General features: G+C 40.4%; 1 protein-coding gene across 1 annotated transcript; it reads right to left on the bottom strand.

Moving 5' to 3' along the window:
- Nucleotides 1-30,211: 30,211 nt before the first annotated feature.
- TES (testin LIM domain protein) lies at nucleotides 30,212-59,123 on the bottom strand. Its single transcript, XM_052790527.1, has 7 exons — nucleotides 58,969-59,123; nucleotides 47,165-47,250; nucleotides 38,626-38,878; nucleotides 37,176-37,511; nucleotides 33,582-33,797; nucleotides 32,853-33,011; nucleotides 30,212-31,650 (listed from the first exon to the last, which is right to left on the bottom strand). The coding sequence occupies exons 1-7, from the start codon at nucleotides 58,993-58,995 to the stop codon at nucleotides 31,459-31,461; spliced, it is 1,269 nt and encodes a 422-aa protein (XP_052646487.1). The 5' UTR covers nucleotides 58,996-59,123; the 3' UTR covers nucleotides 30,212-31,458.
- Between the last annotated feature and the right edge of the window lie 12,966 nt (nucleotides 59,124-72,089).

Below are 72,089 nucleotides of genomic sequence, written 5' to 3'. Positions count from 1 at the left end.
TATTCAGGGAAAGAGGAACACCTGCAAAGCAAACCAGAACAAAAAGTCTAATGCATTGAGGGATATGTTACTTTCTGTTACTTTGTTTTTCTTTTCTGGAAGTAAAACAGTGAGATAAAGCTCAAGGACTACACTCCTTTGATAATACCCACATTTCTTCAGTGCAAAATATTTCATTGAAAGAATCCTAATCAGCCCTAGTGAAAATTCACAAAAGATCAGGATAAATAAACCGTGGAACAAATTTCTGGGGCAGGCTTCTCATCATCTGTTGCCTTTAAATCAAGAAAACATTTCTTGCTAAAAGATATATGATGTTTCATCTGCAATTAATGGGATTCGGCGCAAGAATTACTGGGTAAAATCTGATGGCCTACACTATGCAGGTCAGATTAAATGATCACAATGGCCCTTGACCTTTGCAGCTATCAATCTTTCATGAAAGCAAAGCCATAAAGGACAGATGAACTCTAATAAAAGGGAACTGGAGTCTCTGGAGGACTATTTAAAGGATCTCTTGAATTAGCTAATGCAAGAAAATGACGTTTTCTGATAGAAAGGCCTTAAAACCCCTGAAGTTATGCAGATTATTTTTCATTTTGACATGAGGAGAAATTGCATTTTGCTTAAAAAAAATTGTTTGTGAATAGCCTTCTTGTTTCTCTCCATTTGCGGTGTTGTCAGAAAGGGGAGGAGATTTAATGAAAGATGGGAACATGAAAATGTTGCAGGGTTGCCCTTTCACAGGTTTAGAAAGTGTTTATCACTCAAAAAGCCAATTCCCTTTGGGAGAAAAGTAGAAACGTAGTGTCTCCTGTGGTGCGACCAGGATTTATAGCCGGGCTGAGGCCAGAGGCAGTCCCTTTGGCCTCCCCGTCTCCATCAGCGTGGTCGAGGTGGGGCACGGGCGGGAGGTGTTCAGGTCTTCTGTCCCGATCTCAGTGAGCTGGAGGGGCTGATGGAAACCTGAGGTGATGCCCAGAGCCCTGTAAGCCATGTCCCGAGGAAGAAAGGGGCCTGACCTCAGGGACTGGGCCCAGGAAGTGGAAGGACTTTCCAGAGATGCCTGTGGCTTACTATGGGAGGAATCTGGATGTGGGAGGCCTAAGGAAGCTTCCTTCTATTTAAGCCAAGTCTCAGCCAGCAGGGCCGTGTACCCTTATCCAGGATGGTACCTGAGGAAGGCGATGATGGCATTGAGGCAAACGGGAGAAGCGTGAGATGTCTTTCTAACAGGCCAGAACTTTCCTGCTTAGAAAGTGCTGGGAGTCAACACTGCCAAGGACAGAAGCATCAGAAAATGAGAGATGTTCACGGCCCATGGGCCCTATGGGGGAGGAACGCTACTTGTAAATAGTCTGCTGTGTATGATCTCCAGGGAAACCCACCCGGGAAACTGATGCAGGGCTTGCAGTGCAACTGCAATGTGGTTGGGGTAAGTCAGGGAAGAGAGAGGATGTGCAGGATGCAAAAATGAGACCCTGAAGTCATTCACTCTTATGTGATGGGGAGCGTCATTGGAATGGAAAATGAGGAGAGAGCACAGGGAAAATCAACACCTGCAATTTCATGTATTTTAAGAGTGCAAGGAAATAATGTGAAAAAGTAACTCTGTTTCTCTGCCAAATAAAAGCAACTCAAAAGGATTGAAAAGTAATGTGATAGTCTTCTTGTGATAGTCTTTTCACAGAAGAGATATAGCATTATGTGCATTTAACAACACACATTAGTGCTGACAGATTGAATTACTGTGTAGGGCTGAGAAAGGTTGGGAAGATGAAAAGGAATTAATCAGGAAGAGCTAGACCAGTGGAGAAAAGAAAAACAGAAATAAATCAAAATGAGTAGTTTCCAAAGTACACAGGATGCCTATCACTAACTGCTAGGATGTTTCAGCCATTAAAAATTTTCCTGATACCTGCAATTAGGGACTTATTAATTCAATTGCTGCCATTACTCCTTGTCCCTTTTAATTGTTTTTCTCTGCCATGAACTGCACTACAATTTGAATACAATCTAGTAGAGGGCATAGTATGCCATGGCACCTGGAGAAAAACAATGCAACTCTCCCTAAAAATTATCTGTTAACACCTGGGTCTTGAAATTAATTTCAATCATCTCATGGAACTTTTATAACTCTATTGAAATTCCTTCCAGGGTGATAATTAAAAATCCTGGAGGTACTGGTACCTTGCAAATGAGTGCTATATCCTGAGCTGGCGCAAGTGGCAGCAGTGAAACTGCAGCAGCTGGTTCTTACTGAGGATCTGATCTGACTAATACATAATTTGCCAAAGAACCATGGTCAGAGATAAGTGCAGGGAATGCAGGTCACCAGCTCTGAGCTCACTTTCTGACAGCTGAGATAGTGCTGGAAGGAATTTTCTTTATGCTCATCCCACCACTGGCCAGGGAGCAGAAGGGGACAGCTCGTGAAGCAGTCCCACTGCCCGCGGCTCAGGTCCTTGCAAATCCCAAGGCTGGCTCTGCCAGCTGCTGGCTGATAACCCACACATTGGTTAGGAGAACAGAACTCCTCTTCCTTTTCCAGTTCTCCTTGGGGTCCCCAACCACATCATTCCCACCATCATTCTTATTATATGCATGAAGGAATCTGGTGGTTTTTCTAATATCTGGGTGTATTTTTCAGTTGTTACATAAATAGGGCTTCTCCAGTGAACTGTGGTTAAGGCGTTCTGCTGGCTCACAGGTTGAGCTTTTCCCACAGGGATGTTTAAATTAAATGAAATAAGAAGACGATGTTAAGTGAACAGCTTTGCTTTTCTGCCCGATTTCTGTTCAGTCCCGGCTACAAGTGCACTCCAGTAAGTGCTCAGCTCCTCACTGCGGCTGGCATTCCTGCTCTTTGGGTCACTGACTCACGCTTGCCAGCTGAGTCAAGGTGTAGGAATGGTTAGTGAAGGCTGGCAGCTGGACTAGTAGGAAAAACACTTGGGCTTGGGTTTTACAGCAAATGGCAAAGCAGTTGAGCTCAGATGGCCTGGTTTATTTCTTGTCCTCGAATAAAAGTTTTCATTGTAGTCTCAGCTGTTGCACTTTCCTTTTGTATGCTTATTTGTCAAGGTTTGAGTCTCTGTTGTTCTGAAACAGAATTGACTTGGGCAAGCACATGGTGAGATTGGGGCAAAGTGTCCCTCCACCAAAAATCAAATAATAACTTGAGGGTGAAGGGAAAGAAGAAAAACTACTGCTGGGATTCCCACGCTGCAGTGTCCTTTCCTGGCAGAATATTTACTTCCACTGCCTCAGACTGTCTGTTCATGGTTTTATTCACATTTAGAGGTTATTGAAATGAAGCACATAATGAACAAAGTTTTTCAGAGAGTGACAAAAGACTGTCAGTGTCATTCTTCAGCTGGGCGGGATTTCTGTGAAGCACTTGTGACAAGTCTCATTCCTCAGAATATTCTTCATAACAGGGTGAAGGGTCTGGCTTTTCATATATAATCCATCTCCAGTGATTAGTCTTTCTCCTCTGCAAAGAGAACGCTTACTTTCAGACAGGCCTGTATGAATGTTATCTTGGTTAGCATCAGCAAATAAACCCATGGCTTTTTCAGCTAGGACACAGAAGTCTTTATCCCTTATGCTGAAGAGATGGTAAATTCATAATTTTTCCAGGCTCATATCCCCTGTTATTTGGAAGCAGTTACACACACGTGTACTAGTGGCTTACACAACTGAAACAAAATTATTGAAACATGATTCCCATTCATCAGGAATTCTAGATTATTTCCCTGATTTTGGTCTAGGAACATGGTTTATAGTGGGCAGAGGCTGAGTACTCATAACAGCATTTATAATCTATACATTAGTCTTCAAGACTGGCATGATGCTGTTAAAACTGAACATGCTACGCAGCCAAAAGATGTTCCTTTAACCTGCAGAGCAAAAATTGCATGTAGATGGTCTTCTCATGTGTTTATAAGATGTTTTGCACATGCAGCATCAGGGCATTAAATTATATTGCTCCAAAGTTGACAGAAGTATTCAGAGATCTTGCTGGGTTATTGCCTTTGGAAAGTCAGGTATTTCCTAATGGCAATCTAGTTTGATTGCAAAGAATGTATGAAAAATTCTGTTGTTCTGAAGTCAGTGAGGAACAGGAAGGGCCATTTTTCTCTCTTTACAATGAGCAGTTGCTCTAAAAGAAGCCTCTTCTGGCCTTTTCCTTCATGCACCATTCTCAACACTTGTCCACCTCTCTGATCCTGGTTATTTCTACTGTATAGACACAGTTTTTGAACATACATGGCTCCAGCAGTTGGTGCCAATGCTTGCCCTGCGGAAGCCTATAACCAAGCTTCTTCCCCCAGCAGTACTTTGCACTTGTTGAGAGCTTGTTTTCATTCTGACAGGTGCTTCTCAGAGTGGAAAGCAGAAATATGCTCAGGATCTGATCGATGTCATCAGGCAGTAAAAAAAAATATTGTTGGATAAGTAAAGCAGCTCTTTTTTCTGTGCTGCTATAATCTGTAGGTGTCCAACATATGCTTGAAAATTATATTAGGGATCAAATCCGCAGAAAACCAATATCAAGTAGAAAAATCACTTGGCAGGAGTCAGCCCAACAATAAATAACAATAACAATAGTAACAGATAACATTACCTTACGCTATTAGTAATTGACATTGTCATCATATTATTCAAAGTTAGTTTTAATTACCTGCCCTTTCTCTTCTTCTCTTGCATATTGCTCAAGGCAAATTGGTAGTACTTCATACCTGCTGTTGCTACTCCTTGTGTTTGCTTTATGATTTCCTTTTTATTTCTGTGCCACTGCCTTCTCCCTGTGCCAGGCCCTAATCTGAACCTTATTAATCATTCTTTTTCCCTGCCATACAATACAACAGTATTGGAGTTAGAAATTTCCACACATAAACCTCTGCTGCTTTTTTTTGGTGTGGTCAGTTTTCTCCTTTGCTTTATCAGCGTTAGGTCTTTGGTAGTGTCCTTTCAAATGAACCCCTGAGATACATTTCCTGTTTTCTCACATGTAGACTTCCCTTTGAATTTTTTGTATTCTTTTCCACTGGCTTTGCCTACATCCACAGCTCTACTCTTATGCCAAATATACTTCAACTCTCATCCCACTACTGTTATGGTACAAAAAAATTAATCACATATAATGGTTGCATAAATCAGTAATTTGATTCAGTTTGGCATCAAGCTGATCTCTAGGTTCTTCACTACATTTGTAAAAACCTGCTTTTCCGAGAAAACATTCTTTGCAGTTAATTTTGTTAAGAACACCTTAAGGACATACGACTTCCCCCTCCTGCTAGACCCTGCAGCTAAGATGTGACAACTCTTTATTTTGTTACCTTTTTTTCAATTCCATTGCAATTTCACCATTTTGTGATCTCAAGTATATTCAGAAAGTTAACGTTATCGTGTTTCCATTTCCTTTGCTCAAGCCAGGAATCTAATATGCCACACTGCATTTTTCCCTTTCTGTCCTATTTTCCTTTGCCAAGCATCCCAAAAGAACCAGCTTGTCTTGACATACTGCTCAAAAGCAAGTGAGAAATGAAAACACCAAGAGTAAGAAACTTCAAGGCTTTACGCTGGCTTTATCCTTCTCCTAAGGGAGGCCAGACTGTAGGGAGAGCTGGTAACTTTGTGGGAGATAATCACACAATGCTAAGACATCACTTTGCTCATCGACTTAGGCTGTTATAGCCACAATAGCAGTACTGTTGCTGCCTCTGTGCACCCTGCCCCCTCTCAAAGAGCACGTCTTGAAGGTAGTTCTCAAAGTCTCTACACCAGCACTGCGTAAAGCTTGAAGAATATAAAAGCTTGTCACCTTTACAACCTCTCCTGGCTTGGAGAAAACCATGCACCGTCAAGCAATCATTTCACTGCTAGCAGTAGATTTTATACTGTTACCACTTCTATTGTGAATGTTACTCCAAATTCACCTCCGATCAATCTGTTTTATTAAGGTTTCTGGGGCCTTGCTACGTCTCATACACAGAGATGCAATTTACAGTTCTGCAGAAAGAAGACTGTATCCCAGCTAAATTTTTGTTTGGCAGAATTACAGGGTGGGTCTTTTTTTTTTTTTTTAATATATATATATGTCTGTTGCAGTAACCTTTTTAAGCCTGATGGAAAGAAACCATTAGGCTGCTTGTATTAACCTTTAGGCTCCTTGTCTTTGGGCCTCGTAAACTGAACTCACTCTTCAGCTTCCCTTGATCCACAGCGCTCTCCTGCTTTTTTCATTTAGACACTGGTTGCGTGCACTGCTTTCTGTTTGCTTCTTCTTGGTGGAAGCTTGGGGCCTCTCAGCCACAGAAACCCAGCAGTAATCAGGTGCCAAATTCGTGCCTATGGCTTGAAGCCTTCCAGCCTTGTGCGTTATCTGGGTTTACAGGGCAGCTCTTTAGAGGCTTACGATAGCTAAAACAAATAGTAGCCTAAAAATTTCTAAAGCCTATACTTTATTCCTCCCTCTAGATAACATAAAAGTATGTCACCATTCACACCAAGTTGTAAGGCTGGACACAACCTTCTCTGTTACTGGCATTTTCGGTTCTGTCTCTTCACACTCTTAGGTCTTTTCCAAGTTCAGGTCAGATTCCTCTACATGTCTGTCATCTTGCCTCTGCACACATATCCCTCTGCCAGGCCCTGGGTCTCTCTATCTCTCCCAGAGCCATTTCCACTGATGGCATTTGGGGCACAGCCCCACTCCTTCAAAGGCTCACAGCCTTGTCATGCGCCAGCCTGCTCTGCCAACGAGCTCTCCTGAGCAGCCCAAGGCCACACGTGTGTCCAGACATTTAGTTTTTGGGGCGGGGGGACGGGACAGGGTGAAAACAATTTTCAAATTTCCAAAGAGACTTGGAAAAATTGAGTCCAAGAGGTTGAGATCTAGAAAGAAAGAAGAACAAAATAATGGAAACCAGAAGAAGATTTCAGTTATGTCTCTTCTGGTCAGCTCCTCAGCAGTAAACCCATGGTTTATTTCCCATGCCATAGGTCTCTATATACAGCCAAGAAGATGAAATTTGAAATGAATATAACTAGTATCATTTTATATCAGCCAGTGAATCACTTTTATCTGCCTACTTATTTTTGTGTCTCCCTTCACCCTTGTATATGTAAACCTCTCAAATAATTATAGGTTTGTCATCACAACACTTCTCCAAGGTAGAGAATTATTATGAGCTTATTGTAACTGGAAAATTGAGGTGCAGAAAAATTAGGTCCTTGCTCAAGGTGAGGTAAGGAGTTTCAAACAGAGACTCAGGCCCTGTTCACTGACTTCCCTCCCCTATTTGTACAGGTTTATATATATGCTTTTGTGCTTTTGAGAATTTTATAACTGTTAAATGACTGATTAATAGCATTTCATTCATTTATTAAAAAAAAAATTAGAACATTTAGCGCTGCTGACAGACACGCTGAATTGGGATTCTTGGCATATGAGTCACAAATTACATGTATTATTCAGAGGTTTCATAGGCAGTGATATGACTGCAGTTTATAACCCTGCTCTCCCAAGGGACATACACTAATTTGTTCTGATGGAATCACGAGGAAAAAAACTAGGTATTTATATCCAAACTAATGCTGGGAGGACAGGTGGTTTTGGTATCTGAACTTCCTCTATCTGTTTGTGGCTGTACAGGCCAAATATCTTACTGTGCTTCTCTGCATATTTCTTTAAATTTCATTACATATCCAATTGTCATTGTTGCAACAATAATTGAATGTGAAAGTTGTAATTCTAATAAAAAAGTGGAATGACCTACTTTGTAACCCCATGGTTTTCCATTCCACTACAGACCAAAACAGTAAAAAAATATAAAGTAGTTTTAATATGGCGTTTCTGGGTTCTTTAGAAAGGTGACTCAAGCCAAACTTAGCAAAGGTATGGAGCTTTGCAAATAATTTTTTTTTGTTCAAAGGCTGCATTACAAAATTTAATGAAAAAAGCCCTGCTATCCTTAACATATTCATTTTTAAAATGGTAATAAAAATAAAATTAATTTAAAATATTTGCATCAAAGTAAACACTTTGCTTGATCATAAAAATGAATAATTTATAGCATTTGAAATAAAACCAAATAAAATTCAGTAAAAAATAGGATATTATTCTCCAGTTCAGCACTGGTAGACTTACTGTCCAAAGGCTACAGCATTCAGCTACAGTGCAGAAGAGAACATAGAAGTACCTTATCTAACCAGTTTTAAGTAGCAATTGCAACTGTTTCAGTCTGAAACAGGTCAAAGCTGTTCTGCTTTTTAGATCCCTGTAGGGTCTAAAAAGCTCTGCAGGTATTCACATTCTTCCCCGTTCTTGATTAAGCGTTTGAGTACAGTGTCATTCTCTTTGTTTCTTTTTCTGACTGGGACATCCTCATGAAAATGATTTCTTATCAGGTGGCTGGAGAATTAATCTAATCTATGGTGATGTTCTAGTTTTTATTTTTAATAAGTAAACCCCCAATTTAGGGACTCAGCTACATGCTAGGTTTTGCTGCAGAGGGTCCCAAATGCAGCGAGGTACCTGCCAGGCTGACCGCATAGATGTTTATCTGTGGATCAATAACTACTTTCATCCATAGACAGCTGTTATTTTTTCCTCATTTCATTTTAGTTCACTTAAGATGACTCTTCTTCCATGTAATTTTTGAGTATTATCCAGGGAACCTGAGCATGCATGGTTGAGGATACAGGAGAGTTAATTCTAGGAATTAAGCATAGCATTGCTGAATTAAGGAATGACAAAGATCTTCCTTAACTCTCTGATGACAATTTCTGTTGGGTTGTGATGTGTCTTGGTGGTGAGAGCCATACTTAAAAACAAATGTCTTAGAGCATGAGGTAGTTTTGATGAGTTACTAAAATATGCAACTAGGGGATGAGTACTTTTGGTGAAATTCTGGCCCAGTTACCATCACCAGGAATTTTGTCAGTGACAGTAATGGACTAGCCAATTCACCCATTTAAAGAAAGGAGATGAATGAACAAACCCTTTTTTGCTGTTGTCTTCATAACACATTTTTCTTACATAATTTTCAAAATACTAAGTGACCGTTTCATTTCATCCAGCTTGCATGAGCCTCTTGGAGTGTCTGTTTACCAAGAAGACCCCAATTCAAACCCTTATGTTTATCCCCAAACCCCTGGCTTTCTCTGAACCGACCTCCTCAGGTTTTCCTGTAGAAAAGCCTCCTGTCATCGTCCAAGTGCATGTCACCGGGGCTCTGGGAGGAACCTCTCGTTACGGCATGTTCTGGAGGCAGCTCACCCAGAGCAGGGGGGAGGGAGGAGAGGGAGGCGTTGATTTCCATAGTGGCTAATTTCCCAAATGAAGAACTTAATTATTCAACTCCCACACTGAGTTTATGCCTGCAAATACAGTAAACATATGTCAGTAGCTGCAATCGAGAGGGCTGGTGGTTCTGGAGAGCGGGTGCCAGGGTGGTCCCTGCTCCCCAACAGCACCTGCTGGAGCGGGGTCTGCTGTTGAGTGACCCTTCTGTAGTACAAAGGGAGGTTACATTATTGGGTACATTTTCATTCTTGCTGGTGTTAGTCATAGCCTTGGTGACTCATCAATCTGGCTCACAAAGTAAAAGCAGATTTACCCTTTATAGGGTTTGGCAGTTGGCAGATGATTGTTTCCCCTCTGTGAATCAGACTTTTATTTATTTAGTGTAATCAAGAAGGAACTGTCTGTTTTGTGACCTTCTAAGTTAGTGAAAGGGAACAAAGGATTTCTCTTTATTATTATTATTTTTTGGCATCATGCAGTTAGCAGAACAATGCAAAACTATGATAAAGGATCATGCTCTGGTTGGCTGGCTGCTTGGACTGTAGCTGCATGTCACATTATTATTCCAGTTGGTCTGAACAATTCTTTTACATGAGCAGAAATAACCATTTTATTACAAATAAAGTAGAATCCATACTCTTCAGAATCAGTCAGGAAAAATTACTCCCTTCCGGCAAATACCTAGATAACTATTTAACATGCAAGGCACTGAAAGTTCCTCGAATGATTTTGCTAAGCTGGACAAAAATAATAAGAGAATTTTGCAACATGCCTGGCTATTGGACAGAATACATCCTGCCAGATTACAGACATATCTCATGCAAATTACAGAAAAAAAAAAATTTAAATTTCAGATGACAGGCAGGGACTGTGGTAAGCAACTCAAGGACAACAATTGGGGTAACAGACCTAAAATACATGTAGAGATTGCTCAATGCCAGTGGAGCTGAAAGAAATTATAAAAAGCTAAGAATAACTAACCAGAAATAATTAATTGGTTACTGCTTCCTATCCAGATAAGGAAAAAATGCCATTTGGAAAGTTCATGCAGGTCCTAAACTTTGTATTTTGTTTAAAGAAAATGGCTTCACCAGTGTGAAGCACACTAATTCACTCCCTGGTCCTCGCACTCCATAGGCATTTTGCTGAGACCTGTAAATGATCTGCAGTATGTTCAGGAAATGCCAACAAACATTATTGATTGCTACAGCTGCATTTATTGCATAGTTTTTGAAGTTGGTTTTATTTCTAAATGTTTTCCCCTTCTGCGTTTAGCCAGCGACAAGTTTCAAATGCAGTGATAAACCTTGGTGCTTAGTGAAGCTAAGCTAGATTGAACTATGTGGAATGAAACATCACCAATAGTAAAGTAAAAAAGAGGGCTTTTTTTTCAAGTTTATTTCAAGAAATTTTCATTAGCGTCCCCTGTGGTAAGCTGCAGTGGGGCTCCGTGTCCCGACGGAGTGCGCTGGCTGCATGGGGGGGGCACCTGCCATGGGGGGACCACTGGTCTCCCTGATGGTGGAGTGGGGGCTCTGAACATTGCACCCAGGAGGGGAGGGCTTCTCATCCTCCTCACTCTGTTACTGTGCTGCCACACTATGAAGGTCATAAATGTGCTGTTTTACTGAAAGCCTTGGTTGAGGAAGTGTATGGTTGGAAGAAAAAATTGTAAAACTCTAGTTCATCAAGCTACATACTTGAAAAGGTACATTGCAGAGAAATCCATGCTTCTTTTAAATCAACACTTTCTAGGATATGAAAAGGCTTCAACTTCGTGATGGGGAAAAATCTGTGTTAGGTATAAATAAAGCATGACTGCTTAATCAGTTTAGCGGAGATGGAGGCATTACAATGAAAGCTCCCATGAACGATTTCTTTATTAAGCAGATCTTACTAAGATTAAATTACCAAATCAAGAGTGTTTTCCAGCAAATAGCATGCTTTGCTTAGCAGTCTACAGCCAATGAGTTACACTAAATGATCAAGGGATACTGCAGGTTATTCTTCATTAGAATCTGTAAGGACAGGATAAACAATCATCTGTGGGGAATGGTTTCAGTGGAAGACAAGTTAGTGACATCCTGAGATCTCTTTCAGCCCTCTATTTTTATCTGTGAAGGGAAAGATAAAACGATGGAAACTATGTCTGTTGATCTGAATTCAGAGATGCATAATTTGACCTGACATTTCTGTTGAAGCCAGTGGGTCTCTGAATAGACCCCAATTCATGCTCAAAGCTGTAGTGTTTTTGACTTAAAAGAAGACTTAAAGAAGTGCTCATCTTGAAGAACGTACTTAGAACACATTCCCAAATTCTTTACTCTGACTCTGATAATACCGTGACACACCACTGTGATCACAATTTTAGTGTGGCTTCACTTGAAATACTCCCAAAGCAAACGTTCTTGAATTTCATAGTGTGAGCTATGAGATAACGTCTTGCAAGTAAAATGATCGTGAATACAACTAGACCAAGGAGAAAATTACTTGCAAGACACTCAAGTGCACTTTGTTCTTCTGCTTTCTTTTCCTCGGAAGCATAATACTCCTGAGACCAGCAGCTGTCAACAATATGAGAGTAAAAATAATACATGGTATTAGTTGCCTGTTGTGCTAGGCACTGTGTAAACATTCAGTAATTGAAGTTAGTAATATTAATTATTTTATTATAGCTTTCAAGATTTTTAGTGTTCTTTGTCAAGGCTTTTTTCCCATTTTCCTGTGCTATGTGAGAATCTCAAATATGGCTTAACAAAAAAAAATTTTAATTCACATAACTGTGCATGAAAACCTATAGAGTTCAAAACAGAATAGAAAGAAGACAGATTTTTTTTTCTTCTTCATTTCTTAAATGTCACAATTTTAAAGTCAACCTTAAAGTTTATTTGCGCTTGCTCTGGATTTGGGGGACTACCAATACTAAGAAAAAAAGCAGACCCTCTGCCAGACAAACCATTCTGCCTACATACACAAGATAAGCAAAGGGTGGGGGGAGTAAACTGCTGTTAAGGATGTGGAAATGAAGCATAAGGAGATTAAACTGCCAGCACTTTCAGCACTTGGTTATGCAGATAAGGTCAGTGCCGAAGCGAGCGTAGAGGCAGGCTGCGGGAGAGCTGGGAACTGACCCTGGCTGCTCCTCGGAAGGGAGACAGGCGGCATCAGGTGCGAATGAAGCAGCACTCACCAGTGCAAAAGCTGCATCAGCTGCAAAGCTTAGTACTTTCTTAATGAGCATCACTGTGAAAAATCTCAATGAACTGCCACCGCTGTCCGTATTCGTGTCTCTAGGTTAAGGGAGGTAGGTGTGAAACAAAGAAGAGCACAATTGCTGTTCACAAAACAGTTCAGCTTGGGAACTGCTTGCCACAGGATGCTGTGAAAGCTAAAAGTTCACGCAGCATTATGAGGGAACTGAACAAGTCCATTGCTAAGAAATGAGTAAATATTACCAAACAAAAACCAAACCAAACCTAACCTAACAACCCACCTGTATTGAGCTCAGGAAAATTAGTTTAATTTTATCTGAAAATGACTCAAGGGTGAGAATGCATGTCAGTGAAATATCTCCTGTTTTCTTTGTTCTCACACTTCCTTAGATATTGACTTGTGGTCGCTGCTGGAGACAAGATGTTGGTCTAAATGGGTTTTTGATGTGACCTACTACAACTGTCCCAAGGCTATAATGTTATGAGGGACACTTACTGACAGCAGCTGAAGATCTAACCATCAGCTGTTGGAAGTTCTCTTAGATGCTACGTGGTTTTTGTGGCTACAAAGTACTTCCCAGAGATGCCTTTTCCCAGCATCTCTTGGCCCTACAAATAAAGCAGTTCTGCATGGTTCTAGCCACTTTAGACTGTCTGTGAGTCACTTGTTGGGATTGCAGCTTATGGAAGGGGTCAAATGCTTTGTTAACAAGGGTAGGCTGCACCACACTGGAAAATATTTTTTCCTCAGTATCCCCTTGATAGTTCTAAAATCTAAGAAATGGTTTCTACAAATAAACAACATCTGTGCGTTACCAGTATTATCCATCTTCAGGACAGAACATATTTATCTGGGCAGAGCCTGAAAGCCCTCCCAGGACTATTTCAAATCCATTTCCTAGGTAAAGCAAACAGATACTTATGCCCCAGCCCCACATCCCACACCGACTCCTGCATTCACAAGGAACCCCAATGACCTCTCTGGGTCCATATGGCTAACCATACTGCAGGACAGTGCATTACCTTTTATAATTAGTACAGCATGTTTTTTTGATGGGTATACTTCAATTTTGTCACTTCTTCCTAATGACAACATTTAATTTAATTTGACGTTCGGGAATGAATTAAAATGTACAAAGGGTCTTAAATGAAAAAGTGTTAAGTATCCATGTAAGCTCAAATCAGATATCTAAATTATCAGATGAGGAATGCAGCTCTTGAAAACAAAGGTGCACCCGTAGATTTGTTTCAAACAAATACATTTCTGTGTGGTTAAGAGAAAGACCTGATATAAGTAGTTTGGAAGCAAAATAAACCACACTGTTATCATATATTAAGAAGAAACGTGTGAATCTGAATGATTTGTAGAAATATAGTCCAAATTTGTGAAAAAAAAAATCACAAATTTACTACAAATGAAAACTTTATTTTAAATATCGCCATGTTTAGGGAAAACATAAGAAAGAAAAGGTAGGTGGCACTTTAATTTTCAGTCTTGATTCAACAGAGGGAAGTCTATGGTTAGAAAAAAGCTGGAGGATGCAAATCAATCGCTTTCTTAAAGCCTTTTTACTTAGGTAGGAGTTACTCTTCCTAGTAATTAACCATGTGTGAATTACTCCTTCAGCAGACTGACTTGTGGATTCACACAATTTAATCAAACTGTGGCTCAAACTTACTTGTAATATAATTATTTGCCAACTAAAAAAGAGTAATGTAGTAAATGGGAAAATCTTACCTTTTTCCCCCCTCAAATCCAGTGGTGAAAGAGTCAGTAGTTCTTCAGGTCCCCATTTCTAATTCCCTTTGCCTTCTTGACTGCAAGATATTACTGGCTTTCAATTCACTGGTAGTGACCGACTGCTCCAAGCGCGCTCCCAGCCTGTTGCAAATGCAAAGTAAAATGGGTTTATAAAAAGTCACCCATGAATATTGGTTAAGCTGCCTGTTTGACTGCATGTTTGCAATGGGCTAGGACCATGTGTACAACCAGTCACTGAGATTTAACTGACAGGCAATTAAGATATACTAACTTGTGCTTGTGGGAACATATCATTAAAGTGCCTTATCCGGTACTTCACCACATTAAAAAATATATTGTGTCAAGGTTGTGATAAAAGTTTTATGTTATTGATACTACATGTAAATTAAAAATGTAGCCATGTACCAAGTGAAATTTTACATCTTCTACCCACATTTTTCTCATCCTAGTTTCTTATGATTAAGCTTTCTCTGTCTGTCTTCAAGTACCAAGTGTACTTCCAGAGAAAAAGACATTAGATATTATCACTTTTTGTAGGATTTTTATTAGCATTCAGAGGATCTCAGGACCACACAAGGAGGCCTTTGGCAAACATCAAATACAGAGTTTTCCACAATGCTGGGTGGCTGCCTTTTTGAAAATCTTTAGCTTCAGTTGCAATCAACTGGTTGCGAAAACCCTTTAATATGTAAGAACAGAAGTGCTGTGCTTTTCTGTCTCAACAAGTTATTAATTCATTTCTAGCTGAGACTCCACATCTAGATAAGAGCTCCACTCCTAAGAGGTACCTACCTCTCCTTGCCTGAATTCTTTCCATGAGAGACCTAGGTATAAATTTACCTTCTTTTTTATCACTGTGGGTGTGACAGCAATCTGCAGATTCAGTAATAGATAGGAAGAAAATAAATTATTTCTCTCTGATAATTTGGTGGCCAAGTGATTTCACCTCTTGTGTAATATTAAAAAAAAAAAAAGTTTAAGCAGCTGATAGCGTTTATTTTCTCTATCTGCTTACATGTGATAACAGAGAGATGCAGGCCTTAACTTTGTATTTAAATTATATCAGCATTTTGAGCTGATAAGGTTTAATGTTTTAAATGTAATCTGTAAAATATGTGGATTAAATGTGAAATTAGTACAAACTCTGCAGAAAGGAATAGATAATTAACCTGAATTACTTTGACTCTCTGAAAGTCAGGTGTCTAGTCTAAGCTAAAGAGCTACCATCAAGAGAGAGTGAGAAGGAGAGGAATGTGTGGGTACAATTCAGTCCATTCAGAAATAAATGTCTAAAATAGAATCACCCTCTGGAAATGCTTACCTCCTCTCATTAGTAACAGGCTGAGCTTTGATGATTAGCTTCAGTTTGACACCTTACTTTTAAATGGCGAAAATTAGGTGATGTGAAGCTAATCTTGCCATTATCTATTTCCACCCAATACAGCAAAGCATTTAATAGCAAGCTTATGCTTAAATGTAAGACAAGTGCCATAAATCTTTCTAAGTGTTTTGCTGGAGCAGGTCCAGAGTGCTCATCAGTTTGCAGGATCAAACACTGTATCTTTAATGGTGTTTAGCACTTGAAATTTCTATCATTGCTCTGATGTGCAGTTACAGCTTCAAAACGTGAAGGCCAAACTTGAAAGAATTTGTTCATCACTAATCCATGCTGCTGTCTTTACCAGAGGGAAGTGAAGGTGTGGAAAAATAGCTTGCGCATCTCACGTCTGGCTGAATACTGAGCATCTGAAAGTTATTTTCATTGGGGATCTTCTTAAAAAGGCAGGAATGTTTAGAGCACAGACACTGAAGTGGGAATAGATTCCACATACAATTATTATATTTACTTAATGATCAGCTAAGCTTACTTTAGGCACCTACCATAGGTGCAATTCAGGACATAAAAGTTTAGGAATCCAGATTTCCTTTACAGTCCATGGAAAGAGACACTCAGAGGGCCAGTGGGAACATCAGAGTTAGCTGCCTGTAATCTCCAGTGTTACCCATTTTGCGATTCAATTGCAACATTAATGCCTGGTTGTTTCCTGGCAAGGTATGGAGTACACATGGAAAAATAAGATACTGCGAGAACACAGAGCACCTTTTTGAGCCCATTTAACTCCCCTGTAAATTGGCAAGCAAACCCTGCTTTCACTGAAGTCCTGTGTCTAAGCAGCACAACAGTGTTTTTCACATGGTATTTACCATATTTTACAGTACTATTTCACAGCAATCTAGATAAGTGGCCTGCATAAACTGTGTTGCAGTTTGAGTATGAGAGGCTAAACTCTATTTGTGTACATATCACAAAGATAAAATAGAAGCGACTTAACAATGTTATGCCTTGGCTTTGAATGTGGTGAGTATAGCATGTTATCATTCTGCCAAAACAAACATGTTGAATTTGTGACAAATTTCCAGAAAAATAGATTTTTGACTCACTTAGCCACCCAGTTTAGTTTCCAAAATGACCTGAAAGAGTAAATTACTTCTCTTGCCTACATTACTGTTGTTTTAGGCCAAGGAGAAGATTGGCTTAAGCAGCTCTGCTCTGACTTTCATTACACTGTTTGGCCTATTACAAATCTAGTCAAAACAAAGGAAAGAAAACATTTCAGATTTTGAAGACTATTGAAGACTATTACATACTGGCTTATTTACAGCTTATATAAAACAGGACTTTGCATTTGCTTCTCTGACTCCAGTTGCCACAATAGGTGTTTGGCAGTGCTGCTCATCCAAGATGACTCACTTTTTTTGTGAGGCTCCACTGCAAATAGCTTCATTCTGAGAAAAGTCTTGTCTAAGGCAGTGGCCTAAATCTTTACTCCTACCCATGGCAGGAAGTAAAATATCTGCTTAAGATGGCAGATGTTGACTGGTCAGTGTGCTAGAGAACTGCACCAGCAAAAAAGAAATTTCATGTGGGATGGACCAATTCCTACACTTATATCACTTCCTTACAAAAAGGGGAAGGGAAATTACTGCATTGATCTGTTTGTTGATGTGAAGCATTGTTTATTAGTTTAAAGAAGAGACCATATCCTGACATGCTTATTAAGGTAAAATGTGGATGTTGGTATTTCTGATAACTCTCAGACTTGCAAGTTTTACAGACCACTCCAGTATTGAGAGCTGAGCTCTGAAATCAGATGTCTAACGAACAGCCGCCTCCACCGTTCTGAGTGAAAGACTGGGAGCAAAGAAGACTTGCTGCAGTTATCTGCAGGACCCTTCCACCATCTCAGGTACGGCATTAGTAGCAAAAATGTAATAAAGGACATGTCAAAGAGGACCTGTTTGTGATATACTGTTAATGAGCCCTGCATACAGCTCTGGCCTTGCAGAGGTGCACAAGATGGTGAACAAGAAAGAAAAAATTTCTTGCTGTGGTAGGAGGGTTACAGTCCAGTCTCAAAATTGGAATTCAGTGGTTTGGATTTTCACATCCCTTCTGATGCCAGACCCATCAGACTCCAGCATCCCATAAATCTGAGCCTTGAATCAGAGTGAACACAGATCTTTAGATGTTTGCTTCCATGCCTACATATCAGAACAGATGATATGAATTATGACCTCAGAAACTTGCAGAAAAGTTCAGAGATTTCCTCTTCACTAGCCCATCATCTGAATGTGATTGTGCTGACATTGCTGAGGGGCTATAAAGTCAATCTAATGTCAAGTCACATCTAGGCTGCTAAATAAAAAAAGACCAGAGGCAGAAGTAAAGCACTTGTCTCCTCATCATCCACATTGTTCAACAGTTTTTTTCCTTGCTCTGTTTTGGCCATCTTCTAATAGCTCCTTCTAAGTCAACACCTAGCGCAGTCTGGCAGACTAAGAGACAGTTCATTCTGGGGACCCAAAAGCCACATTTTCCAAAGGAAACCACATTTGGCTTCTTCCCAACACAGTTTTCTACTGTTATTTGCCAGACTTTGCATCATCACTTATCTCCAAATGGTCTCATGCTACTTTTCTAGGCATAGAGTGCATACAGCCTCAATGCCATGCCCTAAGTAAGCTGCTGCACAGTCCTGATAGTAAGAGCATCTAGCAAGCTTTGTTTTAAAACAAGAGAAACTGTCAGCTGTGCGCAGATGTTCTGGACAATGGGCTTTTTGGCCTTTTGTCCTTAGTAAAGCAAATTCTTCCCCCACCACATTTTCTGATTTAAGCCTGAAAGAAAGGAGTCCCTCCTAAACCTGAGAATTGTCAGGCAGTTACATTGGCTGCAGACTGGTACTTGTGTGCAGCTGGCCAGGTCTCATTTGTGAATCTCCCCTTCTGACAGCTGCTCTTACAGGTGTCAGTATTAGCAATAGCAGAGGTGATGGCATTGGCCTGGTGTAAAAGAACTGTGCTTAAACAAGAGTTATACCTTCATATTTCTTGTCCACTTTATGTGGAGAATCCTGTGAAAATAATATCCTAGATTAGATTACTCAGATCTACTCTTGCTTCCTTTATGGATGACAGCCCTATCCCTATGAACAGGCAGTGAAGGACATGGGGTAGCTCATGGGGTGGGGCTCTGACATTCCTCAGAGGCTTCTAATTCCTGTCCTGTTACAGGAGTCTCTAGGGGACCCTTCCTGCAGAGCTCCCTCTTCCTATTACCTCCGCTAATGGGACCGAGACCTGGGTACCACCATGTATGATGAACGCTGGCAGACTCCTTCGGGATGGGAATCTTAAATTCCACATCCTATTCCCTTCCCACAGACTTCTGTCAGTGGAAACCTGTTCTTACCAATTTGAAAGACAAAGGACATGCAAATACAACCTTTTCCTGCACTAACAAGATCTCCCACCCCATAGATGTTCTCTGAATGATTAGCAGTGATAGCGCTGCCATAGCAAACAATAGTTAGAATGCGGCAATCTTAATGAGACCATTTTGGATTAAAGGATGTTTTCTTAAAATTTAATTTAATTTTATTTTATTTTTTATTTATTTAAAATGTTGTCTTATGGTAATGTTGTTGTTTAACCCCAGCTAGCAACTAAGCACCACTCAGCTGCTCACTCGTCCCCACCCCCTGCAGTGGGATGCTGGAAAGAGTTGGGAAAGAAAAAGTAAAACTCATGGATTGAGATAAAGACAGTTTAATAGGACAGAAAGGAAGAAAATAATAATGACTCGCCGACCGATGCCCAGTTAGTTCCCGAGCAGCGATCTGCTCCTCCCCCCCCCCAGTTTATATACTGGGCATGACGTCACATGGTATGGAATATCCCTTTGGCCAGTTTGGGTCAGCTGCCCTGGCTGTGTCCCCTCCCAGCTTCTTGTGCCCCTCCAGCCTTCTTGCTGGCTGGGCATGAGAAGCTGAAAAATCCTTGACTTCATATAAACACTACTTAGCAACAACTGAAAACATCAGTGTGTTATCAACATTCTTCTCATACTGAATCCAAAACATAACACTATACCAGCTACTAGAAAGGAAATTAACTCTATCCCAGCCAAAACCAGGACAGGTAAGTAAATAAATAGCTGGAGTTAACTGAGTGTACAAGTTCAATTGGCTGAACTAAGTAGTGAATGTTACCTGCAGTAACAGCATCAGGGTATTTCTGAAATACAAGAAACTGCACCTTGAGCCAAGATTCAGAGCATGGGAGCCAACAGGCAGGATACAACAAGAGCCTTGAGGCCCATGTGTAATGGCCGGGTAACGCTAGCCAAGAAAACCTCCATACTGAGTTTGGTGAAACTGGAATGCTGAGAAAGCAGGCAATCACCTGGCGTAGAACATTTACCACCTTCCACCTTCAAATTATTTTAAAGTTATTAACTGTCTCCAGAAGATTCCAGAAACATTAGTGCTGTCATCCTCATTTCAAAAATGAGACCACAGAATTAGAGAAGGTAATGACTCTCTATAAGTGGTTAGCAGTGAAACGAAAAAAAGCCAGCCCCAGAATGATACCTCAGGAGTTCTGGTCCTGCATGAACACCATTAATTTTGTAACTACCACTGAAAGTAAGCATGGTATTATTATCTTTCCCCAGAAGTGCATTACTGTAATTCTAATGAAACTAATTAATTGATGAACTGATTAACTCACATAAGCATGCTTGAAATTCAGAATTTCCTATCCTCTGTGGACTTCACACTTTACACTACAAAATTGCTTTTCTGACATAATCAAAGCTGTCAAAAACGTTACCGAATTTGATCCTACAATTTTGTTTTTCCTCTCTACATCTTCTACCATAAGTAGTTTCCAGTAAAAACATAGTATTTCCTCCAAACCACTCACAATACAGCCAATACTGCACCTTTTCTTGCTAAGTAGAAACAAATCCTCAGTTTAGGGTATCAAATTTGGGTCAGGTTTGGATGCAGCACAGCCCTGTCCTGCTCTGGAACAGCGTGTGCCTTCCAAGTCTGGTCAGATGCACGTTGTACAACTGCGCCTGAAGGCAAGTGGCAGCGGTTTACATTAAGAGCAGAACTGGGCTTGGGACAGTGAGTTCAACAAGCATGAGAATAATGCTTCTTTCTTTAGCCGTCTCCAGGCTCCACCCTGTTTCTCAAAATTGCTGAACTGTTTACAAATGTTTAAGAGAATGTCTGTGTTATTAGAAGAATGTTTACGTTGCCACGCATTTCAGATGCAGGCAGAGCTATACCATCAAGGCCCACCCCAAAGACAAGAGCTGCACTGTATTATCAAAATATGTACTGGTTCTACTCTCCACTACCATACAAGGCAGCCCTGCATTCCTGCTGGTAACCTTTTATTACCTCCTAAGTTTTCCAGATCACTGCCAGATTTCTTGAACTTCATGGAATGATTACAGGCTTCATAAATATAAACCTCAGATTCTTTTGGGCAGTTTTGTATGGGAATGCCAAAATGAAGAAAATAAAAAGCATTTCGGAAAAGACTGTTAAGACCATTTGTGCGTTGTAATGGCTGCAGTTATCTAGTTTACAGTTTCAATAAACTTCACAAGTTAGAGTGAACCAAGCCTCAAAATATCACCGTGATGTTACTATTACACCCATCTTACATAGGATGTTAGCTGAGGAACAGAATGCCCAAGGAATTTAGACAATGTCCCATTGCATTCAGCAGAGGACTGGAATTAGATGTCAGATGTTTCTGTTTTTCAGTCATAGTCTGAAGTCTACTAAACCATGCTGACTTCTTATGCCTTTAGACAGAAAGAAAGTATTACATAAAAAGGATTCCAAACAGCTTATATTGATACTCTCAGTGCATTATGATTAAATTAAAAGGGGCCAAGAGTCCATCTGTTTGCAGTAAATAAGAAATTTGTAGAGGAATACTCAAGTTTTAGAGATAATTTCCCCAACATATTAAAGAAAAAAAAAAGAAAAAAGAAAGAAGTGATGGAATAGATGCAAGTCCACAAAAGCAGCCTGAAAAACTTCTGAATGCATATCATATAGAGAGTTTTTGAGTTTAAAAATGTGCATTGAATTCCCGGAATGAGAGAGATGCTGTTTGTATTCTGCCCACAGTGTTCTGGATTCCTATTCTGGAAGGTCATTAAAATGTTTTCTAAGAACTGATGAACTGTTTACTGATTTTATTCTTACTGATTATTCCTGATTTCTGTCCTGAATACCCTTTCAAAGTTATTCATTAAAAATGCCTCCCGGCTTCTTTCAACCGGAACTTTAATCTATGTTGTTGTTTTTTTCCTTATTTTCTTTGATGAAGATGTGTCCAACTGAAACAAGTTAAGCCCCAATAGCTTCCATTGAGTCAAATTCCTACACAATCTAACTCTTTTCTTTGCACCTGTAGACCACATAAAGGTGTCAGTACCAAAAACTTAGCTGTCAGAACATGTCATTTTTAGGTCCAGAATTTGAAATGCGGAAAAGGTTAGTGCCAAAATAACCAACATGCTGAACAGAGTCACCCCACTAAAACACACAAGTAGAAAATGCTGAAAATGCTGAACATGGATTTTTCAGCCTGTTCTGACGCTTACTAGTGTCAGATGGAAATGGGTGCAGACCACACTAAAGTGCTAATTAAGATACTTTTGGAAAGACTTCAGTCAGTCATGTGTGGATGCATTTTCCACGTAGGGGAGTGTATGTGAGAGAGAGAGGCAGGAGTCTCTTCTCATGTAATCTCAGCCAAACTTGGCAGAGGGATGGAGATCTAACACTTATTAAGTTCCTACAAGTTTGGGGAAACTTGTTTTGCAAGTTTTGTCTGTTAATGCTGAAGCTCTCCTGAGCCTCAGCCTCTAAAAGACAAGGGAAATTTCACATGGGCAAATGAGATCTAACAAATTCCCTAACCCTGGGAAAGGCTTTAGTCAGAGTTTGTGTATTAAACAGCAGAAAAACCTCAGACTGGAGTTCTCGCCTGTATGGAGTCTCTGCTGCCTAGTAAAATGCAGATGAGGATAGAAGTCATAAATACATTTGTAAGTATGGTTTCCCAATTAGATTCTCTGAAGTCTGTAAGGGATAAACTCCTGCTGCAGCTTAATATAATACAATTGGATTGTCAATTAATCACAAAACCACTGGGAGCCAAGCTGCTTTGGTTAAAGTACTCGGGAATGCTTGTTCCCAGTCCCAGGATCCAGCTGCATCTCTTTACTAGGGAAGACACAACAGAGCAATGATCTCAGCTAGAGGGAGAAATAGCAGCTGGTGGGTACCTTTTTGTGATGTGCAATAGTGAAAAGCAGAGCAGGCCACGAGATACAAAGAACTAAATTGCACCCGTTGTCGGAATAAGCAGGTTGGTGACTACAACTTCGCTGGGCAAGGCCCTGAGTAACTTGATATACCTATGAAGTTTGCCCTGTTTTCAGAGGGGATTGGACTAGATGACCTCCAGAAGTCTCTTCAGATTAAATCTTTTTGTGATGTTATGAGCCCTCAAACTCTGAATTCACAGTTAAAAGAAAGGTAATTGTTTTGCTGTTATTTTGCTGAACTGTTACCAGTGCATGAACATTTGGCCTGGATGTCCTTAGCCTTTGGCAAATTTAAATGGACTTTAGCATCCTGCTTGTTCGGGAACATAGGGATTGACTCAGACTTTTCCAAATGCCTTCTCTCGCTATCCTTGTGTTTCACTCCTGATCTGATTCCTCAGAATCAGATCTGCTTCCTAGGAAGTGACATAAAGTTAAGCTCAGACAGCAGACATCAGCATAGAACATCAGCCCAGTATCACAGAAAAAACTTTTTTCTTATTTAAATGCAGCACTTCTATTAATCAATGTACAAGTGTAATTGATTAGATTTTAGATACATCACGAGCATACAGCATTAGGAGCGTGGATTACTGCTGAAGAACAACCTTTCCTCACCACCTGTCCTCTTGATGTCCTCTTCTCCTTACCTCACAACCTGAATTATTGCAGGCTAAGCTCATGGTCTGTTTTCTACCCATAGCAATCATAGAATCATTTAGGTTGGAAAAGACCTTCAAGATCATCGAGTCCAACCATCATCCATGCCCACTAAACCATGTTCTGGAGTGCCTTGTCTACACGCTTTTTGAATACCTCCAGGGACGGTGACTCCACCACTTCCCTGGGCAGCCTATTCCAATGTCTGACAACCCTCTCAGTAAAGAAGTTTTTCCTAATATCCAACCTAAACCTGCCTTGCTGCAACTTAAGGCCATTTCTTCTCGTCCTATCTCCAGCCACCTGACAGAGGAGACCAGCACCCACCTCACTACAACCCCCCTTCAGGTAGTTGTAGAGAGCGATAAGGTCTCCCCTCAGCCTCCTCTTCTCTAGACTAAACAGCCCCAGCTCCCTCAGCCGCTCCTGTGCTCCAGGCCCCTCACCAACTTGGTTGCCCTTCTCTGGACACATTCCAGCACCTCAATGTCTTTCCTGTAGTGAGGGGCCCAAAACTGAACACAGTACTCGAGGTGCGGCCTCACCAGTGCCGAGTACAGGGGAACAATCACCTCCCTGCTCCTACTGGCCACACTGTTCCTGATACAGGCTAGGATGCGATTGGCCTTCTTGGCCACCAGGGCACACTGCTGGCTCATATTCAGCCGGCTGTCGACCAGCACCCCCAGGTCTTTCTCTGCCGGGCAACTCTCCAGCCACTCTTCCCCAAGCCTACAGCGCTGCATGGAGTAATCAAAGAGCATCATCAGCTTTCCTTGTTTGGAGTAATCGCCCTTCACCACCTGAAGTTTTCTACCTTGTCAAAGTAGGTAAAAAATTATTCCAGAGTGCTTCCATGATTCAGCATTATCTTCCCTGGCTTATTTCACCTTTTTTCCCCCCTTCTCCCACTTTACTGATGTTCATCCTAAAATACCTCCCCTGTGCCTCCTCCTCCCATTCAAATTCATGATCATGCTGTTTTCCACTCCCACACAGCCTCCTGGACTTACAGCCCCCTCCTCGGCTTATTCCTTTCTTAAAACCTCTCTTCTCTTTCAGTTCAAATCTTTTTTATTCTGCTGAGTATTTCCCAGGGTCTTACCTTGTGGGTGCAGCACATGTGCTCAGTGCAGCACAGACGGCATCTGCTGGGTAACTGAAGAACATCATGTGGCTGCTCTGAATATTTCAGTTATTGCGAACACAAAAATCAAGTCTTGACTCATGTAAACAACTCATCCAGGGTAACCAATAAATACTCTTGATGTTTTATTGTGATGCTACTTTTCGTTTAACAAATGAAAAGTTAACAAAACACATGAAGCTTGACTAGTTTGTCATAAACCGGGTGTAAAAGTTTTCTACAACAATGCTAGGCTTGAAGCCAAACCTGAACAATGCTGGGCTTAATCTGTAGCAGAAACATCCTCTTATTTGGGTCATTTTTCACTTGTTTAGGGGGAGGCAATGGGGGAAACTCTGATCTGTTACGTTTTGTTGTGGTTGCTCATAGCAACCACAAAACTCAGCATTGCTGCTCTGGTGGTGGCACAGCGAAGCAGGTACTGCCTCAGTGCTCTCCAGAGTGCAAGGTAAAAAATATCTGGCTCACTTTTTGCGATTTAAGCAGTGAACATAGGGTGGCAAACTACAATCTGAGCCTAGTCCTGGCTCAGATGGTTTGGGAGTTTTGTTCCCTAAAGCTCCTTTATCCATTGTTTTGTTAATAAAGACATTGAAAAAGTGAACATGTTATTTTCAGTACTTTGACTGAATTTTTTTTCTCTCTACTTCTCCTGGATTGTTGATGAACTTTAGATGATTTATTTTCCATTTAACACCTACTTCTGGGATCTCTTTGGCAGCGCACTTAATTTTATTTAAGTACCATTCTTAAGTCTTATACTTAATTAATAAACTCCATTTACTTATTTACTGAAGGACTGAATAAAGGGAGACTCAGAAGGTCCTGGGCTATAGACTTTTTTGGCCTTAGCACTTTGAAGCAGTAAGGTAGTAGATGCAGTACATGAATGTGGATGATCAGTTACAGCCTTTTAAAGTGTTGAGAGTCTCCAGCTTTATACCATTAGCAAGCAGCTATTTGCAAGATGAAAATCACCAAATCTAGTTTCTGTGTGATCCTACTCACTGCTGACTGCTAATGACACAGCAATACAATTTTAATAGCATATTTGAGCTAACATTCAAAATCAAGTATTGGCTGCCTCATGTATAGTTTAGATTGACTATTGCATTCTTAATTGCCATGGCTTACCTCCAACAGCTGGCATGAAGAGTGCCTGCCCGGAGGTGACACTACAGCTTGATGGTTGGGACATCCTCCCAGAAGGCGTGAGGCAGAATTTGGAGCTAAAATGCTTGAGGACAACCTTGAATCTAGACTTCCCACTTCTGGAAGCAAACGCTTCACTCATCCAGAGGTACAAAAGAAGGTGAACACACCCTCCCTGCGCTTCACACAGAAAACTATAATGAAAATAATGTTTGTGCTCAATGGAGTACAGCAGGCAGCAGGCCTTATACCAGCAGCTGGACTGGGTTCCTGTCAGTTCCAGGATAAAACAGGGCACTCTACAGTCCTAACACATGAAGAGGTATGGAGGCCTAGCAAAAGATTTTGTATTGGCCTGCCACATCATTTTCCACCACACGCAAAAGCTTTATATATATATTGATGTGAATCAGACTGAAATCGTGTCTTTACAGTGTTTTGCTTGGGCTGGCAAAGACGACCACATTGGCCCCAGTGACCCAGTGGAGTGCTCTTGCGGAGGTGATTTTTATGATGGCTTTCTACTGAGATGCCACAAAGCATGGGGCTCTGCTGTGGTGGGAGAGCACACGCAGGACCCGAGAACACCATACAGGAATTCTCAAATTTTTGGAGCAAGTCCCTGCCCTTGAACTGCTGCATGCTCATACTAGCTCCCTTGCTACTGTTCTTACAGGACAGCCATTGTGCCCCTATTCCCTTGGAGAGCCTGCTGCCAGTCAAATTGTTGACCCTTTCCTGGACTGCCAACCTCCTCTTTGCCACCCTTTGGTAGCTGTAGCATCCCAAACCCGTGCTCAACATTGCAGAGCTTGTTGAACCAAGCATTACCATCTTGCCACCCCTACCTCACCAGTTCTTCTGAGAACAGATGATCTACAGCTTCCAAGCACCTCAAGTTAGTCTTGAACGTAAATAGTTTTATGCTAATGGTCATTACTTCAACAAAGCCAGATCATTTTTCTTCACACCATCAACTGTGTACCATAACGCTCCAAACCTAGGATTCTGCAGGAAAAGGGGAAGGTTGTGTGTTGATTGCTCATTAGCATGTATTTTAAGACACAGATGTTAGCTTTCCAGAGGTAAAACATACATATAAAAAGCTGCTTAAAGTATGTTTTTGTTTGTTTTTTTTTTTCTTCTTTCTAGCATATGTATAACCATTGTAAGTTTGAGATGCAATCCTAATCTCAACAGAAGTTAAAGGTTATTCCTACCATGTATAAATATCTGTTACTAATTCAAAGATGCATTTATTTAGCTTTGTTCTTTCAAATTCTTTGCAAAGCCTTTGCCAGCCTGGACTTTACAGACCCACAGGATAACTCTTCCTTAAATAAAAGGCAATATTGGATTCTGACTGTATAATGGTAGTAGCAATCTCATGAAACCCAAAGCTAACTATGGCTGTACGCTAAGGTGTCCTCCAAAATACCATCCTATATAGAATTAACTCAGCCTTGACTTTACCTGTTCCCAAAGTAAATCTTTTACCTGGAGTTCATATAAAATGTGTTTTCATAGCAGTAAGTCATTAAAAAAAAAAATTTTCTTTGTACCACAAGAGCTACAATGGCATTACCACTTTTTCTTCATCCAGACTGTAAAGACTGATTAATACACTAATATTTGGAATGACATACACAAGTAAGTTTTGCTATATGAAGTAGTTAAAAAAAAAGATAAAAACATTAAGTGTGCTAAAAGCCCGTCATGTGCAAGAACATCCACATCTCGTGAAATTCTGCATGCTTGGAGTGCCACAGACCTTTGCTCTCGAGGCATGGAAGAGACTGCGTTGCAGTGCTTGTACAGTGGGCCTCCTGGGCACCTGAGCCCTGTGGGCAACTAATAGATGCTCCAGCCAAGGTTATCAACACATTAAGTGAAGCAGGATTTACCAATAATCTCAACAGCATTGCACCTTACCTGTAATTTTTGGGCACTAGGTAAATTTCAAAATTTCAAGGAGTGTTAGAAGCATAAGTAGAAATCTGGTAATTTTAGAGGTTCCCTGAAGAGGCTGACTGCTACTACCCTATGCAAAAGAAAAAAATCAAGTTCCCAGATGTCCCAATTAGGTCAGTGACAGGATGGTCTCTCTGGTGCCCTCAGCTGCACCCCACTTTTGTTTAATCCCTATTGTTAAGTTGTTCTACTGTATAACCCTACCTGTTCTTCACACCCCATTGCTAAAAACACTACTCTCAAAACCTCAAACTTTGAGTCATAACAACCTACACTGGCACAGTAGCCACATAAAATGCAACACAGAACATAAACCTAAGACAGGCAGAAAGTTACATCCCAAAGGCAAATTTTTTTTTCTCACACATGCTGATAGTGACAAGGCCAAACTTGTCTTCTGCTGTGAATCTTTGTCTTCATTTGGTGCTTAACATGTGAAGAGTTTAAATCAAATGTGTCACTCTGGCAGTAGCATGATCAACAGAGCTGGCTAAGTGCCTCCTCAAGCTGTTTCTTGCAGCCAATTAACTATTTCTGAAAATAAGAATATGTTATAACGAGTGCTTATAAGGCTTTCTTACCAACAAAAGTTATACTCTTAAGTGTAAAACCTCAACTTTCATACTTTGAGTTCAAAACTTCACCTACAAAGTATGTACTTTTATTACTGAAGTATGCAAAATCTTCCAGCTTCTATTCTTAGTTTACCAAGATAAATAGATCCAAAGGCACCTCCATGATAAAATATCCAAAAAATACAAGACGAAAAAAACCCCAACACTTAACTGCCAATATTTTTATTGTGGCAGTGACAGAATGAAATCTCCTTAATGCTTGTTTTCAAGCTCCAGTATGTTTCAGCTATCTTTCATTTCAGCTAACACGAAAAGCATTATCTTCAGGAACATAAATTCCTTCCTAGCTCATTACAAGAGATGTTTAGTACTCCTAATCATCTCCTCATCTATTGTGTAGTCACACAGCAGTAACTTGGTCTCCCCTATGTATCATCTGCACATTACACTTGACCCTCCTATGACATGATCCTTTCCAATTACTACATGCACATAGATTGAACTTTGGCTACCCCATAGCAGAAACACCTAGATGCATCAAGGTTCCAGGGAAGAGAGCCAGAAGGGATCAAACAGACAAGGGAAGATTGTCAAGAAGAGAGCTAGCTAAAAGACAGCAAGCCAACATGCTTCAGAAGAGGCATGAAAAAAGCCAGTTCCAAAAGATGATGGACTATTGAGATGTTTGGTTTGACATTAATTTCCTTAGCAATTCTGTCTTGATGGAATGAGTAAGTCCTGAGGTAGTACCTGCTCATCCTTTTAAATGAAGGTTACACAATAATAAAAGTTTAATAAACAAAACTGCACAGAACAAGATTTAAAGTGAAAAGTAAGACTGCCATCAGTGCAAGCAATCACATTAAGGAGAAATAGAGCTGTTACATGGGGCAGCAAGGGAGGGGCAGAGAAAGTTGCACAACAGCTTTTCACAGAGTTCTTTATAAAGATCAGCTGCATCTTCTAGAATAGATGTTAGTGAGTGGGTGAGGACAGATGCACTTAAGACAAGTAGAACCCAGACACTATTAAGTCTTCCTTATAGATAATCATTAAATAAGACCTTATCCAGCCCCCCAAATAGCATTCTCACAGCATGTCCTGCTATAGATTAAGGAGCACTTAAATAGAAAAATGGAAATATTTTCTCTTACTGAGGCATCCTGGTTTTCCTTGGTTTAAAACTGCAGATCTGGCAAGAATACAGCCCCATTGGTATGAGCTGAGAGATATACACTTTTATGTACATCCTGAGGATCCCTGAGAAAAACTGTACAGACTTCCAGAACATGGACCTAAAGTTTACATCTCAATTTAGACAACATACAAAGTATGTATCTCACACCAGTGTCTTATTTTTGCAGTACTCAAAGGATCACAATGCACTTCATTCTCAGCACATTAGCTTACCTGTGTGAATTCAAAACTTCCCATGCTATGTCTTAAAATATAATTAAAGCTATAGTTTATGTGAACAAAAAGTAAGTTCACACTAAGCTCTGAAGTTGTGTATTTGTTGGAACAAGACCCATTTTTCTGCACCTATAAGCACATCAACAATATTACACAAGACAGTAAGCATTTTACAGTAATACAAGCTTTAAGGTTTTTTGGAAATAATATCAAAGCTAGAGAGGCATGGAAACATCTCCTCTCCTCTTTGCCTCCCCTAAAGGGCATTCAACAAGAACTGAATTAGTAGACAACTCAAGTGAACAACACTAATTTTTATTTGTAAGTGTTACAATACAGCCACCATAAAACTTGAGCTGAACATAAGACTTGCATAGATTTTTTTTTTTTTATTTATTTTTTTTGGGGGGGGGGGCAAAGACTCTCCATTCACTGTTTGGCACAAAGATAGCTAACAAGTTTCAATGTAGCTCTTCTTAAGAAAAGAGAACCACACATTTGGTTTATCTAGTAAGCAAAGCTAATACACAGCTGTGATTTTTTTTCACTCAAATAGTGAAAGTCTTCTGGGAAAGACTTCTTTGTGCTTTGGTTAAGAACTTACAAATCAAAAGCCTAAGTATGATCCTTTTGCAGAATTACATTCTTGGAAATACATACAGTATTGTGTGCCACATCCCTCTGATAGAAGGCAGAATTTATGAAAAGAACATTCATGAAAAAACAGAAGCCAGTTCTGAAAGGCTGAGTGTGACACCCACTGATGTTGGTGGTGGTTTGTTTTTTTTTTTTTTTTTTAAATCTGGGCAAGACCTATTATATTTTCTCACCCTGCCATCTGTAAAATAACTTCAATATTCATAAAATGAAAACTTTTGCAGGCATGAACAGTTGTAAGAGAGACACATGAGCCAACACAGTTTTCTACTGGTGCAGAGTTAGTTTACAAACTAGGTGTGAGAGTAGTCACTATCCCTCAAGAACCCACGTGTCAACAACAAGCAAAAGATTACAGACAACTTTTTTTTTAAGCTTCCTTCTCCCTGCATACTTGAGGTCTAGTGAACAAAATGATGTGGTGGTAAAGCTGATCATTCTGTCTAAAGTGCTTGATGAAAGCAGGGAAACTATAAAAATGATAAATTAGTGAACCCAAAAGTGGAAGAGTTACATCTATCACACAAAACAAGAAAAATTGGAGCATTTTCACATTTTCTTCTTTCATTAGACAAGATACAGCAAAAAGATCCTTCACAGTGAAGAGCTCCCTTAAAGTGTATATAGTTCATAACACATTTTTTCTTGCATTTCTGGGATACAGTCATTTGACATAAGATGTGGGAACAGTGTTCCAAAAAAGAAAGTATTATTACAGCTAAGAAATTAAGATTACATAGCAAGTTTTAGTCATTAAAAAAAAATCTTTGGGAAAATGCTATTTAATGCTTTCAATAACTTTAAGTGCCCCGATACTATGTATTTTACAGTAGAAATGCAAGAGCCTTTGGAACGCAGCAATGCTTGGTTCTGTGCATGTCTTCTCTTAAGACATCATCTTTTTCTTACATTCCACTGAGCAAAAGACCATCCCTTCCACTGGCATGAACTTCTGGCCAATTAGACACTTGCTGCAACAGGAACACAAGAAGCATTCCTGCGTAGCATGCCAGTTGAAGTTGTTGTATGTCACACGCTGAACTTCTGGATCTATAGCATTATGACAGCCTTGGCAGATCTGTTTAGAAACAAAATGACACTTAGATGAAGCATACAAATCCTATCTACAAGTCCAATAAGAGTTGGAATTCTTAAGTGTTTTTGGAGAAGAGACAGGTGTTAAAAGAAGCCTTTGAAATACGTTTCCAGCTTTTGATTTTCCTTTATTTTTAAAGCAGAGTTCCTGATCAGAATGCAGCTGAGGACACAAAACAAAATAATAAAATGCACACAAGAAGTTAGTTGCTGCTTGGACTAAACTTAGACAGTTATGATGGTTAGGGTTTCCCAATGCCCAAATAATGATAAACACTTGTCGTGCCAAACAGCACAGATCTTCATATATTAACCCACACATTTGAAGAGATTAGTTACAAATCTTCCTGTGCATTGGCAGCTGTAAAGCAATGCCAAAGAATTAAAGATTACTAGAAGGTCTTGGATATAATTCCATCTTAAAATCTGGTTGTCAAAAATTATCATTTAGATCAAGGAAGTTAATGTTTTAAGAGGAGAAGAAAAAAAAAAGCCTCTCCAAAAGATAATTCCTCACACCTACCTCAGAAGATTATTAACTGCCAGCTAGAGATAATAGTTCTTCCCTCCATTAACTACATAAACAGTCTAGATGCACATTAGACTGAACTCCCAACTAACAGCTAGTTAATTGGTAGATATGAATGGACCATCCTCTCAGATTAGAGTTCCTAGCACAACTAGGAATCAAGAACTACCATCCTTTCCCAAACTTCTACCTTTATCCCATCAGTCACTCTCCTTTATAACTCATGTGGTTAGAAATACAAAGAAACAAAAGTACCTAGATTGCAGTTGCCACTACAGGCTTTTAGCAGACAAGCTGAAGTTGAATCCCACTGGTCACAATGAACTATAATTGACATGAACTAAACATTTAGCAGCATTACTCATCTTCACCAACTTTATTCCTCCTGTTACAAAATCCTGCTTCACCACTGGCAAAGTTAAAGGTATTTTCAGAACAGCCTCCCTCCTGCCACTGTTCAAGTTTATGAATCGACAAAATACTTGTCTGCTTTTAAGTTTTTCTTCAACAGGGAAAAAGATGATTAACTTGAGCCTAAACTTGCATTCAATTTATACTCTTCAGATACTCCCACACTGGGAGAAAGTGAGAGTTTCAAGCTCCATATATGTATGTTCCCTTCCTTCACAGCACCAACAAGTCTGCAAGGATCTTACCGCAGCGTGGTTCTTCACATAGCAGGGTTTGCAGACTGGCTTGTCATTCACCATTACATAGATTTCCCCAGCCAGAACGCAATCACAGTCAAAACAGCAGAAGTGTTTCAGATGCCAGTTTTGACCTTCCGCTTGAGTATATTCATTGCTGAATATCAGCTATGACGAAGATACAAACAAATATTATTATATACATTTAAATAGTATGTCTCTTAATAAAGCTAGCCTCAGGATGCTTTGTAATTTCCAAGGAACTCCTGGTGATTCCACCGTTTCAAATTATTTCAACAACAAAACCGAATGCATTCACTTGTTTGACTGTTTCCCAAAAGCCTCCATTTCATTTATTAAAAGCCAATAGATGCCAAAGACACCAGGCAGACTGTTTCTGTATGCTGCACAAGGTGTAATTTAGTAAGGCACTCCCCCTAGTGTCTTTCATGAGGAAACAACTGCATAACTGGGACTGTAGAAGTATTTGCACTCGTGTATTACACCCTATGTCCCTGTAGACAGCAACGACCCCCCCCCCCCCCCAATCCAAAGCAAACTATGGATCTTCCCGAATGTGGAGTGTCCATATCTGTTTCAGTTCCTTGCAACTACAATCAGCTAGAACTGGTGAAGGCACATCATCTCCCTGCACTAAAATATTTTACTAAAAATCATACTCATTTCTCAGGGGAGCAAAGTTGTGTGCTAAAACAAAAGGACTAGGATATTTCCTACCTCATCACATCCAGCACAGCGGGGTTTTTCGCTATCACAATAATGTCTTCCACAGTACAGGTTACCATTCTTCCAGAAATAGATCATGTCTACTAGAAGTTCACTGCAGGTGCAACACACAAAACAAGCTGGGTGCCACAATTTGTCATACCCAGCACGTTCTGCGTAGACAGCTGGGTCACCTTCTTTCATGTTCAGTTTGCAGCGATAGCAGGACTGGAAAGAGGTTATTACCAAGTTTAGTAAGTCTTTGAAGAGGTACATTTATAGCAATCATATATTACCAACATTTAATAAATCCCACCTTCCCAGACTGAAATTCAACCATTAGTTTACTCCCATGATCACAGTAGTGTGACATGATGCCACAGTACAGGTTTAACTAAGCAATTCAGGATGATGCACGTTCTACTGACATAGCACTAGTGCTACTTAAATGGATTATTGTATTTTGCCATGTTCACATTCTTGCAACTACAGTCCAGTTCTTAAAAAAGCAACAGGCAATTAAAATTCATGTTATGTTCTATAAGCCTTACATACTCAAGAATAAGGACAGAATAATAAGGAGCCTCCATCAAAGCTAACCAACTAGACTATGACTAGAACCCATGACAAGAAAATGGCTGTACTTATAGGTCATGAGAAGAACAAGCCATATCTGCATCCCTGGTGAGAAAAAAAAAAAATTGTGAATATTTCCAACTCATTCTGTTTAAAGCTGTGTTCTAGGGATGCTAGTCACTCATGGCTGCTGTCCAATAGTCTGTGATTAACAATCTTAGGATGGGGAGAGTGATTATAGAAAAGGGACTACAAAGTTTATGAACACAACTACACTACAAATAGTTGCAAAAAGTTCATAGGCAGTCTTCTGCCCCATACCTGCTTACAGAGAGGGTTTTGTCATCGAGTCAAAAACCACAGGTGGTTTATGTTACTGAAACAAAAATTTTTATCTACAGTTTAATCACCGGTTTGGCATTTCCTGCACTCCAGTTGGTCTGTGGACTGGGATGAACATCCTGGGGAGGTTTTCTCTATGATTCACATCACTACAAGCCCAGCCACAAATGGCTTTTTTAATTGTGTGCGTGTATATATATATATATATATATAAAAATAAAATATATGTAAAGTCTCTCAGCTGTAAGGCATATTGATCAGATCCCCACACTTCATGTCAGACAAGCAATTCCAAAATATACATAGAAAGACATCAAAAAGGGAGAAAGAACAGCTTGGAACAGAACGAAAAAGGAACTAATGAAAGGGAAAGTGTAAATATATATGTATATAAAGCTTTTTGATTCTTTCTACTTTAGACCTCACACTCCAATAGGAGTAATTTTCAAGGTTTATTAGTTGTATGGACCCAGATGAAGGCAAGATGATTCATTTACCTACCATGTGCAACATCCCCAGCCTAGGTGGTTAAAAGATGCATAAAAAGATTTACTTCTTTACAAGATGAAAATATGCTGAATATCCATTTTTCTGTTATTCAGCTTTCAGTCATGGTAAAATAGATTTTTTTTTTTTTAAACACAAAGGCAATTATTATAGGTATATTTGCATTAATAGTAGAGACCTGGTTGTTTACATTTTGTTGTTGCTTTTTTTAATCAGGTTTAAAAGAATTGCAATCCATTCCTATAACGAAAATTAATTTTTCAAGGGATTCTATTTACTACAGCTACAAGAACACATACTTTCAGACTCAGTCTGAAAGACAACGTACAAGAAGATTTGGAGAGCAAAGATGCAGAACTAATAATAGATAGAAGAAGGTGTAGACAAGGATGGCAATTCTTCTGCAAGGCATTTAAGAGCTCTTCTCTGTATTGGTTTATTTTGAACTGTTCAAAAAAATAAAGAAGTTGAGATAATGCTATAGCATATAGCTGAAACTAAGTCACATTGCAGAAATCAGACAAAAAATACATAAAAATAATATATCTAAATCCCGATTATTTAGCTCAGGGTAAACTCAGTACCCAATAATAGATAAGCAATTCAAATGTTCACTTACACTATTAAACACTTCTAAGTCTCTTTCTAAATCCCTGCCCACAGTGATGAGATACACCTGGCCTAAACAGTAGGAGGTATACTCAGGTGCTCAAGTAAGAAAGTTTGGAAGTGATAAATAGGTGTAATGTAAAAACAAAGCACCTTTTGATACAATTACTCAGGAGGACAGAGTGCCTCCTACCCTTGACTTCGTGTAGTCCAAGCTAGTTAGCCAGCAGGGTACAATGCAAGGTGTTTATTTCTGTAGGTGTTTCTCGAGGAGACAAATGAAGAATTGCTGTGGTGAAACTAAAGTAACCCAGCAGGAGAGGCTGAGTTAAGACAAAATGACAGCAACCTAATCAAGCCATGATAAAATAACTTTTTAGAATCTTAGAATATCCATGACAAAATAATGGTAAAAATAACTGAATAATTAATTTTAGAAAGTAGCTACAGGTAACCAAATGGCACAGCATATGACTGATTAAGGTAAGGGGGCATGTTCAAAGCTAAAACTTAAGTGTTAATTTTATATTCCATATGAATTACACCAGAAGTAATATACTGTGTCAGTTTAAAAAAAAAAAACCAAAACAAACAACAAAAACACACCAAAAAAGCACACCACAGACCCCCAATAACACTAAAAGCCACATTCTACAGCCATGTTAAACTTCTTTTCCATCTAGAACTTGAATATTCATTTTCTGTAAGTAACCTGGAGACAAATAATTTTTGGGATTCATACATATAATAGCAACATTTCTGGAAATCAAGTTACAGGAATTTTTGCCCCTCTGAAGTGAAGGTCTACCTTCACTAAACTAATTTAATATTATTTCAGTAATCCTATCCCTCTTTTGTATTCATAATTGGTAGCCAAGGCATACAGAGCAGAAGTTAGCAAGTTATGTCAGAAATACTTTATTAAGGGTATAGTTTTAGAAATATCAATGAAAACTGGGTAATTTTACATACCTTATTTTTTGTTGAGCTATTACAAGGCAGAAATCAGATGCCAAAAAAACCCAGATCAAAAAAATAGATCTGAATATCAAAAGAAGGCTAGTCAAAACAGCTGTTATATGGCTTGGCTTGTTGGACATGGGAGGGAGAGGTGTTACTTTACTATTTCTTAGTTTCATTTAATTTTAAACACAATTTGTCAAGCGGGTAATTTTGGTGCTCTTCCAAGAAAGAGGAGAAAACAGGCTTCTAAAATTAAACTAAACTCTTCAAGGGGAGACAAGTGTAGCAATTAGTCTGTAAGACTACCCAAGTATCTTGATTATTATTCTGTAAAAGCCACCCTGCTATACTGTATCTCCAAGCTAACATGTTTTGCAACGAGGATGAAAAGTTCACCTAGGAAGTTATTTGCTACAATGCATTAAATGTGGTCAGAAACCAGGGTTCCGTGTAGACATTCACAACATTTTCCAGTTCCCCTTCTTTCTTTCCCTCCCTAGATTTTCACTATTCCAAGGTAACAAACAAGTTAATTGGGTTAAAATGACCAAAGAGAGCACTTGGATCGTAATACAGGTTCTTGTTTTATCTTTCCTTTCTTATACTTACATACTGAGATGCCTTCTGATCTGGGGACTTGCCCTCCATCGCTCCTACAGCAGCTGAGGTGCCTCTGTCACCATTGTTCAAGTTATTCTTGTCAGTATCTCTCGTTTCCACCTCACCAGGGAGCTTGACATCTCCTACGCCAAGCGCCTCGCTTTTGTACTTCTTCACAAACTGTTCCATCTGCTTCACTTCATTGGGGGAGAGCTCATGGCATTTTGAAGGATCCTGATCATGAGCAGGCAGCTGCTTAGCCAACTGCTTCTTCCTGTACTGTGCGCCTTCCGAGCCAGCAACAGGCTGCTTCTCCTTTGGTAGCATCTGCATATACTGTCTAGCCTGAACCAGAAGGAATTAGATATCAGATGCCACTTCAACTATAGACCCATCCTTTTAAGCAAACACGCAACTAAAATCATCTCTGCTGTTGTTAGCGACAGTCAAATTTGTCAAAAACAAGGTTCTTTCCATAAACATTAAGCTCCCGAAACACAGTAGAAGGAGACAAAATACAGCAGATGCATTAATTGGCTTCTTCCCAGAGTAAGAGGCAGGCTTCCTTTTAAGCCTTTTACAACATGCATAATAGAGTAAATAATAACATTTACACAGCACCTTGTCTCTTCAAAGCTATCTAAAACTACTAATCATCAGTATAGCTTTAAAAAGTAGAAGCTAAATAGCCTGTGTGGGGCATACAGCCCATTGCTGAAATAATTCTAGCTAAATAAAGAAAAAGCGCTCTAGTTTTAATAAAGCAAGGACAAGCCTAAAAATCAAGGTGGTAAATGAATAACAGTCAATTTACATGCACAAGGTTTGATTAAGTGACTGAAACAGGATATTTTGAGAGATAGGTCAGAGATAACGCAATTCTGGCATGGATCACACAACACTGCAGTACAGTAAATTAGCGATCAAAGTTTGAAAAGCAAAATCCTCAGAAGGCTATCTACCATCTCATCTGCTTCAGCTGAAAACATACTGGAAGAGAGTTGCTCTTTTAGACGTCAACACTGACCTTGTTCTTACCATATACAGTAAAAGCTATATGCAAGACTGAGCGTTCCCTTAACTTTAAACAATGACATAAACCGTTGTGGGGTTGTTGTGTTTTTTTCTTATTTTTCTTTTAAGCCCACATTCCATGCAAATTTTTCAAATTTACTAAAAAAAGGCAGGTTAGAGAAGTTTGACTCGAGGGACTTAGCAAATAACGCTTAATCCTATCTATTAAAAACCACCTCATTCCCTGGTTCTCAAGAAGTTCCACAGACAAGCATCCATATGTGCAAGATAGAGGCAAGACTCATTAAACAGGCACCATATTTTTAGTTTTGAGGAGGAAGAAAAGATGACTACAATAGGCAAATTTACCCTTCCAGTAAGCTCTACTTCTCTATCTCCCATCAACTCCTGCCTTGAGCATGAAGAAAAAGTGAGTTGGACTTACAAGTGTCTGATTCTGAACAGGAGGAGCCCACTCAAAAGTCACAGTATTGATGGATATATTCTTCTTGGCTGGCACTGGATTAGTCAGTATCATTACATTGCGTTTATACATGGGAACGCCATCATTCTTCAGCTTTGCAATAAGGGTCGTATATTTTGTGTCTTCAAAGAGCTTCCCCACTTTCCGATCTTCCTCATTGCTTGTGAGGACATCATGCTCTTCCTGGCCACATTTGCAGTTGCGGCATATTTTTCTGAAATTTATGGAAACAGCAACAAAGTTACAGTCTCAGCTGAAAATTACATCTCACACCAGCTGCATGCATAGTAACAAGTGACTGGGAACCCAAAACCTTGTTTTCAGTGCTTTAATTAGTGAATATAAAAGTTATTCTGCAATACATCAAACACCTCTTGAGGATGTTCTTTACTTCTCCTGTTGTATTAATTACATTCTTTGTTCACAGAGATTGTGTTCAGATAGATATCAGTCAACTTTACTAATGCATTTTGAATATGATGCTACATCATTCTTTCAGTTACATCTCAGTACTGATCACACACATACATGTCCGTTATCACCCACCTACCAGGTTTAGTATCGTTAGTCACCCATGAATTAACTTAAATGCATCAACATGATCATCCCAGCAATCATTTATTTGGGCTTTTAGTTTTTCAGTTCTATTTATACACTCGAAATTACACTATACTATTTTCTTCATATGCATTTCACTGTATGCATGATATTTGGTTATCACAGGGCTCCTATCAAGTGGAAACAAATATTTCCTAGAAAGGAAAAAAATGCATACAGCCATACATACAGTGTAATTGCACCAAGTTCTGTTCAAAGTTCAGCATTTAAAAGATGAAAGAAAAGTGAAAGGCTTATATGGACAAAGCCTTTCAAACAGCTCTGAACCAAGTCAGAGGTACTCTGGCACACGCTGTACAGAGAATTTTCACAGATAACATCCTTAAAAGGTAGGAGACTTTACTTACTTAGATATAAGTGGTATTCTTTCATATACAACACATTTGAACTCCTTTGATTAAGGGATATTAGATAGCAATTTATTACCTTAGGCATAATTAAAAAATTCACATATAAACCAGAACCTTGGATTAGACAAGCTAGTTTACTGTTTATTAATGGTTTCCCCAGAGCTTCAGTTCAAAGCAGTCAGCCACAGCATATGGAAACTAGCTAAGCTAGATATTCACTAAAGGTTCTTATTATAGCCTACAAAAATGGATCAACCTTCTGCATCTCTAGTTTGAAGACAAATGAGTAATATTTTACGCCATTATTTATTCTTCACCTAGCAAATAGCATAAAACTACTACCTATGAAACGCTTCTCAACCCTGCTTGCCAAAACCCATCGAAATCTAACATTGTTCTGCATCTTGCTTTCTAAAGTCTTGAAAGGCAAGGCACATACCTTATCTTAAGTCATCTAACAGGTACATGACAAGAACACACCATGACTACGGAAGGCCCATTAGGTGATGGGAAAGGAAGGAAGGAGGACCTGAATATAACCGGTCATGTGAAGTGATGCACAGCCAACCCCAAAGATACACACTACATATGTACACCAATTTATGATGTGGGGTACTATCATTTCAGTGTGTGATGAATGCTGCCCTGGTCATGTAATTATACAGAAACCATAAGTCATGGTAACCTAAGTTATAAAGCCCACTCCAAATAGAAATAGCTAACTCTGCAACAGAAATGAGCCACGCCACTCTAAAAATAACAAGAAAATAAGAACATTAAGCAGAACAGACTCTGCTTTGCAATGCATAAAAACCTAAAGAGATCAATAATTGAAGTGCAGGCTGTCTGACAGCTTGCATGACTTCCAACTCATTTCCACAACAGGAAAGATGCACAGAATTTCAAATATTTGGATACCTAGTAAACACTAAGCACTTTGCAATCTCCCAGCTTACCAAAACATTCAAGCATGAACTAGCATTGCCCATTAAGCCTAAATGCTGTACTATGCATCTCAAGCACTCACAACATAAAATTTTGCAAGATCTTCAGCAGTCTACATGAGTCCTTTGCCTAGCTAATAGAGACTATTTAATATACTAATAAAGCAATTTATATTCACTTTGCTCATCTTTTAAGGCGTGCATATGATTATACCTTATTACCACATCTCAATCACATCTTCTTTGAAATCTAATATGAGGTGACAGAATCAGACAGACCTTATTTTTTGCAAGCTTAGTTCATTATTACATCGTGACCATCATGCAGCTATATGCCTCACAGCACACATGCAACTTGAATTCAAGCAGTTAGTCCATCTGAACAATAGCTTACCAGGTATTTTCTTCACTTTTTCAACTTAAGTCTTTAGCAATAGTAAGCCCCAGTTTCAGTTTTACCTCTCAACAGGATGTGATCTAACTACATTGGTGAACGAACAAACATTCTCAGGCAACCTTCACAGACTCATAGAAGTATAGTCTTGCTGTCCAGAACTGCTCTGCTTGCAAAACAGAACTCAGTAAGAACAATTCATACTGTTGTACTGCCTGCGTGGTCACAACAGTAGCATGACAATTTGTGCAAACTCTGTACAGCATCCAACTACAGTGAAGCAGCATTGACAGCCTGCAGAGACCAGACCATCCCCAACAAGCTGTGGTGGAATTCTTCCCCTGAGACTTTCACACATGCTGGAAAAGCCACAAGTGCACCTTATTTTTGCTCACGCTACATCATGAAATTTCGTATCTATTTTCTAGTAGTATTCTCTCAGAATGCAGAACAGCTTTGAGATCCTGTTTCTGTTTCCAACTAGGAGAACACCCTGACTCAATTGCTTTTAGACACCCTCAGTCCCACCTTGAAGGCTTAACATGTTGCACTAATTTCAGTATCTGTGAGAGATTTTTCAGTTGTCCTGATAAATAGATGAACAGATAGTTGCAAAGAAGTAAAAGCATATAACTTGTCCTCGGGTCCTTCCTGGGTCCCACTGTGAAAACCACCATAGAACTACTGTGCTTTATACTTGCATTGAAAAGAATGAGGTACTCGCTGATCTCCCCCAACTGCAGACTTAATTTAAGAATTTGACTGTGTACATCTCAGTCTAATGCCATCTCCTTGCTCTTTCAAGATTAAGTGAATGACTGCCTACATGGAGTTTGCAAGAAGCTGTTACAGGGGCTATGTTACAAAATTACAAGTGTAGTGGCCCTGGCATTAGAGCTTGTGGATAATTAAGTCTCCAAATGCAGGAGAAAACAATCCGGAAAGAACGTGGAGAATGCTGAGTCACAACTGATGTCAGCATATCTCAGTAAGTCAAAGGAAAATCCCTGAGGCTGTTGCCATTTCCCCTGCTCCCCAAGGCTCCCCTGGATCTCAGCCACATGAAGATGTCTGTACACTGCTAACAGCCATAAAGAAAGGTTTCCTGTCCTGATTTATAACCCCTTTTCAGGACTGGAAATTATTCAAGAAAGATATCCAGTTGACATTTACACACATAACTCTTCCTGCTTATTACTGTTTACAATTTAGTCATACCTTCTTCCACTAAGCTGCCACATCAGAGTCCTGTTCATTAGTCACTGTCCCTTCTGCAGAAGGGATATGGCCAATTACTTCTACTTAGAATAGACTGGCTGATCATTTCTTTGACTACGATACAGTTATCTTACTGAAGCGACCCTGTCCCAATACCTCAAACTTACACTTCACAAGTCTATCTGATAACTGATGCTTAATTTTTATTTTTGGTGTTAAAGCAAACACCTCACATGTGCCAGGAAACCCAGTTCCTATTATATACACACACAGAGACATATTTATAAACACATGTATATGTATAGACTTAACTATCTCCTTTGACTCTATCAAGATGACAGGCAGTGAGAATTTCTTGTTCTCACCATCTCCATTGTCAAAAAGATTTTCCCTTCACTTGAAGGCATTCAGCAAGATCCCTACTTAAGGAAGTATTAGGGACTCCTGCTTATGTGTTCACAGCTCAGGACTTCAAAGGAAAGAAATGTTCCTCCAGTCAAATCTCAGCAATTCGGGAAGCTTTTCCCATTCCAAACATGGAAGATAGGGAGGAAGCTTCAAAATTTGTAGAATTAAAAGTTGCATATCACTGTAAAAGATGGATCTAGTAGATTGTGCCTTGCTTCCAGGTCTTGGGTAGGTAGAAAGAAGGAAGGTAAACAGATTCCACCCTCTCCCCCAAGCTGGTGAATTCCTGTGTCCTGGATGTCTACTGACAGCAAGGATTAAAGACTTCCAGTTCTTTCTCCAAACCCAAACGTCAACCACCCTCCTACTTTTCTATCTTTTGGTGTATGGAGAGGAAAAATAATTCAGATCATGACCCTTCCTACACTGGCTTTGCAGTCATTCTAGTGACAGGAGGCAGAAGCTGCAAGCACAGGGATGCCCTCAACAAATACCTGGCAGGTCCCGAGGTTTGTGTCCTCCACACAGAAAGACTAACCTCTTCCAATGATTCCTTCTGTTATGCTTTCTTGCTATTAATGCAGCTATAGTAATCACAAATGTTTTGAACTGTGCCTGTCAGCTGTAGTATCAGAAGATGTTAAAGCCAACTTAAAGCTCTCCCTGCCTTCCAGGGATTGTATCTGTGCAGAGAAGCCAGATGCTGAAAAAGGTCATTCCCAAGCTTAAGATTCTTGTCTCCAGAAGCTTTTTAATATCTTGGCAAGCTGCAGAGACAATTATTGCTTTCCTGTATATACATGGCCAAGATAAATCAGAACCTTCCCTCCTGCTTTTAGCAACTGACTCCTGTCCCACACTTCCCTCTAGTGGGAAACGTATTCCCAAAGAGCAAACATGTATCTGACCAGCAGTGTCTTACCGCCAGCCTGCCCTGAGAATTTTGCGGAGACCGTTTTGCAGACTGACAGAAATCTTAACACCTGAACTGAAAAGACCCTGCCCACTGCTGCTACACTTTGATGGAAGCATGATTGTGAGGGCAATTTTAAAAGCAAAAGCTATTAACACACTAAGATAATGCAGGTAATTGTTCAACTGTTCACCATTCAGCTACTGTTGTAGACCATGGCTCTCACTGTATTCATTTTGTGTTCAGCTCACAATACAGGTTTTCAGAACTTCAAAATTTAGGAACAAATTTTACAAAGGGCTTTGTTTACCACCATTTCTAAACTAGCCTAAATTAACAGTTCTGCACCTATATAAGCATCCCACACACTGTGCCAAGAATTACAGCACAAAGTGCCTAAAGAGCACTTGCCATCCCAGAAGAGGTATATTCCAAACACTCCCAGTATAGGGAAGAACAGGGTAGCAACTCCATGTAAAACCCTGCTACTAGATAGCTATACTTGGATTTTTTTCGTGCACTTTCCAATCTGACTCGTCAAAGGCAGAACTGAGGCTCTTTTGTACTGAAATACTGAAATTACATCTTAGCTCTTTGAGGTACATTGGAGTTGTCACGTATCAGACCAAGAATTATGTGATCTGCTGAAGCTCCTCAGCTCCCCCCAGGAGAGGGCAGTGTCACCCTTACACAGACTACAGCAAGGGCTGCAGCCTGCAGACAAGCACAACTGCTGCCTTACTGTACTGGATCTGGCGCCTATGGAGGTAACTCTCTTCATAATGCCCGTATGGTGCTGCGCTTTGGATGAGTGGCTAAAACAGCACTGACAGTACTTGCTATTGCTAAGCACTTCTCTCTGCCAGTGTCAAGACTTCCTCTTTTTTGGACTCTGCCCCTACCTTGGCAAGTAAGCTGGGCATGGGCAAGAAGCTGGGAGGGGGCACAGCTGACTCAAATTGGCCAGACAGATACTCCATACTAGTGTCATGCTCAGCAATAAAACAGGGGCAGAGGATGAAGATGACAGGGTTTTTGACTTCCAAAGTGGACACTGCCTGGAGACTGGCTGGGCACCAGTCTGCTGGTGGGAGGTGGTGAGTGACTGCCTTTGCATCACTTGCGTGCCTACCCTCCCTCACCCATTAAACTGACTTTATTTTGTTTCATGAGTTTTCTCACTTTTCTTCCTCCGTTTTGCTCCCTGCCCCATTGTGAGGGGACAGGGGGTGAGCAGCTGTGTGGGTGCTTGGCTGCTGGCTGGGGTCAACCCACCACAGTTTTCTTTCATCCCAATGCATAACAGCTTCTTTAACTACAATCCCTACTTCAACACCTGTTTTTTACAGGTGAGTAGCAGTGAAATCCATGACTAAACTTGAACTGATTTTTAGCATTTGTGTTATAAAGACAATATTCTGTCCATTTGTGCTACAGTTTGCTTCTACTTAAAACAGAGTTTCAGATTTTAAGGCTAACACTACTAAGTGAACAGGTATTTGGGATCCAGCCCTTTCTGTTCAAGTGGTAGACTCCCAAAAATCTCTGTATCATGCAAAATATAGTAATATATTTTGTCCTTTGAAAGCTGTTTACACAAAACTGATTTCAGACTTCAGATTCACACCCTTACTGTCCCCAGTAGAAGCTCTGCTGAAGAAACTGCTACTTTCTAACCCATTCTTGAATTGCCTCAACCAATAACTTTTCAACTGTTTCAGAGGTATGTGCCACATTTGTCTGACACCTAGATTATGCTTCTCAGACTACTTCTCACCACCTTATTTACCGAGTCTATCCTATATAGATTTGATTTCCAAATTAAATCTTAATCTTAACTAAATAGTCACTAGTTTTATGTCTTTTTCTTACTCACTCTTCAATCCACTGCTCTCTACAAACTCTTGCTTTCTAGGAGAGACAGTGTTCTGACAAGCTATGTATTCAGGACCTGGCAAAATGAGCCTTAACCACAGGAGCATAGTGAAAAGCGTATAAAGAAAAACACACAAAAACCTCCAAATACACACACAGAAGCAAACACACATTCTAACCTTGTAATCATGCTATTATGTGACTAAATCACTTCAGACATTTTATTTCTTTTTATCCCAAATTCTTCCCTGTTAAAGAATAAGCTAGGAATTACAAGATCTAACAAAAGAGGACAAAAAGGAAGAGTTGAGAAAAAGTTAACTGGACTAACCTTTTATTTTTTTCTCCCCCACTTGCAGTTTCCCCACCTATCACAGACTATGAACAAAGCTTTCTCTCAAGTAGGAAGTGACATAATTTCTCATCTAACCATGGATAAACAACACTAGTTACTCCTGCAATTTTTTTTATTTTGTTTTACTGAATTGCCTACACACATTAACTACGTTCCATTGTATTTTACAAGTACCACTACACGAGTCCCATCACTGACTGAGTGCATACTGAAAAAGTCTTTCCATAAATTAATAATTTTTTATCTTTAGATGATCACATTTATTTACTAGTGTATTACAAATAATGACATGGAGCAAGGAGTGGTAAGTTGTTTCTATAGCTACATATTACAGATATGTAGCCAAGAATATATATTCTCATCAACTTATAGCAAGTCTTTGCCATGGTCTGTTCATCTGATTATTTTCTAAACCGACTATCAGCTGCAGTCAAATACTTGGGCAAAGTTGTAAAGTCTCCTAGGCCTTATCTGCACCTGATGGCACTATGGCTGGGATATAAAGACTACCTTAAAAAAACCCCACAAAATAAAACCCTACTGCTGATAGTTATGACTGTAGCTAAATAGCATTGGTGAAATGTGATCATTTTAATTGCTAGCGTGCACTAGTGCTACTAACATTTATTTTTATGTCCCTTCCAGGCTGTTCCCTTTGAGAGAGCTTTTTTTTTTGTTTGTTTTGGTTTTTTTAAGTCAGAATCACTAAGCTACATCTTGAAGCACACCCAGTATGATCAGTGAACTGGGCTACCTAGATATATACATTAATATGCATATATACATCTTGTTTAAGTAAAACAAGAAAGGTCTTAATAGAATAGAAAGTTTCTGCAGAAGAAACGGCATAGACCACAGCATAGACTATTTATTTCTACTATCATCAGCTCTTACTGGTTTAGGAACAGTGCATCATCCAAGGCCAAGTACTAACTTATTTGAATTATGACATCTCCTCCCCCTTTAAGTATAATTTGTAGATGTATACAAACTTTCAACATCTTTTCAACATAGATATTTCACCTAAAATCTCAGAACAAAGCTTATGTACTTGGTCAGGAGCTGAGAAAGCATTTTATTACTGAGATAAAGCACACTTCCCTGTCATCTCTCTTACTGCAGGGATATAGATGTTTTTACAAACCTACTTCAACTGTTTATTAAGCTAAAGCAAATGCTTCAGTAGAAGTACTACCATTGACTTCAGTGCAGATGAAATGTATGTTTGTAAGTGATTACATACTTAAACACTCTGTTGTAATGCAACTGAGAAGTCCTGGCCCTGAACCTAGACACAGCTTCTTTAAAAGCATCTGAATAGCTTAACTGAAAGAGAGAACAAAAGCAGTTACTTACACATTTACATATATGTGCCAAAATCTGCAGTGCTGAGTCACAGCTTAAGAGACATCTGGTGTCACTTACCTCCAGAAATGAAGCTCAAATCCTTCACACTTATCCTTGCATTTTAAGCAGGGGGCACCAAATCCTTGCTCATGGCCCAAGCCCATCTGTGTACAGAGCAAAATGACTACAGTCAGCTTCAAGAAATATGCTGCATGAATGATCTTACTGCTGCCTTTATAATCTACAATCCACAGCTAAAGCAAAAGATAAGAATTTCACTAAGCTGACATCAGGACAGTATTTTGAGTTCCACTCACCTTTCTATTGTAGCTACATAAGCAACAGTGTTCACACAAGCCTGTTCATAGGGTTGAGCTAGCAGGCAGCAAGTTAGCCTTAGCCAAACCCAAGTATTTTTCTAGTGACTTGTCTCCCCAGCCCAGCTTGCTCTGCAAGCTTCACACAAGAGAAGCATCAGATCCTCTGCAGCTCTTCCTTAGATCTGTGGCTGTGAAACCACAGCGAGTGAGGCCGTAAGACCTCAAGTCAAAGGACATTTAACCCAGCTGTCAGGACAAAGTTATTTGCAGAATACGACTCGGCAAAAATACAGAAGAGCAAGAAATAAATAGAACCTACGTTTATGTGCACTAACCTGGTCACCTGATAGGAATAAAGAAAACATCTAAGTGATTTGTCTAATATTCCCAAGTATATTTGAGACTGGTCTGATAGTGATTGAGAACAGAACATACCCTTTACAATAACATTTCAGCTGGACTAATACCAGCTTACTTTGAGGAGAAAGAGAAACAGCACAGTTAGCAAAAACAACGACCATAAATTATATGCAAAGGGTTTCGCTGTGAAAAAGATTAAAAGGACAGACGACCAATTCATAATGCAGAGGAAATACAAGAGAATATAAAAAACAGTGCAGAGTAAAGGCCAGGTATTCACACAATATATCAACACATCAGCAAATTTAACTGAGTAACAGCCACTGGGTAGTTCGAGGTGAAAAATAGACACCAAGCACAACTTATGCATTCATATAACAGTAAATTTAAAATGCCTCACTCCAGCTCTTTAAATCTTTGGGGAACATCGCTCTTAAGTCAGATGGATGAAGGACCACGGAACTGTGGCCACAGTTGGGTGTGCAGGCTCATGCCCAACATGCAGAGGGGAACCCATCCCCACACTCCCACCTACCACTCCAGTGGTGTGAGGAGCACTCCTAGTTAGCTGTGGATAGGCACAGTGGGAGGAGGGACAGTCAGCTCACCTGTAGTTTGGCTTGTACCATGAATGGAAAATGAGCTAGAGCTGACAAGTGCTGGTACTAATCTTAGTTCTGGCAACAATAATACAATGCCAGGCCTAATTAGGTGTGGTGATGCAGTTTTATTATGAAGAAGTTTGCAATTTACTCTGAGAAGTTATACTACTATTGTTTTATGTGCAAGGATATAGAGAGCTCAACTTTCAACTTGTTTCTGTCCAAAATGAAGGAACAGATTATTCACAAATCACTTGCTCAACACAAAACACATGGTAAGATGCAGGGAAGACCATATTTTCAGTTATTTTATAATTTGAAGGATCACTGCCTCCATGGTCATTAGACATCCCCGAGGAAATTACAAATTTTTCTTGCAGATTATGGTCTATTTAGGGAAAAGAGATACTTTGGCAGCTATTAAGTTACTGCTTGCAACTGCAGAGATGGATAGAGGGGCATGAAATTATTTCTTCCTTTATCTGGAAGAAATACAAGCCTGCTGTGATCATGGTGACATCTTTATCAGCCTAAGGGCTCAAGAAGTTCACATGCTATAGGTGCTAACCTGAAGCCAGACCAGTAGACATCTAAAATAAACATAATTTTGAAGATTAACTTCTTTCATCAACTACATTTTTGTCTATGTTGGATATATAAAGCTAATGGGTTAATAAAAGTTTGTCTCCACCGAAGATGGGTGTTTACAGGGGTCTTCTCATCTGGAATCCAGAGCCCCACCATACACACACAGTACCTTGGTGCACACACACCATACATCAGAAAACAACCAAGCACTCTTGTCAAGTCGCACATGAAGAGAACAAAGTGTTGGCCAGGATGTTCCCTAAAGAGAAAGAGGAAGCTAAAGCAATACAAAACAATTGCTTTTTTTCAGGACAGGTTGGTTTTTGTTTGGGGTTGGTTGTTTGGGTTTTTTGGTTGGTTTTTAAAGTCATCCTCCCTAAAAAGCTGTTAAACTTAAAATATGCTTGCACTGCCCTGAAAAACAGGCCCCCCCCCCCCCCCAAGCAAAGCCAACATTAACCCATTCTCTCTTGCTGCTACACCAGCTACAAACTAGAATTACTTCTTTATGCTTATGCTCTCCCCTCCTTTAAAAAGAGGGGACGGGGAAAAGGGGAATAAAGATGATTTTATTGGTATTGTAATTAGAAGGCTTAGAAACCTAGGATCACTTGTGTATAGAGCGCTATTGTACAGTACACAGAGAAATAGCCTTAACATTTCAAGAATTACCAAAACAGAATCCAAAATGCAAGTACGAAAATGAAAATGGTTTCTGCAATTTTTTAATATATCATTTCCAAGCCTCCTAACATTCAGGGGTTTTTAAGCTAAAAATACCTCTCCAGAAGCAAATTAAGAGGAGGAAATATGTGCTGTCTAAATGCTCCACCCAAAATGTACTCCCTTCTCCAGACTAAAACAGACAATGAGCCAGCCTACTTGCACCTTCACAACCAGCAGTGTCAGTGGAGATTTCTTCAGAAATACAGGATCCCACATTACTTCCCCAGTAATGAAGAGCACATCGTTAAGTAAATGCTTATGCAGCTTGAGACAAAGTGAATTAGCAAACAAGATAGACTTGTTTTGAAATGTATTTCTCAGTTTGCTGCACAACAGAAAGAAGGGGATGACCTTTCTATATGCAATGTCTGGTCACCTTATGGAAAAGGTTTAGCTTGAAACTAAGGGGCACATTGAGGACCAAATTAGACATGATTCCAGATGCACAGACTCTGCCTTTGTTCTGATACAGAAACTATGTGGCCATTTGCCAAAAATAAAGATATAAAAAAATTGCACACAGTGCTTTTGAGTTTGACTCTATCTAAAAGTCTGTGCACATCAAATATCCCTCCACAGTCCTGTAACAGGACCTCCTTCAGTGGTAAGGAAGCATCAGCCCTAGAAATGACTGTTTCTTCTTCAACAGCTGATTCTGCTGTAATTTGGGAAATTAAGAGAGCCTAAAGCTGCAGTATGCTTCTTCATTGCTGCTGCCTACATCTATTTGCCATGCCTTCTGAAGGACATGGCCAACTCTGTGCTGGAGCACCCAGAGATAGAGAGCAGGCTGAGCACGTACTGGAGTGGGAAGGCATGCCTGAGAACAGGAAGGAATCCATTTTCCCCATAAATGGCGTTATGGGAGAAATGGCACAGATAGGTCAGCTGAAATACTGCCAGAAGAAGGTTCCTGCCTGTCTACTGCCATTAATTTTCATTTTACAGCAAAAGCTATCCAAAACCATCTGGTATTACTAACATATCCAATACAGTTTTAAATAGTCCGAGTACAGAAGACGATATAAATATGATTGAGATCATCTGTTGCATGCTGCTTTCAAGATTAAATAGTCCTTAAGGGCAGAGAATTTTAAATGGTTACAGCTAAGTGAGAATTAGTGAAAGACTGCCCTGCTTCAGTTCAGACTGGAATCCAGAGTCAAAAGTTGGCTGTCTTTACATTAAGGAGCCATGTGTAGAAGCTTACTGTCATCTTAAAAACCCAAATGGTCCCATTCAAGTGTCTAATAGTTTGTTCAGATGTGTAAGAGACACCCAGTAGTTGCTATGAAATAGTCTAGACCTGGCTTATCAGAAGCTTCTGCCCACTGTCTCTCAATATTATCACTGTACAGTGACTAGAGTCTAATTCTGTATTCATAGAATCATAGAATCATTTCAGTTGGAAAAGACCTTCAAGATAATCGAGTCCAACCATTAACCATGCCCCCTAAACCATGCCCTGGAGTACCCTGTCCACTCACTTTTTGAATACCTCCAGGGATGGTGAATCAACCACTTCCCTGATTCCTCCCACAAAGCAGCTGGGCACAAACGATACAAAGGGTATCCTAGCAGAGTTCCACTGGAAGTCTTCAATTATTTTGAGTTACCATTTAATAGTCATCACACCCACCACAAATATAGCCCTCAAAGCTAGTTGCTCTGACCTTCCTGCCCCTTTACAAAGGGGCCCCTGGGGTGCAGCAATAAGAAGTTAAAAGAGGAACCCATAACAAAATGGAGAAACTCCACTTGGCATTTCTAGGTCTCCCTCCCACAAGATTTCTTCTACCTCCTCAGTCTCATGAAAGGACCAGAGCTAACTTGGGTCTTGGCTGCTTTTCCTTCCTCCCTCCAAGGAGACTCCTGTACCACCAGACAAGTGAGCTGTATTAATATTTCACCTTGCCACAGACAGTAAGACACAATACCAGTACTTAGCCTCTGCAGAAGATCAGAAGCCCTTTCCACTGTTTGAGACCTCTCCAGAATTTGAAAGGTTGTGGCTATACAGTGAGAAAGTTGTCATTAGTGGATTGTGATAATTAACAGTGGAGCCCCAGAGTAGACTTAAATCCTCTTCACTGTCCTTTTTGCAGACCTTTGTCCCATGCCCTTGAGTCCTCCAAGGGCAGAAGCAAAGAAATCCATGCTAAAGCTATTCCTGGATTTACTGTAAAATCCCAGGAATCTTCTGGTTTGAAGATTACCTAACTATTGATCCATTTGGATGTTTGAGGGGCTACATTGAGTGATATTGTTTCCCATTTCCAATGTAAGCTTGAGAAAAACACCTGTACAGCACAACAGAACAGATTTCTAGCATACCCTAATGTACTTTAGGAACTTACAAAGAAATGAAGGTAAAGCCAAGTATGCAAAAAAAAAAAAAAAAGAGACTGTGAGAACAAGACACATTAGAAATCTCACATGCTATGCATGCTTTATTGCTGAGACCTGATCTTGTATCACTTTATTCTGTACCAGCAGAAGTCTTCTCTAGCAGGGAAACACAACAAATTGGAAATTAAAATAGGCTACAGCATTTACATTTTAAAAGCAGCAGAGCTATGTTATTTCTTATGATTCCAGAATGGGAAAAAAAAAAAACCAAACAACCTAACCACAAGAGACATGCTTATATGTGGACAATGCTTATAAGACTTCTACAGACACTGTACGAGAAGAAAGAAAAAAAGTTCCGTCTGTAGTGAAGAGCAGTATCCCACTAACCACCCTATATTTGTTATTATTTAACATGTCTATTGAAATTGACAGGAAGACTGTCCTAACTTTTTTGACATATGCAATTTGATTTAGGGAAAAGTTGACTGGAATTAAGATGTAGAAGCTTGGGTAAGGAGGTCCATTTGCACAGAAAGAAGGATGCCAAAAAGTGGTCGCATCCAAGAAAAATATTAGAAAGATGATCTGGGCAGGACAGGCAGAAAAATAAATCAAGGAGCTGCAGCAGCCTATGATAGCACACAAGTACTAAGAATTTATTTTATTGTGATGTCTTCAACTAAATATCAAACAGTTCAGAATATAAATATTTAAGACACTGCTACACAGTCTACTGTCAAAAGACTAACAGCTATTAAAGATCTCAGCCGGATAGAAATCAAGTCATGTTTATTCACAAAGTCCAGTATTATGCTAGCTAAGTTGGAATGCAGCTGACGCACCAATAACACTGCCTATAAACCTCCAATACAGCACTATCCATCACCCAATGCTGCAGAGGCTTTTTCACAATGCTTGGCATATTTTGTTTTGACATCAGTGCTCTTGCCCAGTTGCATCTTCTAAGATTAGGTTTTCAGAAGCAGACCTGGAAATCTACATACCTCACTTATTAGGATCTTAAATCATGCAGGAAAGCACATGCTTTTTTTCAGCCAGTGCTCTTAGAAGCTGCAGCTAGACAACCTCAGACTGAAAACAAGGCACAATGGAAGGGTTAGGCAGACACTAAGAAACAAAAAGACCAGAAACACACATATAGCAGTACCAAAGTACAGTTACATCTGGTGTAATCTGGAATTATCAAGACAGAAGCCTCATTACTCCCTTGACCTATTCATTTGACCAAGCCTAAGACTAGATAACAGCCGTGACAAGCTTTCACTTTCACAGCCCTACTCTTCCTGCAGGTCTCCAGCACCTAGAAGAACCTCAGCAACTCTGCATGTTAGCAGAAAGTACATATTAGGGGTTTTGTTTTTTGTTTTTGTTTTTTGGTGGTTTGTTTTTTGTTTTGTTTTGGTTTTTTTTTTTTTACATATATACCCTATGTAAAACATATACACACACTCCCCCCATACACATATATTAGTTATATATATAAACCAAACATGCATATCTATTTAAAACAGATTGTAAAATACAATTTTTAAATACAGCACAGTATGTATATTTACATCTACCCCATTGCATCTGTAAACTTTGTATTTGCTAGGAAGATGCCATTAATTTGCAAGAGATGTTCAGCATACTTTGAGATAAAAGAAATGTGTTTTTAAGCAACTTTTACCAATAAAATTTCATTCACAATTGCTACTCACCATTATTATTATTATTTTACTTAGAGGAAAGGAAAAAACCTTTTTTTTTTTCCAGGAACACTTGCAGAAACAGATCTTTGTGCCTTTAATGACAGAATACTGTAACTTAAAAGTTAATTTTCCATCTCACTAATACTTGGCTTATAATTATAGCATATCAAAGAAAGTTTAACCTGATCTTAGAAGTCATGCAGTCTTGCATTCAAAGAGTTTCTTGGCTTGCTATTCAGGCATTTCCTGTTAACTTACGGTCAAACACCTGGGGAGTACTTTTGCACAGGAAAAAAAAAGTAAAAAATGTTTAATTTAGCCTTGCCATCTTTGCCAAGCTGATATCCAGGCACATTGGACAAAAAGTAACTAGGGGTGTGCATTCAGATAGGTGTTCCAGAAAACAATTCACAGAATTTTTTTTTTTTAAGTTTGTGAAGGAGAAAAAAAAAATAATCCCACCACAACATATGCAGGAAGCAGTTACTCAGTTTCCTTGTTAACAAAACTGAAGTAGTTCCTCTCACACCTCCACACTTGTTTTCATACTTCTCCTTGCATGCAAAATTCACCCATGAATAAAATTGCATTTCCTTGATCTTACTATACATAAGGAACAGCAAAGAAGCTCTGCTATCATGGGTTTCCATGGCAGTAACACCAAAACAAACAGTGACCTCAACAGGAAGCATAGCCCAGCAGATATTACTAAATCATGCTTTGCAAAACATGAAAAAGTTGACTTTGCTCCTATACATATTTTACTCACCATTCATTTATCAACAAGCATTACAGTTGTTGACTTAATGATGGCTAAACCACTCTGTGTTTGGTTTTCCACCATAACAAAACAAACCAAGTCTCACGCCATAGAAAAATAACCACGCAGTCATTCTACATGGGAGAAGTTGCACCTCTTCTCCCCAAACTCCTCTGCCCCTTCTCCATCACAATCAAAGTTCCTTTTATAAAGCAAGCATTATACTGTGAAAGCTTATACAGAACAGACTCACTGCCAGATTCTTATTTTCTCTAGTGAAGCACAAGACCATGCTGCCAGCAGGACTGCAAAGCAGGACTGTGACCTACTGATTCATTTTACCAAGCTCACAGAGGTGACAGACAGGGCAGGAATCCAGACTAGCAGAACTTTGTTCTAACAGAGGCTTCAACAAAAAGCATTAAATCTTCATTTTCCCTATACTCTCCAAGCAAGGTTTGAGAACACAGCGTACATTGTGTTCGAGAGAAATAGTCGTCTGTTTGTTGCACAAGTACTTTTCAAGCTGGAGCTGCTGTTTTTAGGCTTCAGCTCTGTGTGCAATCTCTTTTTATATACAAAATTATCTTCACAATCCTCAAGTGCAAGAGCAAATCCAATCGCTCCTGAGAAAAAGGAGAAAACTATATAGTCAGCTTTAAACTCCTCATCCCCTTTAAAGGGAAATTATAAGGGACAGTAATGTATCAGTCTTAGTATTAACACAGTAGCTAAGAAGACTGCCTTGCAACTGTATTTTCCCACACTATTCACTGCCTAGACATTTGCCAGTCATTTTATGTCTCTGAGAAGCACACAGACTTGACTACAAAAGAGTTATACATATATGTGGAAAAATGTGTATGTTCTGCATATATTCTCAGTGCTGAAAATTCATTCTGAAATTTGTGTTTCCTGCAGACTGTGGTTGTCCAGAACCCAGGATTCAGACCAAGAGAGACATCTGGCTACACAGCAGACTTGCTTCCTCCAGCCACTCGTGAAGACAGCAAGATGAGTTTTACAGCATAGAAAAGAAACTGAATAGAAGATGTTAAATGAAAGGTCTGAGCTGAAGTAATTGTGTCCCTAGATTCCTCACAGCCAAACACTTAAGAAGAGTATGTTACACAGGACTGCTGCCTTTCTCTCATAAGACAGCAAATATACGAGCTATTCACTGCTAAAAGGATGGGTTAGAAATTGTGGCAGGTGGGGCAGTAGTTCTTCCTACTGAAGGACAGGTAGGTTGTTTGAGCCCTAGTGGTCTTGTACTGGAGGGGAACCAATTTCTGTCAGATGAATTGTGCTAGAACTGTTAAATTTGGGGGGGGGGGGGAAATCAAACCTGATATCAACAACGAGAACAGACTTTCCTGAACCAGTTCAGAAGTGTGTTTTCTCTTCATACAAACCCAGACACATAAATGTAGTATTCACATATATGTGCATGTTTTTCTCCAGTACAATACCAGCTCCTTGAAAGCCAACAGCAGCTTTCCAGAGAGACAATACTGTAGTTCACAACTGAAGAATGGACTCATGGCCTAGTGACACTTGGAGAAATCTCAGGAATGTCACCTTGGAAACTTCATCTCTTGAGTTTTCTAGAAGCAAAAAATGTCCCTTTATATTACCCTGTGCAGTTATACATTAGCAGTTGTGGGCAGGGCAAGAAATTTTTCTACAGTTATGAGGTGAGTGTCTGAGTCTCCATACCATGCCCTGCTCCACTGGGCATTCATTTCCCTCTGCTCTGCTGAACACCAGGGTTACAGAACAGCCAAATTCTAAACTCAGACTTTGAGTTCAGAAGAGCAAGAGAATGGCAACTTATCTGGGGACAACGTAGCAATTCCTGCTTTCTTCTGGCCAGTGTTCTTGGAACTTCCTACCCAACAGGCAGGTTAGCCATCATTAGTCCATAATGTCTACCTCCATTTGGCAGGCAGTAAATAGGTACAAGTCACTACAAAATAAAAAGTTAACATAAGGTAGCAAGCAAATTTTGTAAAAGGACTCAAGTTATTTCAGCCCAGGGCATAAGATATGAAGACAGGGGTGAGAACCACAACATGTAGTTAAGTAACCCATTACTGCTGATGGACTAAAAAACTGACATGGACATCTCCACCTCAAGACAAGTTTCTCTTAAAGGCCAAGTAGTTTACTGGTTTTGATAAACTTTACTGGAAACTTCCCAGAATGTTCTTCCACCTTTCAAGAAAGGGGGAAGTTGGCAAAAAAGAGAGAAGTAAAAGATAAGGAAACAAACAGGTTGAGAACAGGAATTAAAGGATGGAGGCTGAAGACATGCAGCTACTGCAGAGTTGACATGAACTGTTACTTATTCGTTCCAGTATACAATATCTGAAGAAGTTTTGATTAAGTAAATATCGGTTGTCAAAAAAGAAGGAAAGAATTTAGTACCGAACACACTCGTACATAGCAAAGCTTCCCAGTTCTCCCTGCATTGACTTGTCACAGATCCTTGTCTGTTCTCTTGGGAAATGAGCTTCACCCAAGTTATAAAGAGAAAGAAGGTGATGAGGAGATGTGAACAAGGGAGGAGAGACAGAGGAAGAACAGAAGTAGTTTTCTGAACATACGTATAGTAGAAACAGAGAAAACTTGAAGTTCTTCACACCATGAACATCTCTTTGCAGTATTAATACTAAAGCTGAACAGCACAGAAAATACAAATTGCTTTCTACAAACAGAGCTTTGCTGGTTTCTTTTGTGGCACTAGCTTCCATGTCTGAACAGGTTCAGAAAAGTCTTCAGGAATCTTTGAAGTTGATGAAGGAGAAGAGTAAAAGATGACCAAAGAAAAATATGGCAACAGTAGTCAAATAAATTTACAACACACACAACTACCCAATAATTACAGTGCATTTTAAAGCAGATGTTCAGCAGCTACAAGTTCACTCAAACCAAGACTCCACTACCAGCAGAATTTTATCAGTATTTCACAGGACATATTCATTTTCTCTTTAGATGGAGAAATTGTGAATAGGAATGCTCTATCTTCCACAAATATGCATCTCTCCCCTCTTGGAGTTCAAAAAAACTTTCAGCAAACAAGCTCTGTGACACCGTCAAGTTTAAATTTTGAATTGCACTTAGAAAATATAAGCAAATCTACTCCAGAAGCTTGTTTTCATTACATACACGCAGTCACACAAGGGGGACAACCCTGTGCACACAACTATCTTCTAAAGACAGTGATAGTACTTAGCTACACCCATCTATACACTGATGGCCTAATGTTGACTGGGGACTGAGATATGTAGATTCTCCAAACCAGGACCCTCATCCAGGTGACTTTATCACGTAGTAACATCACTCAGAGAAAGTTGTAACTCAGGGCTAGCCTGCTTCACTAGGATTCAGCCTTGACTTAACAGGTAGCCTTCCACACTGCACAGCTACTTCTGTATCCGAGGCAGTTTCTAGCCTGCACATTGGAAAAGCATTCGGGTATAGAAAAGTGCATATTCATACTTTAAAATAAGTTACTACCCTTAAATGTAACAATTCAGGAATACACACCATGCGTGTCCATATAACATGCACTTCAAATGACTAGTTTTCATATATCAATGAGGGTTATGTACAGATTTAACCCATGTTCATATACAAAGCTCCTTCTGCCTTTATCAAATAGTGCCATTACAAATACCATAAAGAATTTCTTACTAGAAGAAGTCATTGCTTAAGTGCTGCATTTAATTTCAAAAGCAATAGAAGCAAAGATTGAGAGGTGCATCCCACATGAAGTCAGTTTTACATATGAAGTTTTAAATAGCAAGTTTTAGAAAGAGATCCAAGACAACTGGATTATCTATCACTTTCCGTTACTTATCCTTCACTTCTTGCCAGTTTGACTCCAAAGAAACTAGTCAATATGCCTTTAAAAGAAAAAAAAAAAACAAAAACCACAACCCTAAATTTCTGTCTCGGGAGTGTAATCCATACAAACGCTGACAACACGCTTGTAATGAGCTAGTCACATCAAAGGTTGGAAATTAATCTGCAGCATATCCACAAACAGCATTCTGGCCGCATGCAATTTAGGTTTCACCCACACCTACATAGGCACAGCACACACCTGAACACAACTACTAGATCTCAGGGGGTTGGGGGGGAAGAATACGGGTTTTTACTTGCAGGACAGGACAGGGGTACCCACTTGGCTACCTGGGGAACAAACTGCAGCGTCTTAATTAGCGTCGGGAGCAGAGAAGTTTTTTGTTCCTCCCGAGGGCGAGGCAGCAGGAGGTCATTCCGCAGGCAGCTCCCCCCACCTATCACCTCACCCACCCCCCCACCTCCGAGACGAGCCCACGGAGCCCGAGCGGCAGGAGCCGGGAGGGGCGCACCCCTGCGCGGCCCACCCCCCGCGCACGGCGGGTCCGCGGCCAGCGCGGCAGGTACGCTCGGCGGGCAGCCCCCACCTTACCTTTTTCACTTTACTCTCCAGGTCCATGCTGCCGCCTGGCCGGACCGGGCTCCGGAGCAGAGCGGTGCGAGCTACGAGGCGGCTCCCGGCCGGCGACCGCCAGTCTGCGGCGCCCCGAGGTGCTGAGGCGAGGTGACGCCCGGCCACCCCTCAGCACCCGCCGCCGCGCTCAAACTTCCGCTGCCCTGCGGCAGTGGCTGCAGCCGAACAAAGGCAGGGCGGCAGCCAATCCCCGCCCGGCCGCCCGCCAGCCCGCCAGCCAATCACCCGCCGCCGCCCCGCCCTGCCCGTCCCGGCCCCGTCTGCCCTGCCCGTCCCGGCGGCGGCGGCGAGGCTGGGCCGGGCGGGGGGGGGGTCCGCCGGCGGGCAGGGCTTGTGAGTGCTCCCCGGCGGGACGATAAGGTCACGGGGAAGGCGTCCGCTGGCGCAGCGGTTTACCTTCGAAGGACAGACGCCTGGAAGCGCGCTGCCTCCCGAAGGAGGACGAAAAAAATAGGAGTCTCGGGCTCCGATGATTTATCGACACGAGTAGGAGGGGGCGGCAAGGCCTCGCCTCGCCGAGACCCTTCCCACATCCCCGGCGACTCCCCAGACGGTGCCATGCCTGCGAGGGCTGGCTCCCTGCCTCCGCCTTCCTGCCGGCGGCCCGGGGAGGCGGCCCGGAGCTGGGGCTGCGCTGGGGACGGGCTGGCCACGTCCTTGCAGAAACGGGTAAAACTTGGCGCTGGTAGGGCCGAGCTCTCGCTGAGGCAGTGGAGGAGCAGTGGTTGTGCCCGTTCGCAAAGGGGGTGGCGGGGAGCGGGGCTGCTGTGCGGCTGGTGGCCCAGGCGGAGGTATGGCAGCTGGGGCAGGTGGTGTGGCGGTTGGGGCAGGGCCCTGCCGCCGACCTTCTGCCCAACCCAAAACCTATTGCCGATCTTCTGCCCAGCCCAAACGCTACCACTGACCCACTGCCCAACCCAAACCCTACCACCAACCCTCTGCCCAGCCCAAACCCTACTGCTGACCCTCTGCCCAGCCGTTCTGCCCAGCCCAAACCCTACTGCTAACCTTCTGCCCAGCCCAAACACTACTGCTGACCCTCTGCCCAGCTGTTCTGCCCAGCCCAAACCCTATTGCCAACCCTCTGCCCAGCCCAAACCCTATTGCCAACCCTCTGCCTAGCCCAAACCCTACCGCTGACCCTCTGCCCAGCCCAAACCGTATTGCCAAACCTCTGCCCAGCCCAAACCCTATTGCCAACCCTCTGCCTAGCCCAAACCCTACTGCTGACCTTCTGCCCAACCCCACCACCCTACTGTCGACCCTCTGCCCAGCCCAAACCTTACCACCGAACTTCTGCCCAACCCAAACCCTACTGCTAACCTTCTGCCCAGCCCAAACTCTACCACCGACCCTCTGCCCAACCCAAACCCTACTGCTGACCTTCTGCCCAACTCTACCACCCTACTGCTGACCCTCTGCCCAGCTCAAAACCTACCACCAAACTTCTGCCCAGCCCAAACCCTCCTGCTGACCCTCTGCCCAACCCAAACCCTACTGCCGACCTGCCCAGCCCAGTCCCCTGACATTGTGTAGAACTGCTCTTTGATGCAGGTTCTGTGGCCTAATTCTGCTCCCTCTCACCCCCACTACGTCTGGAGGAAATTACTGGTTTTGCCCAAGTGGGTTTGCTTCCACCTAAATCCACTCAAGAGGTTTTGACACTCCAGAACCTGATCTCATCAGGCGTTACCACACATTTTACAATAGTGATTTTTTTCTATTCATTGAACTGAACAACAATTTTCTTCTGTTGGCACTGGATGAATATTGTGAAAAAAATTTAGACTTTGATCCCAGTCTTCAAACTCATATGCATGTGATCAGTCCTGGAATGTCACTGATAATATAAAATATCTTTTATATATAATGTATATGTAATATGAAATGACAGAATAATTAAGCATTTGCAAGATTGACTACTTCCATAAATATTTTCTTCTTTCATATTTCTTTTGATCTTTGGAAAAAGTAACAAAAATTCATACAGACTCTATAGCTACCCTAGGCAGTGGTGGTGAATAATTTGGTAGATTATGTTGTCATTCATCTGCAGAATCTAATCTTTTCTCTCCACACATACCAACTTTTCTGAAGTAACTCATAGGTCATTTTGTTTCTTCCCCAGAGGCCAAATATACTTCTCCTTCAGTGTTCAATTTTTTTGTCTGTCATCACTTGTTGAAAGATGTTTGCAAGAAAGCAAAAATGAGACTAGGTCTGTTTGTTGTCTGTTAACAGGTAAAAGCAAAACTCTCTTTGACTTTTCTGCTGGGAGAGGCGTCATGGTGTATGGCATGGGCCCACCGCTCCTGCCAATGAATCTATGCAGCAGACCTTGGCCAAGAAGTTCAATACAAAACTAAGAGAGGATGGTCTCAAGCTGTAACATTAGAAAAAATGAGAGAACATAGACCATCAGGTAATGCTGCTGTGGTCAGTGTGTGTCTGTTCTGAAGAGAGGTGAATAATAAGGGCTGTTGCATGAATTTTCTTTGGTTGATTTTGAAATTTTGTTTTTCATTTCTTGTTCTCATTCTGTTTTGTTTGGTTTAGTGGTTCCTTTCTGCTGATTTTGGGGGTGAAAGACAAGGGGAGGTTAGAGTGCCTGAAATGTTGGTATGCCTGGGACCATATAGTTTGAATGCCATTCATGCTTGTAACTTCCTCAGACTAACATCAAGGGACTAAGCAGGAGATTATTCCTGTTCAGTGAATGCTCTGTCGAAAGATATAATGTAATAGTGAAAAATGCCAGCAATTACAAAGACTTGCTAGGTACCTTTGACTGTGCTAAGCAAAGAAATGAAAGTATCATAGTCCTCATTATATGCTTTTTATATGGGAATGGATATAAAAGCATATTTTCATTTGAGGAAGCTAAAAAAAGTGAAACAAAATCTTATATGATTTAAGTGTATTTTGCTTATTCTTATCTCCCTGAGAATAATAGCATAGTAATAGTTTTGATCTTTACATTTTTCTTCTTTTTTTTTTTTCCCTACTATGCTATGACACTGCTGGGTTAATAGTAATTTCTTTTGCTTATATTTTTCTTGAACCTCTTGAGTTCAAGATGCTCTGGTTGTGATTTGTGCATCTTTCAATTGTGTAATTTAGTGCCAAAATATAGTAAACTTTAACAGCCTTCCTATCTATTAATTTGTATATGAAGACTACAAATTCACATATGTAATGGAAAATGCAGACAGTAATATAAGACTTCTATTTTGCAAACCAGCAGACTGCTGTTGGAACACACTTCCTCTGAGACCTGGATCAACAAAGAATGCATTTTAAGATTCTAACTCTTTTCTGTGTTTTCTATGACTTTAATTAGTCTGGCAGAAATAACTTCCTATTCTGTGAATGTGATCCTGTATAGCTCTTCCCCTTAAGGATTCTGAAGTTGCCAGGCACACAGCATTGAAATGTGCCAGGCCAGAGAGCTGGGCTTTGTCATAACTGTCCAGGAAATACCAAATACCTGTTTTAAATATTAGATTTTTTTGAAGAAAGAGCAAGATGCGTCCCAGCATTAACTTTCCCACAACAATGTTCATGGAAACAACAGGCAGAAGATGGGAAAAAGCTAATACTTCTACCATACACACTTCTGGGAACATAGACAGTGAAGGATCTGTCAGATTGTCTTCCTGGCTTTACAATTTTCTTTCCACTCAGATACCATAACGATGAATGCATTTGGAGTAACTATATATCTCCAAACATTAGATATGTAGATTATATAGATGATTTGTAAGTCCGTCCTCAAATGAGAGAAAGGATAGTATCATAATGACTTAGCAATGCTGAAAATTTTTTTCTAATAAAGCTGTTATTTAATAATCAGTTCTTTTGTTTAAACTTTGAAGCAAATACTTAAGACTAGCTTCCAGCTAAATCCTTCTAGTTGCGCTGTTTACTCAGTGCTTCATATGCTATAACTAATGACACTGTGTGCTTTTAAGATTTTTTTTTAAGTATAATCTTAAATGTAATATAAATACAGGAGTCTGTCTTGCCTCAAAGTGGCTTAATACACTAATTTAGTTTTCAAAAAACATTTCAGTTTGAGAAAGGAATAACATTTGCCTTTTTGTATCCACTTGGATAGAACAAAGGAATGTTACATGGAATGTCTTGGGGTAGGTCCAATAAAAAACCGAGAAGGGAACTTCAGTGCCTAAATCAGAAGTTGCAAATCTTACTGCATTACTGATAATTGGCTTCCCAGCTAAGCATATACTTAGTTCTCCATTGTACATTAATTGTTTTACTTTTTGCTTACTTAGATTTGAGATTTTGTGAATGTTAGTATTGACAGAGTAAATTGTTACCTGTTTCATGCTTGGTCCATCCAAGATCTAAAGAATAAACTTCATTGTATTTAACTCTTCAGAGAGGCTTAATGTGTTAGGAGGTTTCAGACCATGCATGATGTAGAGGCTGATTTAAGATCCTTACAAAATTCAGTAACAGCTATTGCTTTTTTAAAAGAATATAGTGAGAAGAGGCTCTGCCCCACTTTTTCTGTAATGCTCAAGTAGATAGTAAACTTGGCCCCAAGTTGGAATACGACGTTGTAAGCTTTCCTCAGCCTGATGGGGATTCAAACTACAGCTTCCATCTGTTAGGACTGTGGCCTAGCTACCAGACTTTGGCTACATAGTTAAACGAGAGGTTTTAACCATGCTTTTGAAGTAGTGCCACTGTACAGAAGAGAAAAAGAAATCCACTGAAATAGTGAGAGAGTAGTATGTCTACCTAAGTTAGTGGCTATGCAGTCCCAAGACCTACATTAACTAGATATTGGGTAAACCTATGGTTCTACAAGTGGGAAGGACTTGTTATCCAAAGAACCCTTAACACAGGCTACAGTCATGCTCTTTTTTCTTCTCCCTGTCTGTCCCGGTGAGTCTTCAGTTCCTGAAACAGTGGCAAAGCAAAATGGTGGAAAAATGTGCTGTAGTTTCATGATTATGGCACTTGCTGGGAAAATCAAAGCTTCCTTCAATCAGAAGAGGAGCTTGAACCTGTATCTTCCACCTTGTGGACGTTATTAGAGGCAGAAAGAGAAGGGGAGGGGAGGGGAGAAAACAATAAAAGAAAAACCTCTTCTAAAAGGAAAGAATGAGCTGTGCTTTGTTCTTTGAAAGAACTGGGATAGGAGGAGGCTCTGTTTCCCAACAGGCAGCTATGTTTTCTGTCAAGTATGGATGATTCAGATAAGTTGGGAGGCAGCTGCTTGCTGACTGTGGTTCTTTTCTTGCTCAGTGTGCTTCATGGCTTGGAGTCTGTTCCAGATTATGGAACTGCTCCATGAACTCTATGCGCTTTAGGTGCTCTAGCATAGATACCAAGTGTTACAGCATGTAACTTTTAGGCTTTTAAGTCCTTTACTGGATATAACTCAGACATTATGTAGTGGAGAATGGAGATAATTCTTCAATTCATCTCTGCTTTTTAGTCCCAGTCACAAAATCAGTAGTTACAAACATGCCAACCTGTAGAAAGATCCTGCATTATTAAATCTCTAATTGAGGTAAATTTACTTAGACCAAAAAACCCCCAACGCTTACACAAAATGTATTATAAGTTATGTTATTAAAAATTATAAATATGGTATCGGGAAAATATTAAGTAAAGCCAGAGATACACTTCTTGTTCTTCGAAAAGCTTATTGTATAGTAAGTTTCCATAAATATTTCATTCATGGATGAACAAGGAGCTCCTGCCAAAACTCGAACATAAAAGGGGAGCCTACAGAAGGTGGAAGCAGGGACAGGTAACCTGGGAGGAATACGGAAGCACTGCCTGAGCATGCAAAGACATGTTTAGGAAAGCCAAAGCCTACCTGGAGTTGAACCTGACAAGTGATGCCAAAGCTCCGTCTGAACATCAGGAAACACTTTTACTGTGAGGGTGACTGAGCATTGGCACAGGTTGTCCAGGGAGTTTGTGGAGTGTCCCTCCCTGGAGAGATTCAAAAGCCATCTGGACATGGTCCTGTGCAACGTGCTGTAGGTGGGCCTGCTGGAGCTTGGGGGTTGAACCAGATGACCTCCAGAGGTTCTTGCCAACCTCGACCATTCTGTGATTCTGTGATTTGACTTTTGACAGTATTGAGAGGTGCTGTCTCACCTAAAGATGTGAAAAAATAGCAAAAAGCAAATACAATTTTTTTTAGGAATTCTATTGTGACAGTTTTTCCTTATGGTAATTTCTGTTGGATGCTAATATTTTACTTTGATTTGGAACAGCTATCTAGACACTTGTATTTTCCATCTGAAGAGAGATCCAAAAATTTGATATTTATCTATTGGCTGCATTGACTTCATCTAAGTCAATGAGTTTAACCTTTTCTTGTTGAAAATTATGTCAGAGGTCTCTCAATGTCTAGTAGCATAATTTTGAAACTAGAATTATTTGGAAATTTTATGCCAAACAGTTTCTATTTTATCCTGAGAACAGGCCAGTTCTTTGAAATCAAAACTTTCTGCAGGAATTCAAACACTAAGAGTGGAATTTCTGATCACAGTGAGAGAACGCAGGAAAAAGATTCCCATCTCACCCAGGATTACGGTATTTACATGAGTTACAGAAGACCAATATCTGATCCTGCTCTGCCTGGCTCAGACTAGAAAAATGTAACCATGGTGAATGCTTTCACTATGGGGGTAGTTAGTTCAGTAAAGGGCAAAGGGTGTTTCTGTCAGGTTTCTCGGTTTGAACATTCTTGGTTTCATTCCAATGCAATGCAAGACAATTTTTGATCTCTCAAAAAACTATGGGATGGGAAATAATTTCCTGTGCAGCTCTGCTAACAGTATAGTGTTATGAGCACTTGTTTGGCTTCTTTCCCATGCAAGAGAGCTCCAGCAAATGTTCTGTGGTTCTCAGATTTTCCATTAGTAATAATTCACATAAAGATTGTATATAATGTCTAAAAAGGGATAACATAAGTACCAGCTGGATAGAAACATAGTGACTCTTTTGCTATAATGCATATTTAATAACATCAGCCTAGGCTTGCAGAGATGATGTCTAACACTACTGAAAGAAAGTAGTTACAGTATATGAGATCATGCTTTTATGACTACAGATGCCAAGGAACATTAATAGGTAACTGAATTCTTTATGTGTCCGTTCATAATTACAGACTCTTACGATACCTGCCACCCACATCTTAGAAAAGCAAGCCTGTTAAGTCTTAGGAAATAGGCACTGATCATCAGCTTTCCTGCATACCAGACTCCTTTTATAGCCATCGAAAAATCTTCTGTCTTGGCTCTGCAAGCAGAAATTTTTCTCTCAAGTGGATTGAGGTTGTCGTTAGGGTCATACATCTCCAAGCTGCCATTTTGATAGCTCAGACGCTGTTGCTTTTTCTGTCACTGATCAAACCCACTCTTAGCCCAACCAGAAAGGTACTCATCTGAGATCTTACCCAGAAACTTACAGCTTGTCAAAGGTCTAGTCTCAGTGGGAATGATTTATAATTTCTGGTGTTATGTTTGGTATACAGTAAGAAAAATTAAAATTAGGACAATTATCTAAACTACAGTAAGTAAACTGCCTGCTTGGGCTTGCTACTTCTCTTTTTTTGAGTCCTGGAAGATTTTCTACTGCACTCTAATCTTTCTTCAGACTTACGTGGTGTCATATAATAATACGACTTTGCTATGAGTCTAGCACTTGCTGCCTCTATTTAAATACAGGTTTAGGCCCTAGTCCAGCAGATGGGAACGCTAGTTGATATTCATAAGTCATCCATGGAGAGAATTTCCCTACATTTGTGCCTTCATTTAAATTGAAAAGATGTCATTTATATCTGTAGCAGCTGTGGAATCTGTCACATGCAATTCACTTTGGCCGTTGTACTCTGATGTTTGGCTTGGAGGCCTTTGGTGTAGAGGTTTTCTAGCTCTGAAACAGATGAAAAGCATGGCTCAAGAGGACTGATCTGCAAGAGTGCTATTCCCTATGAAAAAGGTGACATTGTCTCAAGAACAGATCAAGAATCAGAGGAAACTGCATTTTCAGCAAAGGAAAAAGGATTTTCAAAAGCTTACAGGAAACTTGATTTCTTTTCCTGTGACAAATAGCCTACAAAGGCATGAGTTCAGTCACAGGCTGATGCTTACCTACACTTACTGCATTTGCTCTTTGTTAGGCCTTGTCCTACAAGTAGTTTACCTATGTGTTTAGCTTTACGCAGCTACATAGTGCCAGTGACTTCAAATGGTTTATTGACTTGCATACAATTAACAGGAGTGTTTTGGGGAGAAGTAAAAAGATTTTCATGTGCTTAAAAATTTAATTCAGTAAAGGTACCTATGTAGCTGAGGAGCAATTAAAGACGACAGATTATATCTAACAGCCATTTCTGACTAAAGCAGCAGTTCTGTTTCTTCCTCCTTCCCTCCCTGCTGCCCTTTGCGCAGCCTCGTGGCCTTCCTTGTGCCACCTCTGGTGCTTCTCTGATTCCTTGAGCAGCCAGTTCAACTCAGTAGACCAGAAGAAATGTATTGATCTTTTGATTAATTAGTTTCCTGTCAGCTTAGTGAGCTGAACTGGTTGTGGAGGAAATCAAACAGCAGAGAGGGCAGAAGGCGAGGGGTAGGATGGTGTAGCTGGGAGCAGAGAAGTTCTCATGGAACTCCACAATGAGGGACAGATAAAGGGAGAAGCCATTGCAGAAGCAGAGGTGGTAGAACTATTTAATACAGCTGTGAGACAGCTTTACTACAAAATGATGTCCAGAGGGGGTTAGGGATTGGGCCTTGAAGGTGTGACAGGCAGAGGCAAGCATGGGTGGCCGGTTGTTCAGGAGACACTCTAGAATTCATGTCTTCTATAATGTATCACTGGGAGAACGGCTGTTGTACATACCACAGGGCACGAAACAAAACTATGAGTCCCAAAGATTATCAGTATGTTTGCACACTTTGAAGTACAGTACTGTCTAGATTCTGGCTTGTTTAATGGGCAGTAGTAAAATAATTACAGTATATAAGCTAAGGACTGAAAACCAAATCATTCACTGGTCAGGCATCTAGTTCTAATGAACAATAGGTATATTGCTGTCTCAAAGCTGTTGGATAGAATATGACCTGGATAGAATATGGCCTGGCTGAATGGGGAGCTTTTGCTAGGACTTAAGAAAAAAAGGAGAGTTTATCATCTCTGGAGGAAAGGGCGGGCAACTTGGGAGGAGGATCTTGTTAGATCATACAGAGAGGAAATTAGAAAGGCGAAAGCTCAGCTAGAGCTAAATCTGGCCACTATTGTAAGGGACAACAAAAAATGTTTTTACAAATATGTTAACAGTAAAAAGAATCCCAAGGAGAATATCTATCCTTTAATGGATACAGAAGGGAACGTAGCAACCAGTGATGAGGAAAAGGCCGAGGAACTTAATGCCTTCTTTGCCTCAGTCTTTAATAGTGAGTCCAGTCATCCTCAGGGTACTCCACCCCATGAGCTGGAAGGTAAGGATGAAGAGCATAACATACCCCCCTTAATCCAGGAGGAATTAGTTAGAGACCTGCTACGCCATCTGGACACTCACAAATCTATGGGACCTGATGGGATCCATCCAAGAGTACTGAGGGAACTGACAGAGGTCCTTGCCAAGCCACTCTCTATCATCTATCAGCGATCCTGGTCAACAGGGGAGGTCCCAGAGGACTGGAGGCTTGCCAATGTGACTCCCATTTATAAGAAGGGTCGGAGGGAGGATCCGGGGAACTACAGGCCTGTCAGCCTGACCTCGGTACTGGGGAAGATTATGGAACGGTTTGTCTTGAGAGCACTCACATGGCAACTCCAGGATAAGAGGGGGATCAGGCCCAGTCAGCATGGGTTTACAAAAGGCAGGTCCTGCTTGACCAACCTGATCTCCTTCTATGACCAGGTGACCCGCCTAGTGGATGAGGGAAAGGCTGTCGATGTTATTTTCCTAGACTTCAGCAAGGCCTTTGACACTGTCTCTCATGGCATACTCCTTGAGAAGCTGGCGTCTCGTGGCCTGGATAAGTGCACTATTCACTGGGTGAAAAACTGGCTGGATGGCCGAGCCCAGAGGGTTGTGGTGAATGGGGTGAAATCCAGTTGGCGGCGGGTCACAAGAGGTGTTCCCCAGGGCTCGGTGTCGGGCCCTGTTCTATTTAATTTCTTTATTGATGATTTGGATGAGGGGATTGAGTGCACCCTCAGCAAGTTTGCAGACGACACCAAGTTGGGAGGCAGGGTCGATCTGCTTGAGGGTAGGGAGGCTCTACAGAGAGATCTGGACAGGCTGGATCGATGGGCTGAGGCCAATCGTATGAAGTTCAACAAGGCCAAGTGCCGGGTCCTGCACTTCGGTCACAGCAACCCCATGCAGCGCTACAGGCTTGGGGAAGAGTGGCTGGAAAGCTGCCCGGCAGAGAAAGACCTGGGGGTGCTGGTCGACAGCCGGCTGAATATGAGCCAGCAGTGTGCCCAGGTGGCCAAGAAGGCCAATCGCATCCTAGCCTGTATCAGGAACAGTGTGGCCAGCAGGAACAGGGAGGTGATTGTTCCCCTGTACTCGGCACTGGTGAGGCCGCACCTCGAGTACTGTGTTCAGTTTTGGGCCCCTCACTACAGGAAAGACATTGAGCTGCTTGAGCGTGTCCAGAGAAGGGCAACCAGTTTGGTGAGGGGCCTTGAGCACAAGTCTTATGAGGAGCGGCTGAGGGATCTGGGGTTGTTCAGTCTAGAAAAGAGGAGGCTGAGGGGAGACCTTATCGCTCTCTACAACTACCTGAAGGGGGGTTGTAGTGAGGTGGGTGTTGGTCTCTTCTGTCAGGTGGCTGGAGATAGGACAAGAGGAAATGGCCTCAAGTTGCAGCAAGGGAGATTTAGGTTAGATATTAGGAAAAATTTTTTTACTGAGAGGGTTGTCAAACATTGGAATGGGCTGCCCAGGGAAGTGGTGGAGTCACCGTCCCTGGAGGTATTCAAAAAGCGAGTGGACAGGGTACTCCAGGGCATGGTTTAGTGGGCATGGATGATGGTTGGGCTCGATGATCTTGAAGGTCTTTTCCAACAGAAATGATTCTATGATTCTATGATTCTATGATTCTATGATGCATGAATACTGAAGAAAACCAAAGCTGTTGAAATTATATCTCATTTTGTGGTTTCACTTCTTCATTGCCCATATGGTGTATTTCTCCTTTTCTGTATGTATTAGGCATGAAAAATTACAACAGAATTTCTGACAGCTGTTTTATATGTGCATCAGCTGTAGTCCTTTACTGGTAAAGACTAAAGGATTCACAAGACATTAATAAAAAGAAACAGTATGAACAACATGGTTCATCAGATTAGAGCTTTTCATATATTTTCCTTTTTTTTTCCCATGCATGCATTCTCTTACCCTTTGCTGCCCTGTTATTTGGTTTCCATCTTCTTCCCACTCCCTTATACGGAGTGACTGAAGTCTTAGTTTACTTTTCTCATCCATGTTTTGCCTTCCTTTCTCAAAAAAAGTATTTTAATATAGCTTGATAGCATCTTGTATTTATCTGTTACTAAGGGAATATATACAAAAAGGTGCACAAGCAAAGTCAGCAGTCAGTGTGCCCACGTACATGTCTACCTCTCAATGCTTTTTTCTTTCATTTCATTCTTTGCTCATTTTTCCATGAATGACAAAATACAGCACCAATAGCCAAGGCTATCCAACACTTCCTGGTACAGGGTCTATTTTCAGTTTGTTATAACTTTGTCAAACATCAACCATTTGAGATGAAAGCTTTGCTGCCTCACATCCTACCCAGCATAATTCTTTTTTTAAAATTTGTTTATTGCTGTTTCTTTTTTGTTTTATTTGCTTGTGGACGTGGGACAATAGAGGAGAGAAAGAAGTTGATTTATTGTTAAAGCCAGATAATTAAGGTGTTGTCAGAGTTAAAAATTCTTGTGTCTGTTTCACTGGAAATTTTACTGACAGCTAGAGGCTCATTTTGGAGGCATTTTGAATAGACGTTAATGGCTACATCCAGCAAACAAGCTAAGTGGATGGACTGATTTCCTCTTGGGTAGTCTTGTGGTTAGGGCCTTCAACTGTGGAAGTATGGGAGATCCTCATCTAATACTTTGTCTTTTTATATTGAATCTCCCACACAAATTCAGTAACCTCCAAGGTAAGGAAGCATTGTGTCCCACCAAGTACATACTTAAAATATTTTGTACTGAGCAGAACAGCTTTGACAAGAAACATTCTTTTTCTGATATATCCCTTTTTGTGCAGAACGCCTGCTGTGAAGGAGCAAACCCTACTTCTGGATAATTATCCATACCATTTAATGTGGGATAGTTACAAGTGTAGTCACACTTAGAATATATAGACTGGGCAATTTCTATAATCCCTGACAACTTTATTATGCACTGGCAGATAAGGTTTGGGAAGAAAATATACCCTTCTTTCCTGGTTTTGTAAATGTCCCCTGTAAATATCTTTTTTTTTTTTTTTAAATAAAACCTATTTGTCAAGTTCAGCCCATCTTCACAAATGCCATCAGATGAAGTAAAACTGCCTTTTTGTTAAGTCACTTATTCCCTCCAAAAGTGCATCCAACTGTAAGTCTAGTATTTCTAATCTGTGCAATGAATACTTGAATTTTTGCAGAAAGTAGGTCTGGGTTTTCTCTTTTCATGTTTTGTAAAGAATAGTTGAATTTGATTCTAACTTTGCCATATTATAAACTTCTGAAAAATTGTGTTCACAAAAACTTGTCACAATTTGTCAATACCATGTAGCTCAGCAATCATTCAGCCTAGGCTCAGTAACCTGAAATGGTTACATGACTGAATAATGTATTGGAGATAAAAATTTCGGAAAAAAAGTCAGCTAACATTCTTTAAGTCTTACTGATTTCTCTTTTGAAAAACCTGATGTTTCTGTAACTCAGTATTCATGTATAAAATATGAATAATAATTCTTCCTTAAACCCATATGACATTTGGAAAAAAAAAAAATCAAGAATCCAAACGCTTCATATGCAGCAAGGGAGTAACTTCATAAATACCTAAAATAGATACAT

Source organism: Harpia harpyja, chromosome 6, assembly GCF_026419915.1.
Source record: "Harpia harpyja isolate bHarHar1 chromosome 6, bHarHar1 primary haplotype, whole genome shotgun sequence".
Classification (NCBI taxonomy): domain Eukaryota; kingdom Metazoa; phylum Chordata; class Aves; order Accipitriformes; family Accipitridae; genus Harpia; species Harpia harpyja.
Note: the sequence above shows the minus strand (reverse complement) of the source record. Positions and strands in the feature narration are given on the sequence as shown.

What these genes read in the sequence shown, in the direction of transcription:
- TES (XM_052790527.1), bottom strand. Translation starts at nt 58,995, where the DNA reads ATGGACCTGGAGAGTAAAGTGAAAAAG. An exon ending in TGGAGAGTAAAGTGAAAAAG is followed by an intron (nt 47,251 to 58,968) that starts GTAAGGTGGGGG and finishes CTCTGTACACAG; the next exon opens with ATGGGCTTGGGCCATGAGCA. An exon ending in TTTGAGCTTCATTTCTGGAG is followed by an intron (nt 38,879 to 47,164) that starts GTAAGTGACACC and finishes CATAAATTTCAG; the next exon opens with AAAAATATGCCGCAACTGCA.